Source organism: Sus scrofa, chromosome X (assembly GCF_000003025.6).
Source record: "Sus scrofa isolate TJ Tabasco breed Duroc chromosome X, Sscrofa11.1, whole genome shotgun sequence".
NCBI lineage: Eukaryota > Metazoa > Chordata > Mammalia > Artiodactyla > Suidae > Sus > Sus scrofa.
This window is the reverse complement of record NC_010461.5, coordinates 118,182,816-118,254,904: the sequence shown is the minus strand read 5'-3', so window position 1 is coordinate 118,254,904 and position 72,089 is coordinate 118,182,816.

Below are 72,089 nucleotides of genomic sequence, written 5' to 3'. Positions count from 1 at the left end.
AGCAACAACAACAACAACAACAACAAAAGACAAAAAAGACAAAAAGACAAAAAAAAAAAAATACCTATACTTCTCAAACTCTTCAAAAAATTGAAGAGATGGGAATGCTTCCTAACTCATTTTATGAGGCTGACATTACTCTGATGCTCGAACCAAACAAGGACAGCCCCAAAAATATAAATCACAGGCCAATATCACTGATGAACATAGATACAAAAATCCTCAACAAAGTATTTGGCAACTGAATCCAAAAATGAATTAAAAGAATTATACAGCATGATCAAGTTAGATTTATTCCAGAGATGTAAGGATCATTCAGCATCTGTAAATCAAACAAGGTGATATACCCCATTAACAAAATAGATGATAAAAATCATGTAATGATCTTAATAGATGCATAAAAAGCATTTGATAAAATTCACCTTCCATTTATGATAAATATTCTCAATAAAATGGATAAGGAATAAATATACCTTAACACAGTAAAGGCCCACAGCTAACATTATACTCAGTGAAAAACTGAAAGCTGTCCTTCTCAGGAACAAGACAAGGCTGACTACTCTTGTCACACTTATACAGCATAGTATTGGAAGTCTTAGCCAGAGCAGTTTGGCAAGAAAAAGATATGAAAAGCATCCAGTTGGAAAGAATGAAGAAAAATGGTCACTATTTGTGGATGATATAATCTAATATATAGAAAATCCTGAAGGCTCCTCCAAACAACTATTAGAAATAATAAACACAGTAAATTTGTAGAGTACAAATCAATATACAGAAATCTGTTGCATTTCTATATACTAACAATGAACTGGCAGAAAGAGAAATTAAGAAAACAATCCTAATTGCAATTGCAACAAATAGAATAAAATACCTAGGAATAAATTTAAACAATGAGGGGAAGGACCTGAAAACAAAACTATAATACACTCTTGAACTGAAAAAGTAACAATGAAATGGAAAGATATTCTTTGCTCATGGATTGGAAGAATTAGCATTGCTAAAATGTCCATGCCAACTAAAGCAATTTACAGATCTAATGCCATCCCTATCAAAATCTCGGTGACATTTTTCACAGAAATAGAACAAAAAATATCCTAAAATTTATGTCACCCAAAAAGACCCCAAATAGCTAAAGCAGTCCTCAGAAAAAGAACAAAGTTGGAGGTATCACATTCCTTGATTTCATATTACACTGCTAAAGTATAGTAATCAAAACAGCATGGCGTTGGCAAAACAGCAGACACAGGTCAATGGAAGTGAATTGAGAGCCCAGAAGTAAACACATGCATGTGTGGACAATTAATTTATGACAAAGGATCAAAGAACATACAATGAGAGTTCCTGTCATGGCTCAGTGGTTAACGAATCCGACTAGGAACCACGAGGTTGTGGGTTCAATCCCTGGCCTTACTCAGTGTGTTAAGGATCTGGTGTTGCTCTGAGCTGTGGTGTAGGTCACAGACATGGCTTGGATTGCCTCTGGTGTAGGCCGGCAGCTACGCTCCAATTAGACCCCTAGCCTGGGAACCTCCATATGCTTTGGGTGTAACCCTAGAAAAGACAAATAGAAAAGGAAAAAAAGAACATACAATGGAGAAAGGATAGTCTCTTCAATAAATGGTGTTGGGAAAACTGGACAGCCATGTTGCAAAAGAATAAAACTAGAATACTACATTACACATACACAAAAAGCAACTCAAAGTGTATTAAAGACATGAATGTAAGACCTGCAATCATGAAACTCCTAGAGGAAAACATGGTATGTTCTTTAACATTGGTCTTGGCAATATCTTTCTGGATTATTTCTCCTCAACAAAGGCAAAAATAAATAAATGGGGCTACATCAAACTAAAAAGCTTCTTTCTGCACAGCAAAGGAAACCATCAACAAAATGAAAACCTACAAAATGGGAGAAGATATTTGCAAATTATGTCTCCAATAAGAGGTTTATATCCATAATATATAAAGAACTCATACTACTTAACAACAAGCAAACAGACTGATTAAAAATTGGGCAGAGGAGCTGAATAGCCATTTTTCCAAAGAAAAGATACAGATATCCAATAGGCACATGAAAAGATGTTATACATTGGTAATTATTGGGGAAATGCAAATCAAAACCACAATGAGATAACACCTCAAGCCCAGTAGAATGGCTGTTATCAACTAAGCAAGAAATAAGTGTTGGAGAATATGTAGAGAAAAGGGTATTCCCATATACTGCTGGTTGGAATGTAAACTGGTTCAGCTACTGGAAAATAGTATGGAGGTTCTTCAGAAAATTAAGAATATAACTGTCATATAATTCAGTTATCACACTTCTGTACATTTATCCAAGAATATGAAAACACTAATTCAAAAAGATATATGTACCCTTGTGTTCATCACAGCATAATTTATAATAGCCCAGATGTGGAAACAACCTAAGTGCTCATTAATGGATGAATAGGTAAAAAAGATCTGATGTATATATGTGAATCACCCATAAAAAGAAAAAAAGGCGAAATATTGCAATTTGTAACATGGATGAACCTTGAGGGTATTAATGTGAAGTGAAATAAGTCAGATGGGGAAAGACAAATACCATATGATTTTACGCATATGTTGAATCTAAAAATAAATAAACAAAATAAACTAAACAAAAACAGAGAACAAAGGAGTGGTTACCAGAGGGAAAGTTTGTTGGGGGAGGATGGATAAAGGCAGTTCACTGTAAGGTGATGGATGGAATATAAACTCTGGTGATGAGCACACTGTAGTATATACAGAAGTCGAAATATGGTATTGTACTACACATGAAACTTATAATGTTATAAACCAATGTTTCCTATATTAAAAAGAAAGAAAGGGAAGCATGCATTTGCAATATGGGAGCATTTTTGAAACCAGAGAGAATTTCATGGTGTTTTTGTTTTGTTTTGGAAATTATAGTAATAGGAAAAAGTCACTTCCATCCAATTTTCAAATTTTTAATATATATTAAAAAAAGTAGAAGTTATCAAAGTTTCTAAAGGCAGAACAGTGATGCTAAATTTGGGGTGTATGATTTTTAAGTCAAAATTTTAGCCTCTTCTGTTTCAGCTCTCCTGCTTCTAGATAGTATATTGTATCAGGTTTCATACTGCCTCTTGATGGGGAGTTTCTCTATCCTGAAGCTCCTTGGCCTGCTGTGATCATAAGCTGATCTTGGTCCTGTGTGTTCCTAAACATCTTGACCAGCTTCTCTCATGCTCATTTTGAGTATTTTCTGGTTTTGCCTTTTAGAGGCATATAAATGACCAAATTCTATGCATGCTTGTTTTGCAACATGACACCTAATACTTAAATAATCTCAAAATAAGCTCATTTCACTTGATGTAAAAACCAATATAACAATGACTATTTGTATCCATTTTAAAAGTGAGAAAACAAGTTCTCGTTGTGGTGCAGAGGAAATGAATCCGACTGGGAACCATGAGGTTGCAGGTTCGATCCCTGGCCTTGCTCAGTAGGTTAAGGATCTGGTGTTTCCGTGAGCTGTGATGTAGGTCACAAATGTGGCTCGGATCCTGCGTTGCTATGGCTGTGGTGTAGGCCAGCAGCTGTAGCTCCGATTTGACTCCTAGTCTGGGAACCTCCTTATGCCATGGGTGTGACCCTAAAAAGAAAAAAAAAAATAAAATAAAAGCGAGGAAACTGAGAGCCAGAGAGGTTTAATGACTTGTCTAAGAATAGTTAATATTTGAACCAAAGTCTCTCTTCTATCAAAACATGTGGTTTTCCACTGTACCCTCGTGCCTCTGTACAGACAGAACATCCTGTATAGAGAATGTCATTGTTCCCAGAAACTCTACTTAATGATAAATTTCTTATTAACTCTCTTAACATCTAACATAGCAAAAAGTACAACCATTTAACAGCTAGAAAAAGTAAGGTTTGGAGATAGTACTGTTATTACAATGTTAGCAAGAGAATTTGTTGTATTGTTATATGCAAAAAAAGTAGATAAGCCACCTTTTGAAAGTATGCTCTTACAATGCTTCAATAATTGATTAATAATACCATGATTTGGAACAAGTATTCACTAAAACTTATTTGTTTTTGTGGTTTAAACAACTATACTGATAATCCTTTCAAAAGATTTTATTTGTCTCTCTGTTATTACTAAGCATACTTCCCTTTAATAACTTGATTGCACCAAAGAGTAATTAATGGAATGAAGAAAATGTACTCAATAATTCAGAATTTATTGATGCTATTTCATTTAGAATGGTGGCATTGAATATAACCTTGATTGTCTTTTTTTTTTCCTTTTAGTTGAACAGTAAAAAACACAAGACATGCTTGTTATTACACTTTTAAACATTTTGGTGAAATATAGCAGTTCAGATAATTGAAAACACAGTACTTTATTAGAGTGAGATTAGTTTTCTGGTTTAACTCCTTTTCCTCTTATGCTGTAGAACTTGAATTGTTAAATGAGTATGTATAATGTTTTCACACTGACCAACTATTGCACCTAAATAATGGAGACTTAGACCCCTGTTCATACCTCCCATACACTTACGCCCTCCCACCTCAGTCAATACAGCTGACACTTGAACAATGTGGAGGTTAGAGATGCTGACCCTCTGAGCAGTTAAAATTCCACATGTAATTTGTAGTCAGCCCTCTATACCCTGATTCCTCCATATTTGAGCTTCCTTCACAATCATGGTTCTGTATCCAAGGAGTCAACCAACCTTGGATTTAACCAACCACAGATTTTGTGGTACTGTAATATTTATTATTAAAAAATCTATATATAAGTGCACTTGTGTAGTTCAAACCCTTGTTGTTCAAGGGTCACCTGTAGTCACATTCTGACTAATTGGCTGAATACAGTCTGTGATCAGTTTACTCAATGCAGAGAGATGTTGGTACTCTTGATTCTAAAAGCATATACCTCTGGTTCTAGCTTTTGCAGTGAGTGTTACTTCAGAGCCAGAACTGTCAGCAAGTCATTTAGTATAGCTTACATACAAGGCTGTTGTGGGATGTCAGTTGATTATTTTGCATGCTTTGTTCTTCCAGGATGTTAAGGCTGTGTGGTTTCTGTAGCACTCAAGTATATTCTCCCCATGTGCCTACTTTGTCTTTACCTGGCAATGTTGGCTCTAGTGGGGATACATCTGGGAACAAGATAGCATTCCTAGGTGTCATGAAGACCTAACTTCAATGAGAGACTAGAATATAAGGCAGTAGTGGAAGATGTGGGTTATAAGTAAAGAATTCATAAGGCTACACTTAGTAGAAACTATTTATAGTACCTTAAACAAATAGCAGTTAGTTTTTCTCATAAAATAAGAAGCCTAGAGGTAGGCAGTTCTTGGCATTGGTTTAGTTTTGCATTAATACAAGCACAGATTAGTAGAAATATGAATTGATCACTTCTTCAGTGAATCTACATCCCATTCAGAATTAAGTCTCAAAGCATGAACATCTCATATCATGTTCAGGTTTTCCCACATAAACAGTCTCAACCTTCCTTAACCAGACACTACCTACTTCCATATACACACACTAACACTTTGGCCATATCAAACTACTTAAAGGACCAGATTTGCTACATTTTCTCATGTCTCTGTTCTTATTCATGTTCGCTCTACTTGTAACATTCTATATCCCTATGCCTGATGACATTTCTCTTCTTTCAACCTAGCTGTTTTCTCTTTTAGGAAAAGACTTACTTGACCTCATCACACTCATTGTAATCTACATTTGCCTCAATCCTCGCCTTTATTTCAGTGTATTATAATTGCTTTCTTACATGTCTGTATCTTCCATTAAACTGAGAAAATTAAGGGCACAGATTTTGCCTCATTTATCTTTGTATTTCAGGTGCCTATGATAATGCCACTGTATAGTAGGATCACAATAAATGTTGAATGAATATATGATCATTTTATGAGCATGAGCTTGATTTTCCAAGCTGAGGAGTAGGACTGTCTTGCTCATAGTGCCCTGGTGTCTTTTATGTAGTGTAGCTTCCTAGATACCATTCCTTGTTCCCTCTCTCTAAACTTAAGGTGTGGAAGTTGGTTCTAAAGCTGTATCAACAGTTGGCAGCTCAGCTGGTATGGCAGCTGGAGGGTATACTATTTGTCCACAAGGAAGAATATTTTTTCTCAGTGCTTAGAAGGTATGAGTTGTTTCTACCTTAATACATAAAAAAGAGGGACAATTTGTTAATAGCAAAATAAAGCACGGTCTCAGGTATTTAACATGTAATGCCTTTAGAAAGCCCTTGATAAAATGTTCGTGATTTTTTATTTTATTTATTTGTTTTTTATTTTTTGTGTATTTTAGGGCCGCACCCCCAGCATATGGAGGTTCCCAGGGTAGGGGTTGAATCGGAGCTGTAGCTGGCAGCCTACACCACAGCCACAGCAACATGGGATCCAAGCTGCGTCTGTGACCTACACCACAGCTCATGGCAATGCCAGATCTTTAATCCACTGAGTGAGGCCAGGGATCAAACCTGTGTCCTCATGGATGCTAGACAGATTTGTTTCCTCTGAGCCATGACAGGAACTCTAACATGATTTTTTTAAAAATAGGAAGGGGAATATCCTGGATTGTATCCAGGAATAGAAAATAACTTTAAATGAAAAAAAAAAAAAAACTGGTGAGATGTGAGTCATGTCTAGAGTCAGTGTTGGTGTCTTCGTTTTAACAAATGTTCCATCATATTGTAAGATGTTAACAAGAGGGAAACTGGCTAAGGAGAGTATGTGCAAGTCTGCACTATACTGTCTTTACATCTTTTGTGAATATAAATGTATTCCAATAAAAGACTTATTTTTTAAAAGTAGGGAAAGGTTGCACAAAAATGTGAATATACTCAGTGTTACTGAAATGTACACTTAAAATGGTTAAAATTTTATGTGTATTTTACCACAATAAAAATCATAAGGAGGGGACTAGGCACGCTGGGGCAGAGGGATAGTAAGGAGACTAAGATATCATGTTTTAAGTATTCTTTGCATTTCTGCAGTATTTGAGGTGCTGTACCATAAATAAAAAAGTGTTTCTATCTCCACTGAAAGTGATGAGTCCACTAAGGTTGCGTGAGTTTAAGTAATATCATATCAAGGCCCTACCCAGGCCTGCTTTAATCCATGCTTAAGAGAGAGGCCCTGGAGTGTATATTTTTAGAAAAGTGATTCAGATGAGTCCAATGATCAGCGAAGTTTGAGAACCACTGCTCTTGGGCTTTTATGTCCACTGCCTTTGAGATACTATTTCTCTTATCTTGAAGATGAAAGCAGGCAGTATAGGATCTTCTTTAATGCGGACCCTGAGAACTGGAAAGTCTCTTACAGCCCAAGGCCAAAGCCATGCATACTGCAGTGAAGCTAGCAGAGCCGGGTAGAAGGAGAAATGTCATAGAACTGGATCAAATATCATACTTTATATAAAGCTCCAAATCAAGACGGGTAATTCCCCTGAAAATTCTTGATTGTGTATTATAGGCTTAACTCAGCTCTACAACAGCAGTCTCTTTATTTCTCCTTACCCTCCTGATTTCTGAATTGTGGAAAGTACCAGGCTCAGTCTTGGACCTGTTACTGTTACTCATTCCACCAGAGATCTCTTTCAGTAGCTTAGTTTTAAATTCTATTTGCTAGTGCTTCCCAGATTTATACTGCCAGCCAGGAGCTCTCCCCCAAACTCCATATTAATATATCCAGCCGCCCCTTGACATCTCCACTTAGATATCTAATATGTCCAACTAAACCGCTGGTCTTCTCCCCTGGTCAAGCTCCTCCTGCGGTTTTCTCCATCTAAGTTAATGCCAAGTCTGTCTTTCTTTACTGTCTCAGGCCCAAAACCTATAGTGATTTTTGAGTACTCTCTTTTTCTTGCACCACACATACTATCTTTTACAAATCTTCCTTACTAGTCTAACCCTCTTCAATCTAACATACACACTGTTGCAGAGTAAAGTTTTAGAAGATATAAATTTTATCACAGTATTTTGCTGTTGAAAACCATGTCTGCATTCTTTGACATGCCATTCAGTGGGCTGAATGACCAGAGCCTCTCTTACTTGTCCCTTCAGTCTTCTGCCCAAATCCTATGCTCCAGCTCTACTGATATGCTTACAAGTACCTTAAACCTAGCAGGTGCTTTAGGAAATCTTATTTTTTTTCATACTTCCCCTTTGAAATATCCTCCTACCTACCCTAGGATGGTTATTTCCTAAATCGCTGAATGTGAAATTGAGATAGACTCACCTGGTCACTGGCAGAACCCTTACATTAGTTCCTTGGCCTGTGAGGTAAGAACATCAGATCAAGAGACTTATTTTACACTACAGGAGGTACAGCAGTGGGTGCATGGTTGTGAGATGTACTGGGCCTGTCACATACCCCGTGACCCAGATCTACCAGCCTGGGAGTGATGAAATAAACAGTCACGGCTGAGGTAGCAGCTCAGCGCTAGTACTCTGCTGGGGTAGGGCTTCATCCTCAAGGACACAGAATGTACTCTAAATTAAATGCCAGTGTCTTTGTCCGTTTTGGCTGCTGTAACAAAATGCTGCAGACTAGATAGCTGATAAGTGACAAAATTCTGTTTCTCAGCGTTCTGGAGGATAGAAGTCCATGATCACAGCCCCAGCTATGGTTGCATTCCAGTGAGGGTCCATTTCTTGGTTCATAGCCAGCATCTTCTTGCTTTGTCTCCAACATGGTAGGAAGGGCAAGGGATCTCTCTGGGGTCTCTTTGATAAGAGCACTAATCCCATTTATGGGGGCTGTAACCTCCTGACCTCAATACCTCCCAAGGGTCCCACCTACTAATACCATCACATCAGGCATTGGGATTTCAAAATATGAATTTTGGGGAAATTGTAAGCATTCAGACCGTAGTGGCAAGTATATTGTACTATGATCCCAGTAATTAGAATCTTTGAGTACAGGAAACAAGAGATGTAAGGAGAAGTAGCCTCAGTTACCATCACTGCCAGTGACCCACTTGCAGAATTTGTCCTTCCTCTTCCCACAACTCTGGATCCTGCAGATTTAGCATTCCCAGAAGGGGGCTGCTTCTCCCAGGGGACACAGCAAGGGTCTCACGAAACATGAATGCCCAGCAGGCACAGAGAAGAATACTATCCTGGCAAGAATCACTGGCCCTGATCATCAGGAGGAATCAGAGCTGATGTTTCACAGTGGGCCTGAGAGGGTAGTGTTGGAGACAAAGTTTATCTGGAATGGATAGAGTGGGAGGAAGATGATGATTATCGGATGGGTCCTGGAGACCAGCTTCAGTGCTGGGACCAGTGCTTCATCCTGATAATTTTCCTCATAGACATTTCCCTCAGAAAAAAGCCCACCAGATTCCTGAATGATCTGCTTCAGAAAGTTACACGAAGCATATAGATCTTAGTGGAACAAAGGGCACTGTGGTATACTGCTCAGTCCTCTTCCCCACAACACCTCCACATGAGACACTCATCGTTCTAACTCCTGAGAGGAGGCCAGCATCTCTCAGCGGAGTTCCTCTTCAGGGCTTGTTCTTGGCTGAAGAGAGCTGCTCTTCCTAAGGTTTTGTCTTCTTTGCATGGCTGCGGGGAGAGGGAGCCTGTATCCAATGACTGGCCGAGGCAGGGATACACAAGCCCAAACTCGTTACCTAAATTTGAGAAAACTTTTAAGGGCCATCCCATCCCCAGTGCCCCCATGAGATGAGCTGAGGCTTTTGCTGTCCCTGTATCACAGACTGACTTCCTCCACCTCATCCTGCTTCATTACTCCCCAGAGGTGTTGCTTCTGGGACCACTTCCCACCAATTTATTGCTAATTTCTGTATCTCGGTCTGCTTCGCAGGCACCCTGACACATGTCAAAGTTTCCTCTGTCCTCTCTTTTCTTTCAGTACCCCACAATGTATAGATAGCATTTGCACCGTTTTATGTAGGTCTTCTCCATTTAGATTCTATGCTGCTTGTAAGCAGGGAGCATCTGCCTCTTCGATGTGTCATCAGCACCTGGCTGAGTGTTTATCAAATGAAAAACGTTCCCCAGCCTCCGTGACACCACCAGATGTTTTCAGTCTGGGATGTTAAATTTCAGCATAGAGTCAGAAGAGCATATAAGTGAACAGGGTGTTTAATGGATTTATGTTTAATGGATTTAAGTAGGAGGATGATTTGTATATAAGATTTTTAGAATTTGCTCCGGTCAAAGGCTTTTAAAGGAAATTTTTGCTTTTTAGGGCCGCACCTGTGGCATATGGAGGTTCCCAGGCTAGGGGTTGAATTAAAACTTATTTTAGCTGATTCTAAATCAGTATAAGTAAAGTAGAAGGGTTGGGTTATGAATAGGATTTCCAAAAATTCCTCTTGTATTACCTTAGCAAATTTTCAATTTTCTTCTAAAGATTTTTACTTTGGTTAGTTAACCACATGAATAAATCTGGGAATTTTGGTGGTAGTGGGGTAATTACCTCTGTTGATTTCTTAAGGCTATTGAGAAATCTTTATAATTAATGGAACTTATGGATAATTTAATGAAATACTTAGAAATAAATTTGTTTTTAAGCCTTAATATTTTATACAGTTTGCTAAATCCTAATATGCATCTAAAGGGAAGTAATCATAAGCTTACTGGCAAAAACCATCAACTTTTTTTAGGATATATAACATTATTTGAAATGATAGATCTTGGATAATAAGAATTACTCACTAGGTCTGATAGACACATTTCATTTCTAAGCAGACTGGTTTTTCATGTTGTACTTCCTATTCATGCTTACTCTTTTCAAGTGTGCAGTATACAATATATTCAGATTCTCAACTCAGCTTGTAGTTTATAATACTGTGCCACCTGAGACAATGTTAGTATAGTTCCTTTAGTGTCACAGAATTTCTTTGTGGGTGGATCTTTGGGCGGTGCTGTTCTGTTGGCATTATATTAGACTAAAAGCAACTCCACGACCAAAAATTCAAATTGATGTCATGAGAACAGTGCAACACATTGACTAACTGAATATGTCACTGTTATACTGATTGGTTTGGTATTGTGTAAATATGATGTATTTCTAAGGATTTGAACAAATGAAGAAAATCAGGTAGATCTTTAGTTTCTATAGGAAACCAGCAGACTTACATTTTCTAAATATTAAAGCTTAGCATTAGCTATTTCTAGAAGATCTACTAGATTAAAAATCAGGCCTGCTTGGATTCTAGTCTAGGTCCTCTTCTTAATAAGATAAACTGAGACAAGTCCCTTTACTTCACTGGGATTTGATAATAATAACTGTGACCATGTGTTAAATGCCTTCTGTCACCTCATTTTATACCTCTAACAGCTCTTTAGGATAGGCAGTATTATTGTATCCATGTTACACATTAGAAAACTGAGGCTCAGACAGTTTAGGTAACTTGCTCAAGATCATGAAGAGCCAGGATTTTTTTTTTTCCTTTTCACGACCTTACCTGTGATATATGGAAGTTCCTGGGCCAGGGGTTGAATTGGAGCTGCAGCTGTGGCCCACACCACAGCCACAACAAAGCTGGATCTTGAACCCACTGAGCGAGGCCAGGGATCAAACCTGCATCCTAAGTCAAAGAGCCAGAATTTAAATTCAGATCTGACTCTTAGGTCTGTTCTTTTTTCTGGTGCAATGTTCTGCCTTCTCATTTGGCATCCAAAGGATAGAAACAATAATGCCTGTCCTGCCTACCTGCTTATTTTATTTTATTTTTTTAAGATTCTTATTTTTTCTATTATAGTTGATTTACAATGTTCTGTCAGTTTCTGCTGTGCAGCATAGTGACCCAGTCATACATATAACTCTGTGTGTCTGTGTGTGTATGGGGTGGAATGAGAATGAAGTGAGGTGATGATTGTAAAAAAAATCATGTATATTGAAGAGTGTATCCACTGGCCATCAGAGCTGTTGATGTATTGTATTCCTCAGTATACCATCAGACCCTTTAAGTTATTTATGCCTTTTTGAAGGAAGCTCCACCTCTTAAAAGGAAGAATGGCACAGAAGAAGAAGGGCAATAAAGAGCTATCCATTAGGTATGGCAAATCAAGATAGTTGTTTAAAGGTGTTATGCATTACAATGACTGGAGGCTAGGAAGTGATTTTAGGAGAGGTACAAGAAAGAGATAATAGATTAAAAAGATGTGCATACATCTCCTTTGGTTAAAGAAAATGCCCTGTATTTTTTTTTTTTTTTGCTCATAAATACCTTCACTAAGACCTTAAAGGTTCTGGGGGTAGGTCTGGCCTTTAGGTGCACTGTGAAGTTAGTATTATTATGCCATTTCATAGATGAGAAAAAATCAGGTTTGGTGAAAATTAGTAACTTGCCACCAAACATAATAGGTAGTATTGCCAGTCTTCGGACCCTGGTCTGTGTGATTTCAAAGCCTCTCTTCTAATCACTAGCTTAAATTGTGGGGTAGTGTGGCATCACTGGGCTTGAGTGGGCTCAAGAGGAAGGAAGAAGCTCATTGTGTGATTGTTGAAGCAGTTACATACAGAACCGAGGTTTGCTTTTGCTCCTTTGACACCCTCATGTCTTTCATAAATGCATTTTGTTTGTCTTAGGAAATAACATTCCTCCTTGTCTTTTTTTGTGGAAAAAAAAGTTTAAAGACTGACACTCTTCAGGCTGGGCAAAATAAAGACCCCTGTTCAACAAATATGCATTAACTACCTGCTGCCTACCAGGCACTGCGAATATGTATTGGGATCCCAAAAATAAGAAAATTATTGGAATATAGTGACACTCCTATAATAATATGTACTAAGTGCTGTAAGAACACAGTGAACAGAGTGGCTGCTTTGAATGTATTTTATTTAGATTTAAATCTACCATAATTTGTTTGTATTCTGTCTTTAAATACCAGTACTGACATATAATCCTGATGCTTTCCATTTAACTGAAAATCTTACTTATCCAACATCCTTATTTTTAGATGTGTATAGAAAGGAAAGAACAAGCAACTATTTCCAGTATTTCAGGATCCTAATATTTGTTGTACTTTACATCATAAGGCTGAACAAGCTAACCAAAATGTCAAGAATCTGCTTTTTGGCTGGATTACATCAAATAAGTATCAGAGAAAGAATACCTGATTGGCTCTTGATGACATCATAGGAATTTCTGAGCAGTTAGTTGGCACACCAGTCATGGAGAGCAGAGCCCCTTGTGAGGTAGTCACAGTACTCAAATTAAACATGCCCAGTGTGTGACTAATCTTGGACTTGAGCACAGATTGATGGCTACGTTTAAGTGATTGGTATCAGTGAGCAGTACATAAGTTTTTGCAGGCTTGCTTGACTTTATAGCCTATCACAAACACGACAGTGATTTATGTGGTTTCATAATATTATTATAAAACCTTCATAATTATGGATTGTTGGTTGAAATCTAAATCAACAGTGAACCTGGAAAATAGTAATAATACAGATGGCATGAATTAATTATGACTACTAAATGCAGTTTAGTAGCAAAAATAATTTCAATGCAGGGCCCAGAGAGGAAGCAAACATTATAAAAGGTGATTTGAAGGTTGGAAACCAAGAGATTGGCTCATTTGCCATCCCCAGTTTTCCTTCTGTTTCTCCTACTTTTTGTCTTATGAACTCTGGACTTCATTTAAGAGCCATCTGAAGTTTTGTATGTAAAAGTAAAAATTAATTGGTTCCTTTTCTTCTGAATAATTATTGTATTATATATTTCTGTGTGCCAGCAGCATACCTTGAACAGTAACTGATATATTCTTCACAGAAACCAATGTGAAAATTCAGTGTGTATGGTCATAACAATTTTTGTGCTATTTAAAAATACTATAGTCACACCAATTCTGATTGCTTCCTGGGTATCTAATTCCCATGTATATTTTTCAAAGTTCTTAGGCCTGGTAGAATTTTCTCATAGATCTAATGTCAAATGTTCTTATGTGTAATGTTTTAGCATTAAGAATCTGTCTGCACTTATTATTTAGTTTCTTTGAAAGACTGCTGAATAGATCAACCTGTCATGGTTATTTGTGCAAATAGAGCCTGAGTGATCCTGATTTCCCACTATTTCACTAACTCATGAAGTATGTGTATTATCATATATGCTACTTATTTTATGTGACACCATGGTCAGAGCTATGGTAGGTAAGAGTGAGTAAAAGGAGAATTTGGAAATTATTTGCTGAATTTGGTTTAATTTGGATGGTTCAGATAAGGAAAAGCTATGATTTAATCTCTTGGGAGATTGAGGCAAAGCAAATTTTTCTGATGAATTGTATAACCTGCCCATATTGTTTTGCCATATATCTTCTTTAAAAACTTTCAGTGTGCTGAAGATTAAAAGAGCTTTTGTTGAATAAAAATAGAAGTACGTCACGACGTGGCTGTAAGAAAGTACTGAAAACAACAATTTTGTGGTAAAATAAACATAAGATTTATCATTTTAAATATTGTAAAGTATACACTTCAGTGGCATTAGAACAGTCACATTGTAAATGTCCATAGGAAGCCACTATAGCCCAAGTGCCAATACAAAGGCAAGCATCAGTGCTAGTCTTTCAGGGAACCACTGGACCTACCAAAAACAGAACCCCATATTCTTGTAGAACAGTGTTTCTATCTCTAAACCTGGCACACTAACCAGCCACTCTTGAATAGCAAGAATGGCAAGAATAAATGAAGGGGATTTTTAAGGATTTGGATGCTGTCAAAGAGGATAAGTCCTGTGGTAGGGGTTCAGACACTGTTGCCTTAGTCACACTATTACATAAAGGGGATGCTCTAGCAGAGAAATTTAGGAATCCACATCTTAGAGCAGCCACCAATTCTAGAAAATCCTGAAATTGTCACTTCACTTCAGGTATAGGGTAATTGAGGAAAGTCTTGATGTGCTCTGGGGTCAAAGTTTTTCCCTCAAGGGAGTTGTTAAGTCTTAGATAATGAAGACAAATAGTGACATTTTGTCTCTGGAAACCTTATGGCCTTTTTGAATCACATATGTTGGTTATTGGTTAATAAGTTATAGAACTACTGGAGCAAAGAAGGAGGTCATCTACATATTGAATGAGGATTAAATTGCAAGGGAAAATCAAATCCTTTATATTTGGACTTAATGTCTGGAAAAAAATAGGTAGGAGCTCCTATAAATCCCTGCTGTATAATAATCCAAGTGTATTGTTGATTTTCCCAGGTGAAGGCAAATAGGTGTTGAGAATCAAGAGTGGGGTGGTATACAGAACAAGGTAGAACACAGGTCAACAACAGTGAAGTAAGTAGTGTCAGGGAATATAGAAGTGAGGATGGTATTAGGATTTTGGACTAAAGAGAATTTATGTTTAACTATTTTAGTTATGACCCAGAGGTTTTGAGTTAATTGCTACTCTTGGTAACTCAAAGGTGGAATCATGGTATTTATCCTTTTTTGACTGGCTTTTTCACCTGGCATAATACCCTCAAGGTTCATACATGTTGTAGCATGTGTCAAAATGTCCTTCCTTTTTAAGGTTGTATAATATTCTGTTGTTTGGATAGACTACATTTTGTTTATCCATCCATCCTTCAGCAGACACTCAGATTGCTTCCACCATTTAGCTCTTGTGAATAATGCTTCTTTTAACATGGATATGCAAGTACCTCTTGAAGACCCTGTTTTAAATTCTTTTGGATAAATACCCAGAAGTGAGATCACTGGATCATATGATAACTCCGTGTTTAATTTTTTTGAGGAACTGCCATACTATTTTCCATAGCAGCTGCATTAAATGTATGCTTTGAAGTAGGCAATTTGACATGCTGTCATTTAGTCTTCTGTCCATAATAAAAATATTGAACTTGTTTATCAGATTAGGATGGTGGAAGGTATTCTTGATCTATCCAACCCAATTATTCACTCTAAAGTTCTGGCTACTGCTAGTTCAATTTCCCTGCTTGGCCACCTGTTTTCAGTTTAATCTTACTTTTCATTACCAGTGTGTCCGTGTTACCCAGATCTTTAAACATTTCTGTCTTTTGCAGAGGAGTCATCATTTTGGAGCCATTGTTAATACTAATTCCCTCTACTGACCTTTTGGATTTCACAGGATAATCTACCTCACTCCCAGACTAGCTTTGAGAATCCCTTGCCAACTCTGTAATTTTAAGGGGCTGCTGCCTTTCAGCAAGAGATATTTAGGGACAATCTCAGATTGGTTTATTTGGCCTGGAGGGATCTTATCTCCAAGCCTCGCTGCCTTATAGGATTGCCTCATCTGGGATTGCCCCTGAAATCTAAGGTTGTTTTCTTGGTACTTTCTTAACCACCTCATCTGCCTGCCTGCCAGTTTTATCTTTCAATACCCATTTTTTTCTCTCAAAAATTATCCCTGCATTCTTTTTTTTTTTTGTCTTTTTGTTATTTCTTTGGGCCGCTCCCGCGGCATATGGAGGTTCCCAGGGTAGAGGTCAAATCAGAGCTGTAGCCCCTGGCCTACGCCAGAGCCACAGCAACGCGGGATCCTAGCCTCGTCTGCAACCTACACCACAGCTCACGGCAACGCCGGATCGTTAACCCACTGAGCAAGGGCAGGGACCGAACCCACAACCTCATGGTTCCTAGTCGGATTCGTTAACCACTGCGCCACAACGGGAACTCCCCCTGCATTCTTCTCGATAATGTATTGCCCCATTTCTACAGTTGAATGACTAAAGTGAACCTACTTTCACAGAGCATTTGTCTACTAATTTTAGGGAATCTACTGCCTTTTCTTGGTCTCTAAGCTCCCTAATATATTAATTGGAGAAGTTCTCTTAGTGAGAGGTGCTATGAGTTCCATTTCCTTTATTAAAATAGTTTTTTTTTTTTTTTTGTATTCTGACTCTACTGTAGTTTTAGTGGGGTTTGATACATCTTGGCAAACCCATCTATCCATTCATGGCTAGCTTCATCTTTGGCTTTAAGAATAACTTCTCTCAGGGTTCCCATTGTGGCGCAGCGGAAATGAATCCGACTAGGAACCATGAGGTTGTGGGTTCGATCCCTGGCCTCGCTCAGTGGGTTAAGGATCTGGCATTGCCGTGAGCCGTGGTATAGGTCGCAGATGTGGCTCATATCTGGCGTTGCTGTGGCTGTGGTGTAGGCTGGCAGCTACAGCTCTGATTAGATCCCTAGCCTGGGAACCCTGGGAACCTCCATATGTTGTGAGTGCGGCCCTGAAAAGCCAAAAAAGAATAAAGAAAAAGAATAACTTCTCTCATTTGCCATTATATCTGTTGTATCAGCTGTGAATCAGCTCTTTCACTAGATTGTGAATATCTATTTCATAGGGAGCAGGAGAAAGCTCCATCCTTCAAGGGGACTCTAGGCTCCTTTAAGTAGGTTCCAAGTCTTCCTTTCTGAGGAGACTTCATAAACTTCTAATTTTATTTTTGTTACATAATAGTGTCTACTCCTTTAGTGTATATTAACCAAGCCAGAGTTGCTTTTTTGATCTCTTTGTCAGATTCCTTTCATGATTTGTACTTTGAGCCAGGGTATAAGCCCCTATTTCTTACTTTTAAATTCTTGAGGTCAGCCTAAAACCTTCAGCAGAATGATGAGAATTGTCCCCCCATTAGGCTGGCTTTCTGGTCTCCATTCTTCTTTCACCTTTTTTACAGTGGGGTACTATGACCTTATTTTAAAATATCCTCCAGGATGCTTTCATGGGAACTTAGAATTGGCAATAAGCTCATATTACCTTAATAACGGCAAAATTTTATCTCCTATGGGAAGCAGTTTTCTTCCTCTTTTTGCTCTATACCTAAGTAAAAACTACCCACTAGGTTGCACCAGCTATTACAAACTGACCTAAGTTAATTTATCCATTCAGCAATTTTTAGGTTCTTTTGGCATTTTCTGCTAGCCTTTCGAAATTATAAGTAGTTGGTACTTTATATGTTTGCTTCCCCACAATCTTTCTATCAGCTGATATGAAAACAAATCTGAGATCCAATTTCAACAAAGATACATTTGTCAACAAAAGCAGACAGAAACAATTATTTTACCTGTTAAGAGGGAGTCCCACTCTCTACTCGTAGTTCCTCTGGCTGGATCAACTAGCTTTGTGGGTAGCTCAAGGAAGAGCCTGATGGAATCAGAGGAGCTTTAGACCTTAAGGACAGCATCAAAACTATTTCACCAATGAAAAAATTATCTCTAACATCCCTTTTGTTGATTGACATACCCTCAGGGTATAGATATTTATATCCATTTTGAAGGTGCCTAATAAACTCTTCTGGAGTGTGAATTCCTGATTAAGGTACATCATGAGCTAACCACCTTTATAGTATAGATGATAGTTATCTTGGATATATCACAATTTCTGTTATAGAAGATACAAAGGAAGCCTGGTTATTAGATAGCAATTAAATGAGAGAAAAAAAAAGAAAAATCTGAGAGTTTTCTATATTACAAAACAAACGTGTCAAGTACTTGTAACCTTTATCTTTCCCAACCTTTACCTTAGTAGCTCTTATGCCCCGAACACATCCCATGTTCTCACAATCTTAGTCTGTCATCAGTACAGGCTCTTAGAAAAGGATTTGGTGAACTCATACACAATAAAGGGTTAATAACAGAGTGGAGAAGGCAGGAGCAAGTTACAAGCTTGTTGTGTGCTAAGCACCAAGAGTTTTTAGGTATTTGAAGATGCCTGGGAGGGATAAACAGTTGAGCAAAATTGTACCCTTTCAAATTACTTTTTATTGAGCATGCACTATGCACATAACTGACATTGTCTTAGTCCTGTCAGGCTACTGCCACAATACTACAGATTAGGTGTCTTATAAACAACACATTTATTTCTCACAGTTCTGAAGCCTGGAAGTCCAAGATCAAGGCACTGTCAGATTCAGTGTCAGGTGACGACCCTCTTCTTATTCACAAATGGCCATTTTTTCTCTCTGTTCTCACATGACTGAAGGGACAAGGGAGTGTTCTGGGATATCTTTTATAGTGGCACTAGTATGACCTAGTAGTGACTTACATGACCTGATTATCTTCCCAAGGCACCATCTCCGAATACTATCACAATAGTTATTAGATTTCAACATGTGAATTTGTGGGGAATACAAACATTCAGTCTCTAGTACACATGAGTCTGTATGTATGAATACACAGACATTAATCTCATTTGTTCCTTACGGCTTCCTTGCGAGGCAGAGAGCATCACTTCCATTTTATACTTTAGGAAACTGAGGTTCAGAGAGGTTAAGTAACTTGCCTAAATTCTTCTCACTACCTTCACAGTGATAAGATTTCCTGGGGCTTGCATTTTATTTTTTTATTTTTTATTGTTTTATCATTTATATATATATATATTTTTCTACTGTACAGCATGGTGACCCAGTTACACATGCATGTATAGATTCTTTTTTCTCACATTACATGTTCCATCAAGGGGCTTGCATTTTAAGAGTGAACAAAGCCTTTAGGACATAGGAATTCATTTCTCATTGTGATTTTCAGGCTTTAGTGAACTGGTGGGAAAAGCGATTGTCGCATTAAACAACTGGTCTCTTTTCTGATGGGAGGTCTCAGAGGGGTTTGCAAGAAGAAAAATCATCTGTATGTAATGAATCTCTGTTTTAATGGTTTCATCTGTTGATGTTTCATCTTCCTCCCACTCCACCCTCCTTATGCATGCACATGTCCAGGAACTCACATACAAAGACGTGGTTTTTTCTTATGTTATTCTGCTAATATTACTCTACAGGAGTGATCTGTTTAGAATGTTATGAGATATTTTCTATTTATTTATTTTTATAGGAAATTGACAAAGTTCTAATACCATTTTCTCTGGGTATCTTGCTATAGCCAAGAGGTATTTGAGGTCCTTATACACATCTCCTTGTGTTGAAACTGTCAGCCATGTTTTGTGGTTAAAACTGATTGCAAGTAAGTTTTATGTTGACTTTTACATATTAACTATTTTGTGTAGATTATTCACAGCCCTGTATCTTACCATTTTATTAGCAAAAATAAATAATCTTCCATCTTATTAGTCATTGAACACACTATTAGCCAATATTTCTTGGCGATTCTCACCAAAGTAATGGTTATTTTAAAAATGTGAGCACCTTGTATCTTCATTAATATAATGATTATTATCTGTATGTCATATTATAAATTAAGCAACCATGAACTGCCTATTGCCTATTACTGTCAGATAAAAAAGTTATGGAATAAAGGGTAGAACTTCTATTTAAGATGATATCACATGCTCATGCTTTAGAGTCCTCTATTCTACACATAGATAGAATAGATAAAAGAGAAAAATGAAAACAATATAGCTGTATTGAGAAACAAGATAAATATCTCTCTGTAATCTCTGTAAGTAAAGCTGAAACCAAGCATCTGGATCTGGGAGCAAACTGGGATATACAGGATTTCTTTTCCTTTGCAGTAGAAGACATTAAATTAAAAGTGCCCCACTTTTTTTTTTTACATGTATACATTCTTTTTTCTCACATTATCATGCTCCATCCCAAGTGACCAGACATAGTTAATTCCTAGTGCTATACAGCAGGATCCCATTGCTTATCTATTCCAAAGGAAAAGTGCCCCACTTAGTGTGAGGGACCAGATCAAGACTTGTTGCTTTGTGGAAATAACAGAGACCAGTCAAATGAGAATAAGGAGAGAGTATTCATTCAGAGTTTGCTACAGCAAAGGGGTCAGCCATCATCACTTACATTTGGTAGAGATCCAGAAGCAGCCAGGAGCGTGGAAAAGCTTTAGTGAGGAAAAAAAAAAGAAAAAAAAAGAAGCCTTCAGTTATGTTTTGATCAGAGGCTATTGGCATGGGAAAGATGGAAGCAGGCTAACTAGAAATGGGAAGTCCTATAAGATTGATTTTATAACATATTTGGATTTTTCTTATTGGTCCTGAGCACAGATTTTAATAATGATAAATAATCAGGAAATTGATTCTGTTATCTGAAATAGTTGTACTCCCATGAGTAATTTTAGGACTTCTTTCATTAATTAAGATGAATTAGAATATAAACTTTTTCATAACATTAATTGGCCTATCAGTATTTCCTTCCATTAGTAAAAATAAATGTAGTTTAAAAGTAGATTTTAGAAAAGAAATACAATGGGAAGTCCCCAATTTTTTCCCAGAATATCATTTTCACTCATACTGAAATGTAAGGTTCTATAGCAAAGAATATGACTTACTAGTTACAAAAATTGTGGAAGTGGTAATAACATTCTTCTATTTTCTAGAAAATAATCAAATACATAGTGAAAATATAACTAGCTCCAAGGGTGCTTAAAATTGGGAAAGTTTATTTCAGTGGACGGTGCCACACCCTTTTATGCAAATGTCCTCTCTGACTCTCAGGACTCCATAGGAATTTATCATACAGAAGATCTAAATAACATAGAAATGGCAATAGCTTATTTGATTGTCCTAATGATGTGTTCCTGCTTTCCACATGACCTTGATCAGAAGAGGCCAGAGTACCTATCTGAGAGTCACAGTGATGAATCTGATAACAGTCTGACACATTACAACAATATATCGATCCCCTTGGCCCCCTTACCATGATAGTGTTATGATTTTTATTGAAATATTATTTTGGAGTATAAATTTAACATTTTCTAAAGCCTTAAATCCATGCTGAAAAGGAATGCAGTGCATCCAATTCATAGTATTTATCCTGACAAGCATGCACATTTTCTTTCTTTTCAAACGGTCCTTAGTTGTTAGGCTTTGGCTTCAATTGACGCATCCAAATGGCAAAATGTTTCCAGCAATTAGCAGTTCTAGTTTTCCTCACTCTCACTTTTTTTCTGCCTTTCATAAGATGAAGTCAAGTGTCCATTTTCCCCTTTTATTCACAAACCATTGATAAATCTAGATCCTTCTCAGATTTGTATTCTCTATTTTTACTGAACAGTGTAATTCTCATCAGTACAAATTCTGTGACTTTGTCATTTAGCTGAGGCTTCTGCACCTTTATTTTGTAACTTTTAAGGATGTTGGTACCTCAGGAGTTTTTTTTTTTTTTTACACCATTCAGGTCCCCCCCCCCCCTTTACTGGCTGCACTGTGGGCCAGGGATGAGATCCGAGCCACAGCTGTTGCAACGCCAGATCATTTAACCCACTGTGCCAGGCCAGGGAATGAACCTGTGTCCTGGTGCTGCAGAGACACCACCAATCTCATTGCCCCACAGGGGGAACTCCTACCATTCAGTTTTGAAAACTAGACTAATTTCCTCACTCTATTATTGAAATTGCTTACTAAAAGTATCTTACAATTGCCAAAGCCACTGGTCTCATCTCAGTTTTCAACTATTTTTAAAGACTTTGTGTGTTGTCACTGCTGTGGCTCAAGTTCAGTCCCTGGCCTGAGAACTTCTGTATGCTGTGGGCACAGCCAAAAACAAAAGCAAAAAACCAAACCAAAACAAAAAGACTCTGTGGCACATGGCATTGTTGACCAATCAATCCGCAGTCTATAAATTTCAATCCTAATCAAAATCCATTTTGAATTTTTTGAAAAACTCTGTGCTAGTCAGAGAACACAAAACAAGGATCTGTCACTTTCTACTTGTTACCTTTGCAAATAATTAGAAAGCAAGATGATACTAATTACTGACAGAAATGTGTAAATATGGGGACCCTCAGGCATTGCTGATGTGCAATTTGACATAAGAGAAGTCTATTCTAACATAGAAATTCAACCATGGAATATAATCCCCAAATATGTCCCACACAGGCTCTTCATAGAACACATCCAAGGCAATCCACTGCTGTACTTACATATAACTGAAAAGTTCAAAGCAATGTGGATATTCATCAGTAGGGGGTGGAATAGGCATATTGTAGTAGATGTAAGGGGGTCAAGGACCTTGTATCCCTGCATCACCCATACATTGTTTGCAAACTGGTGCCTGGGAGGGGGTGCAACCCTGGGAAAAGTAGTTCTGTGAGTCTTCAGTGGATGCAGATACGAGCCTTCAACAACCTATATATCATCAACATCTGCGAAATGAATGCATTGGTCTGCAGAGGGGATCTACGTAAAACACTTTTGTGTCCATTATGCTGTAATTTGAAAACATAACCAAAATGTAACCACTTCTTACCAGGTCCTCCACTACCATTCTGCTTTAACTCGTATCCTATCTCACTTGGCTTATTACCATAGCCTTCTAACTGTTTTTTTCTGCTAATATCCCAGTGCCTCTATTTCTTCAACATGAAGTATTTTGAAATAGCCTTTTAAAATATGCCAGAGCATGCCACTTTTCAGCTCAAAGCTCATCACTAGCTTCCATTTCACTCCTAGACTAATTAGCAAAACTCTTAACTTGACCTTTATGACTCTTCTTGGTCTGTCCCCTACATGTTTCTCCAACCTTGCCTCCTATGTCTCTTCCTCTTACTCACTCCACACCAATTCCTTGCTATTGCTTAAACATCCAAAGCACACTCAAATATCATGTTTTTGTATGTAGTTTTCTTTTAGCCTGGAATGTTCTCCAAGGCATCTATATGACTCACTCTCTGTTTTTGTTCAGACATCTATCACTGCACTAGAGATAAGTTCTATGGCCAAGATATGTAAAGTAACATTTCTATCTTAACTTGCTTGAGTTTCTTTTCCCACACATTACTTGTCTCCACCTGACATATTCCATATTTATTGGCTTATTTCACCTGCCATTAGAATGTAAAGTCTGTGGAGTCAAGAACTTTATCTTATTTTCAGCTCTGTGTTCATTGCCTGACCCATAGTAGATGCTCAACGGGTCTTAGAAGAATATATCAAGTGGTAAGCCAAAACTCTTTGAGAAGAATTTCTTTGGGGAGCTCTTTTGAGGCTTATTTCCCCAAAATTCTGTATATCAGTCATAAAAAGGGAGGCTAACTATGGGAATGAGTTTCTGAGGCCAGCCCAAGAACCTTCTTTGAACCGTAAACTATTGATTTACTGATGAAACATGTAGCAGAGACTAACTTTTCACCAGAAACCAGTCTCTTCCTCATTTTGCACACATAGATAAACTACTTTTCTCAGTTTTCCATGCAGTTAAATGTTACCCTATGACCAACTTCTTATCATTGGAATGTGTACACAAATGGTGGGGGCCAACGTTTTTAAAAGTGAGTTTTCCTCGGAGTTCCTGTCATGGCACAGTGGTTAACAAATCTGACTAGGAACCATGAGGTTGCGGGTTCGATCCTTGGCCTCACTCAGTGGGTTAAGGATCTGGCGTTGCCGTGAGCTGTGGTGTAGGTCACAGACAAGGCTCGGATCTGGCATCGCTGTGGCTCTGGCGTAGGCCGGTGGCTACAGCTCCGATTCCCTAGCCTGGGAATCTCCGTATGCCGCAGGTGCGGCCCTAGAAAAGACCAAAAAAAAAAAAGTGAGTTTTCCTCTCCACACTCTTTCCCCTTTTGTTAGCTATATGCAGATGATGAGGAGGTATAATGATAAGAAAATTAAGGGATGAAAGGTCCCTGAGTCCCTTGAAATACCACATGGAAGAGAGACATCCTCAGACCAGAAATACCCACCTTGGACTGTCACACAAATGAGATACAAACTTCTGTTGTGTTTAAACTAGATGTTTGAGGGTCTATTTGCTATAGAAGTTAAATCTACACTAACTGTATTAGTTGGCTAGGGCTACCGTAACAATGTTCCATAAAACTGAATGGCTTAAACAATAGAAATGTGTTGCCTCACAGCTCTCTGAGCTAGAAATCTGAGACCAGAGTGTTGGCAGGATTGGTCCTCTCTGAGGGCTGTGAGGGAAAAATCTTTTCCATGCCCATCTCCTAGCTTCTGGCAGTTAGCTTGCAGTCTTTGGCATTCATTGGCTTGTAGATGGCGTTCTCCATATGTATTCACATCATCTTCCCTCTGTTTGTGTATCTCTTTCTCATCACATGACCTTATTTTTATAAGGGCTGTCCTACTTATTTTAGCTAATTATGTCTTCAACCCAATTGCAAAGTAATTCTGAGATATTGGGAACTTTAGCTTAGAATTTGGAGGAACATAAAACTATAACACTAACCAAAATCTTCTTGCAATACAATTTTAGGGGTGAGTATACCTCTAGATATAAACTGTTGGACATGTTTCCAGGTCTTAGAGCATAGGCTGCAGCAGAGTTGAGGCTAGGAGCAAATATAAGAAGGATTCTAGGAGGCTTAACAAGGATGAAACCCTGTATTTATTGACTCATGTACTTCTAAGTATATGTGTCTCTTTTTTGTGTGTGCTGTTGACCCCAGGAACTTTCCTATCTTTTCCCCTCCCCATAACTGCTAAATTTGCTAATGTGATTAAATAAAGGATTTTTAAATGGAATGAATATCCTGGATTATTCATGTAGGCCCTAAAAATGACCATGTGTATTGTTATAAAGAGGTAGAGGAATATTTGATGACAGAAGAAGAGAAGGAAAAGTCACCCTGGAGGTAGAGATTGGAGTGATGTGGGCATAAGCCTAGGAGTTCAGGCAGCCACCAGAGGCTGGAAGAGAAAAGAGCCATTTTTTTCTGGAGAGACATGGGCCTGCTGACATCTTTATTTATGACCACTGAAAATGATTTCAGACTTCTGGCCTCCAGAATTTTGAGATAATAAAGTTTTGTTGTTTCAGGCCACGGATTTACAATATTGTATTAGTTTCAGATGTACGGCATAGCTATTCAGTATTTTTGCAGATTGTATTCCACTATAGGTTATTAACTTTAAAAGTTCCTAGTAGAAATAGGCATATACCACATACTTCACAAATGGTAGCTATTTTTATAATAACTAATTTTATTAATAAAATTGGAACTGATTATTTGGGGACATTTTTAGAAAAGGAATTTGGGTTCTGAGATGAATAGCATCATAGTATTTGCAGGTATGTGCTTGTCAGGAGGTGAGGGAGAGGAGAGTAGTGAGGGGTCAGGACTGGGAAGGAATTGCTTCTGATTTAAGACTAGAAAGTAGTCACTTTTCCTACTTCATGATCAATCCTTCTTCCAGTCGTGGCCTGTTCTGGCCATGGGCCAAGGAAAGAGGGAAGTGAAAAGTAAAGGGCAGAAGGATAAAGAATTTCTTTAGGAAGTAGCTCACTTATAGGGAGACTTTTGCCTAAGGGCAGCTGCTCATCGGTGGTTAATATAGGCAAGAATTTAGTCACATAGATGTCAGGAGTCAGAGACAGCATATTTTTTCTTGACAAATAAATTTGTTCAATTGTTGACTAAAACAATTATTTTTGCTGTGCAATCCTTCTCCAGAATCAGTTCATCCACTTTTCATTTTAGGATTATATAATCAATTTATTGCATGAGTACCCCAAAGGACTGATCATTTCATGGCAAAATTTCTACTTGTCTATTTTTGTTTGTGGCATTAGTCGATACAAAATTATGGCATTGCTTTGTAAAATCTGAACATTTTACCCCTGATATACCTCCTAGGGAAAACAAAATCATTTTCAATAATACCTTGTTTTCAGGAAATAAATATGACTCCAAAACCCCTCAGTGACATAAAATATTATGTAACAAGTTAGTTGCCAAAATTTGGATTGAATAAATAGCTGAATCAGCAGGCTGTAACTGTGTCTAATGGAGAGAAGGCTTTTCAACTTTCTAACAGGTTGTTATGGCGTATCCAGTTACTTGGCTCTTTTCTGACCCCTTATTCTTCTCTGTCTACTGCCATGTGGGATGGGAGCTCATAGAACTGTATACATATTCAAAAGGATATTAGGAAATGGAGTTCAAAATAAGGTGACCATAATAAGAGAACCATAATTGGAGTTCCTGTTGTGCCTTGGCGGTAATGAACCCGAGTAGTATCCACGAGGATGAGGGTTTGATCCCTCGCTCAGGGCCTCGCTCAGTGGATTGAGGATCTGATGTTGCCGTTAATCTGTGGTGTAGACTGCAGATGTGGCTCGGATCTGGTGTTGCTGTGGTTGTGGTGTAGGCCAGCAGCTACAGCTCTGATTTGACCCCTAGCCTGGGAACTTCTATATGCCATGGGTGTGGCCCTAAAAAGACCAAAAAATAAATAATAAGAGAACCATAATAATAGAACATTTATGAGACCATTTCTCATATTACTAATCTGTCCATATTTTAGTATTCAACAAAGTAGTGAACTGTGAATAAGACCTAAATTACTATATACAGATCAGTAACTAGCTAACTAGGTGACATTAGAGAAATTGATTTACCCTTAGGAACTTCGGTTTCCCAGTTTTTGAAATGATATGGTAAAGTAATCTCCAGTAGTGCTTTTAGGAGCCAATATCTATAATTCTGTATCACTTAGATTTTAGGTTTCCTTTCCAAAAAACAACTTTGACTTTGAAAGTGTAAATTGGTACACATACTGGGGCAAAATTATTCTGACCAGAAGATTCAGTGGATCTCAGTTTCCCAAGACTGTATCTGTTTTTCAGTATTTGATGTTCAGCAACCTCATTTCCTGCTGCCTTGTTTCTTTATTCGTACATGGTCATTGGTTATTGTCTTCCTCAGTTCAGGCTGCTGTAACAAATTACCATAGCCTGGTTGGTTTAAACAATAAATATTTTTCACAGTTCTAGATGCTGAGAAGTCCGAGATCAAGGTGCAGGCAGAACCAGTATCTGCTAAGGGCCCACTTCCTGATTTGCAGATGGCCCTCTTATTGTTTCCTTACATGGTAGAGAACAAAGAGAAATCCAGTTTTCTCCTTTTGTATAGAGGCATTAATCCCACCATGAAGCCTCTAGCCTTTTGATCTAATTACCTCCCCCAGTGTCTCATCTCCAAAGATCAAGGCTTTGGGGATCAGGCTTTAACATATGAATTCTGTGTAGCCACAAACATTCAGTCCACAGCAGTTGTAATTGGCAGTCAGTGAGTCATGGCACAACCATTGCCATAGGCCATTAGCAGCCCATATCAAGGTGTATGTGGTAGTCCGTTTCCATACTCCCAGAAATATCTTACCATAGTGAAATGAATTATAGAACTAAATAAATCTAACTGGTTTCTCTGCCCTTTAATACAACCTAAAAAAAATTATTGTTTATTCATTTATTTAGGTCACACCTCTGGCATTTGGAAGTTCCTGGGCCAGGGACTGAACCCACACACAACAGCAACAGCAACCTGGGCCTCTGCAGTGACAACACTGGATCTTTAACCCACTGCATAACAAGGGAACTCCTAAATCTATCTTTTTTTTTTTGTCCTTTTAGCTATTTCTTGGGCCGTTCCCGCGGCATATGGAGGTTCCCAGGCTAGGGGTCGAATCGGAGCTGTAGCCACCGGCCTACACCAGAGCCACAGCAACGCGGGATCCGAGCCGCGTCTGCGACCTACACCGCAAGCAGCTCACGGCAACGCTGGATCATTAACCCACTGAGCAAGGGCAGGGACCGAACCCGCAACCTCATGGTTCCTAGTCGGATTCGTTAACCACTGCGCCACGACGGGAACTCCCTTAATCTATCTTTTAAATGAACCACCAAATGCATTTGATCTTTGCTGATCATTTCTCCCCCAGGAATAAATCCTTCAGTGGAACCCTAGGGTCATATGAAATGCCCATACTCCTCACATGAGATATGTATTTCTCCAGTAGGATCCTGCACAACTGGGGTGATTGAGCACTCACTGTCACTCTCCTTTCCCCATAGGAGGGATGACTACTGGCTAGTTCAACCCTGTGCTGTGTCACCTTGGGGGAGGCGGGTGGTGCTGGCAAAGATCCTCTTACTCCCTCCAGTGTATTCAAACTCGTATATCTATATCTAAATATACTTTAGATAGCCTCAGAAAGGCTGGATTTCTACAAAGTCTCTCATTTCTCTTTGGATGTCTACCAAAGCCAGTGCTCTCCAGGTTTTTCCCAACCACAAGAGAGAGGTTAGGGCAGGTTCCCTGGTTCCTGCTGCCTTCATGGCCTATACCAAGATCTATATGCCAGATCATGGTTGGTCGAGATTCCTCTTTGATCCCTTGGCATATGGTGCTGGATCCCACACTTTTCACAGAGGCGCTTTTGTTTGTGGATGAATGCTTGATTAGTTGTTAAAAAGGAAGACACGAGGGAGGAATGTCTACGGCGTTGTGATGCTGATGGCACTCAAGTCTTGCCCATTTTCTACAATGACTAGGCCCTACGTGCAGTTCCAAGACTGCTGTAACTTCGGCTTCCTCCATGAAGAAATGGAAAACTGTGGAGTTGTGATCACACATTATCTAGTTTTTAGAATGGGGCAATAGTTTATGTAGCAACTTTGGAAAAATATGCAAAGTTCAGCAAGAAATATTACAAAATATGCTCAGGATGGAGTTGAAGGAAATAAATACTTGTAAATCCTGAGTTATGAGAATTACAACAGACAACTTAAAACAGGGTTTATTGCTTTTTGCTTCACATTAACAGGTTATATACAGGTATAGTGGTTTCCTAAAACTGCCTAACAAATTACCACAAAATCAGTAGCTCAAAAAAATGTATTTTCTCATAGTTCTAGAGGTCAGAAGTATGAGATCATTTTCTGTGGTCAGAAATTAAGATGTAAGCAGAGTCATGCTCTCTACAGAGGCTCTAGAGGAAAATGTTTCTTTTCTCTTCCAGCTTCTGGTGGCTGCCAGCATCCCTTGGCTTGTAGCCACCACCCCAATATCTGCTTCTATGGTCACATTGCCTTTTCTTTCTTTTCTTTTTTTTTTTTTTTTTACATTGCCTTTTCTTATTTCTGGGGCAAATCTCTCTCTGCCTTTCTCATAAGAACAGATGTAATTGTATTAGGGACTTGCCTAAATAATACAAGATGAGATATTTAACTCAATCATAGATGAAAAGACTCTCTTCCAAATAAAATATCATTTATAGGTCCAGGCATAAGCAACAAATATCTTTTGGGACCATTTTCTAGACTATTACACTAGATATCTATACTAATTTTTCTTTCTTTCTTTCTTTTTTTTTTTTTTTTGTCTTTTTTGCCATTTCTTGGGCTGCTCCCACAGCATATGGAGGTTCCCAGGCTAGGGGTCTAATTGGAGCTGTAGCTGCCAGCCTATGCCAGAGCCACAGCAACGCAGGATCCGAGCCGTGTCTGCAACCTACACCACAGCTCAAGGCAACACTGGATCCTTAACCCACTGAGCAAGGCCAGGGATCGAACCCGCAACCTCATGGTTCCTAGTCGGATTTGTTAACCACTGTGCCACGACAGGAACTCCTTTTTTCTTATCTCTTGTTAAAGTGATTCTACTACCTGACTTCTATTTCTCTAAGATATTCTCAGATGTGAAGGTCAACTTGCTGGATGTATATGCCAGACAATATAATTTAGCAGAGCAGTAGATGCAATTTTTAAAGGGAATGCTTGCAGAGAAAATAGAAACTCTCTGATTGGGAACAGCATTCTTCTAGAATTATGGTTATAAATATCAGGTTAGTAATACCTGGGATCTTAAAGAATACTTGATATCCCTCTCATTTTTCGTAACTCTCATGTAGGTTAACTTGAAAAATGATCCCTCATCTATCCAAATGAAGATTCTTTTTCTGTAAATTAACTGATCTCTAGTATACTTTCAGCTTTGATATTCCTAGATTCCATGGTGTTCAACATAATGGGCTTGCTTTTGTGGTAAGTCCTTTTTTTTTTTTTCCTAGCCATTGAGGAGAGTCACTTTACTCTTTTTTTTTTTCCAGGTACATCAGTTTTTGTGCTCCCTTACAGAACTGTGCCATTTACCTATGGCAGCCAAATTGAGCTCACTGTATGGTGTTAGTTCTACAAGCTAAGACACTATTAACAATATTCGTTAGAAATATTGACATCTGAGACCTCACAGAATCAAGCCTAAAGCCCCTTATATAGGAATTTTCAAATCCCAGGGCAAAAGCAGACTACCTCTGAATAAATAACCCTTTATAAATGAGAAGTTTTAAAGTCAAATTGTGCATCTTAAAAGAAAAAATGTATGGCTGGGGAAATAAAAACCTCAATGGACAAGATGGAGATGAAGAATTGATGAACTAAAAGGTAGAGCTGGGAAACTACCCAAAATGCAGAGAAGTAAAAATAACAAAGTTTCAAAATTATGTGAAAAAGAGGCACCATAAATGAAGTTAAAAGACAATCCATAGTTAGGAAGAAGATACTTACAATACATAAACCAATAAAACGTTTAGCTGATACTATTTACTGATACGGGGAACATGGTGTAGAAGTAGAGGGTAGGAGCAGATTTGTTGGTAGGTGGAAACCAAGAGTTTGATTTTGGTCATGATAGACTTTGAGATACCTATTTATAGATATCAAATGAAGATACCAAGTATTCAGCTAGATCTAGATGTCTAAAGGTCTGTGAAGAGGTCCAGTCTAGAGTTATATGTTTGTAATCTTTGACACATGAACAGGATGGGTTAGATACATACAGACATTTCTAAAGGACTCAGACCTAAGTGGTGGGCTGTGAGGAAGACTACTGAACAAAAAGGCAGCTTATGGGAAGTATGGTCAGGTTTCTAAGAGAATTTACCATAGCAGAAGCTCAAGCCTGGCCTGTCTATGCAAAACTGACCAAAGGAAAGAAATAGTTCTAGGTAGAGCAGCATGAAATAAGTCTGAATATCACCAATGTTTATGGAGTTATCTATAATTTACCAAGTATGATCTTAGATGTTGTGTATGTATTAACTCATTATGCCTTTAGATGGCCCTATGGCTAAGGTATCACATTTGGTCCAGTTTTACAGTTGAAGATACTGAGACTTAGAACTCTCAGTACTTTGCCTAAATTGACACAGAATTAAGAAGCAAGGCTGGAGCTTGATCTCAGAGTTGCACTAGTGAGCAGTGAATGCCCCTAGCATTAAATTTGTCATTGTGAAAAAGAAAAAAAAGGGGGCTATGTGTAAACTGGCAGCTCTGCCTAAATAAGCATTGATACCTTGGAGACCAAAGAACTCTGCTATATGAGACTCTCCTCAAAACTGATAACAACTCAGAGGGAGGGAGCATATGCTTATGTTTGGTGATAGGATTTGGAACTAGTAATATGAATGTGATCTTATTCATACCTGCAGGAAGCTAAAACTTGAAGACATCTGAGTTATGTTGTGAGGATATAATTGAAGATTTTTTATTGAGCAGAAGAGCCACATCTGGAGATTGAGAAGGTTCACCTTAGATGAGGTGTAATTAATGAAATGCAATCCATATCTACCATGGTTTTGGTAGAAATTAATGATATTTGAGGATGAAGGAAGAATCATATAAGCATCTAAGCTAAAGTTTATCTACAGATGGAAAAAGTCAGGATATGTGCTTCTTGGAAAAATATTTGCAGAAATAAACCAGCCAACTGAGAAATGATAAAAAAAAATGTAGGTTTAAATCCAAATTAATATAGAAATATGGTTATAAAAATGCAAATATAATTCTTGAAAGAGAACATAGATGATGGAAAAATAATATAATAATAACTTGTAACTGGGACAAAATTTCCAGATCACAGCCACAAAAACTAGGAAGTGTCAGGTCTTGGGTGCTGTGGGTGGGGGGTTTGTCTTGAAAATTGAATGTGCTCATTTCTTCAACTTACCTAAGGGAAATCATTAGAAATGGTTTATTATTAATATTGTAATTAGAGAAATGGAGATTTAAATATGCATTTCAAAAGCTAAAATAAGAACTAATTTAACTAAAGGGGTAGTGTTTCTCTTCCAAATTAATTGGGAAGTGGAGAGGACTACAAGATAAAACATACCATAAAAGCAAAAGATTGAAGACAAAAGGGTGTGGAAGAAAGCGCTGACAAACCGGAAGCTCTGAGAACTGTTCCGCCCATTAGAAGTCAAGGCACAGTTATGTAAGCTTTTTGAGACAGAGCTGTACATCAAGTGACATATTATTGACAGTTTATATAATCCAGATGTAAATGTAATCCTCGTGAACAATGTGACCCCTTACAAGATGATGAAGGAATGCTGTCTTTAAGGCACTGTCTTTTTGATGCTGGGAGAATGTTGATCTTAATGGTTGAGCAGGTATTTTTGCCCATGTGGGAGGCTTGGTCAATGTATCATGCAGATATACAGTGCACAGTGTATGGGGAGAGGAGGCTAAAGGGCAGAGAAGAATTCGTGTTTTAGTTTTTCTTGTATTGTCATAAAATATGAAAGGCTCTGAGGGGATTCTCCAGAGAGGTAAGAGAGAAGCTAGGCTATATGAGTTTTCAACAAAAACCAGGTAGTAGCCAGAACCTCAAAAGATTACTGTTAATTAAAGAAAACCAGACATCTCAAATTAATGAATTTAGCATTCTTCTGTGTATGGGAATATGCAAGAGTCTGGGCTCATTGAGGTCCATCCTTTGATATATACCTGACTCTCTAGGGCCAATAGCCTGTTCTTTCCCATCCTGAGTCCCCTCTGGGGTCACCGTTGGGGGTGGCTGCAGCAACTGAGGCCTGGGCAATGGGCAGCCCATTTGTCTCCATTCTGAATTCCCTAAGGGCTCACCTTTGGGGAGGCAATAGTGGCTGATGGTTTGGTGGCCATAGCATCCTGCTTTTTGCTGAAATGGCAGGCAGCATTTTTCTTTCACAATGACAAAAATTTAAATGCCTTTCTAAGGAAATTATGAGACAGCAATGAGAAATGTGAGACTCCAGTACAGACCATTTATAAAATAATAATGTTGAGATCAGTACATATATTAATTCATAGGATGAGGCCAAAGCTGTACCAGTGGTTAGGTAAGTTCATCAAAGTCACTTGACATCAGAATCTCAACTATCATTATTTTAAGAACTTAACAAGAATTTACTATCTGCTTTGTCACTTCCTGTATAAGCACGGGCTAATATACAGAGATGACCCCATGTTATATATGCCTGACTTCTTGTTGTGGTGGCTGCTCTTGGTATAGATGCTGCCTATGATACTGCAATTGATGCTGTAGGTACTCCTGGTGCTGCTGAGGATGGTGGCTGACAGGAAGCCAAGTTCTCCTCTGGCCCCATTCTGTTCATTAGCTGCAGCCTGGGGGATGCTCTGTTGTTTATTGGTTGTTTTTGCTACAGTGAACAGCTGTTGCACTGAGAGACAGATTAACCTATGCTGTGAACATTCTAGCCTCCCTACCAATCCATTTTTCACACTTGCTGCCAAGATGATCTCAATCTGAGCATGTCACTTCCTAGTTTAACATTCTTCCTTCGTATTTCATTCTCTATAGAATCCAAGCCCTTTAATAAACACACAGTACAGCACGTTATGGTGTTTTGCTTGATTTTCTCTCTGTTCCTGCCGCTCCCCAACCCCACCTTCCTTTGCAAAAATCTTTGCTCTAGCTCTGCCAAAGTACTTGTTTTTACCTCTGCTTGGAATGATTGATGTTTTAATTATTATGCAGAGATTAGCATATTAAATTATAAGGAATCCAGGGGAAATATTTATCAGGAACATGACAAAGAGCTAAATACCCTAATATATATAGTCTGTACAAATTAGTAGGGAATGCAAGAGAAACCACAGTAGAAAAATGGACAGAAAAGCATGAAAAGATAATTAACAGATGTGACAACAAATTATTGATAAGTAGCCAGGGTATAAACAAAAATAATTTCATGAACAGTTAAAGAAATATAAATTACAATACCATGTTTCACTTCATTTCAAATAATTAAAAAAAACAGTAAAATATTTTGTTATGGCAAAGTCAGCATATTAGAATGATTTTCTAACAAATGAAAGAAAAGTGTTGTGAAGAGGGAGAACATTTTCCTAATTTGCATCAAGGTACCATATTTGCTGTTGGCTTCCCTTGCATAGTACTTCCCGTATGCCAAGTAATATCCTAAGAACTTTCCATGTGTTCATTTCTTTAATCTGCAGAGCATACCCTCTAAGACAAGTACTATAATTCTCTATGTTTTACAGATGAAGAAACAGCAGCTAGAAATGTTAAATAACTAACAAAATTCAAACTTATGAAAGATGGAGCCAAAGTTGGACTCTCAATAGTGTGACTGTAAAGTCTTCCATTTTAACTACTGTGCTGTATTGCCTCATATATTTGTAGCTTTGAGAGTGTGTATCTATGTTTTCATTATGTCTATTTTTCTTTATATAGATGTAGACAAGTTATATTCATTGCTACCATTTATAGAACAATTATTTTATGCTAAACATTGGGAATAAACATTTTATAACTTGAATTAGGCATATGGGCCATAGTTTGCCAACCCCTGGTCTAGAATATTATCTGGTTGGCACTCAAAATGTACTTGTTAATTTATATATCTATATAGTACACTCAACCACAAGTATATATATGGGTATGTGTGTGTACCAAAAGGATACTAGGAAGGAATCAAATAAAAATATCTCAGTAGTTACCTCTAGTAGCAAGATTATGGCTTTTGCTGTGGCTCTGGCGTAGGCTGGTGGCTACAGCTCTGATTCGACCCCTAGCCTGGAACCTCCATATGCCGCGGGAGTGGCCCAAGAAATAGCAAAAAGACAACAACAACAACAACAACAAAATAAAATAAAATAAAATTAAAATTCCTCCTATGTATTTTCTGGGTTCTCTCATTTTTTAATGTATATGTATTAATTTTTCTTTTAAACTTTTTTGTTAAAGTATGATATAAATACAGAAAAATGTACAGTGCATAATTGTACAGCTCAGAGTTTTACAAGTGGAACATAATTATATAATGAGCACTCAGTTAAAGACACATATCACACCTCAAAAAAGAAAGTAATTTCAGAGTTCCCGTCGTGGCTCAGCGGAAACGAATCTAACTAGGAACCATGAGTTGCGGGTTCAATCCCTGGCCTTGCTTAGTGGGTTAAGGATCTGGCATTTCCATGAGCCATGGTGTAGGTCGCAGGCGCGGCTTGGCTCTGGTGTTGCTGTGGCTCTGGCATAGGCCAGCAGCAACAGCTCTGATTGGACCTCTAGCCTGGGAACCTCCATATGCGGCAGATGCAGCCCTAAAAAGACAAAAAAAAGAAAGTAATTTCATTTTATTTATTTATTTATTTTTTGCTCTTTAGGGCCGCACTGCGGCATATGGAAGTTCCCAGGGGTCCAGTTGGAGCTGACTTACACCATAGCCACAGCAACACCAGAACCAAGCCACATTTGTGACCTACACCACAGCTCATGGCAACGCCGGATCCTTGACCCACTGAGCGAGGCCAGGGATTGGACCTACAGCCTCATGGTTCCTAGTTGGTTTGTTTCTACTGTGCCATGACAGGAACTCCAAGAAAGTAATTTAAGATTTTCATCATGCTATATACTCTGATTCTCAAACCTGGGATCCACACCTACCAGAAAAAACAGCTGACTTCTTGTATCCCCTTTCAGTACTTGTGCACACTACCGTGACTTCTGACAGTGGAGATTAGTTTGCCTATCTTTGTACTTTACAGAAATGTAATCATATGGCATATATTCTATGTGTGATTTGTTTTGCTCAACATTATGTCTCTGAGATGTATCCACAGAGGTGTGTAGTTGTGGTTCATTCATTACTATTGCTCTATAGTATTTTATTGTTTGAATTTATATCATGTGTTGCTTATAAGAAATTTGTGTTTGTTCTTTTCTTATTTTCCCCTTTCCTCTGTTCTATGCAGGAATCCAGGATCCCTCCCTTAGCAATTGTTAAGTTCAAGTGTTTTTATAGGACTAAAGACAGAAGCATCCCAAAGTTAGTATCTTTCATAAAACATAAGATCATTCAAAAGGACAATGAAGGAAAGCAGGAAGTGAGTGAGGAGAGTGTAGAGAAAGAAAAAACTTCCCCTAAATTTGGGAAGGGAGACGGGAAAGAGTGACCTGTTAGAGCTGGGAGTCACATGCAAAGTAGTTAGGGCACTAAGGAAATGACATGTTCCCAAAGGAAATGATTTTTTTGGAGCAATTAAGGAGACTGAACCCTAGGCACCATGTTTTTATCTCAGCATGGAATGAATGAAGGTCTGGACATAAAAGGATTACCGTGGGCATAAAAATGATGGCAAAATAGAGACCATAATAGAATGCAGTTTGAATCCTTTTACCCATTTTGGAGGCATTACAGAAGAATCTCATATTTTATTTTAGCTCTAAGAAGATAAATGTTCCCAGGAAAGAAGAAAATTAAATTTTCTAGCAGTCTGACAAGATGGAGGGTCAAAGTAAGATTTAATTTGATCTAAAAAATAATTCTTCTGGTTCCTTTTATAGATCATTATCAAACTGAAGTACTTCCTGTCTTTAGGACCCTGATCCCATTGTATTTTAAAATTATATGTCTTAAAAGCCAAGGTCAGCTGTTTAGTTTTCTAGTAGGTCTGGATCCTAGGTTTGACAATCAGAGTATATAGCATGACCAAGATGTGAAATTACTTTGTTTCTTCTTTGAGGTGTGATGTTCTCCCTTGGTTCCCAAAGTAAAACATGGAAAGGCCAGTAGGTTTCTCCCCCTTCTCCCCAGTCCAACTCAGTTGGAAATTCCTTACAGATACTAGTAATGGTGAGTCAGTCTTAGTTTTTACAGCTGTTAATTTTTATATTTTTTTCTTTGTTATTTTACCGGATGACTAGGAGAGACTGCCTCTTTATTTGTTTGCCAGATACCATTTTAAACCGAACATGACCTGGATTTCTTGGTTCCTTGTTTTCAGTCCTTTCATGTTACAGTTTCTTTAGAAATATACCTTTCCTAGCAAAACAGGTGATCATACTCTCCACCTTAGTTTTCTAGATGTCCTATATGGTGGTAAATCGAAAAAAAAATAAAGATGTACTCAGAGTGAATCTTATATCCTTATATTTATTATAGTTCAATATCAAATATAAAGAATGAAAATAAATCATTTAACTCAAACTGAAAAATAGCAAAAATATAAAACTAGGGATGCGTGGATAAAAATATTAAATGCCAAATAAAATAATTATATAAAAAATTCAGTAGACTGATTAAATGAATATAAGAACTTTTTTTTTTTTTTAAAGACTGACCATAAAATATCCAGTAACTCTAATTAAAAAAAGTGAAAACAACTCCAGGAGTAGGATTTAATAAGGTGTCAGATTTCTCCAAATTAACTATAGATTTTATGTAGTTCCAATTAAAATTCCAACAGTATTTTAAAAACTTGACAAAATGATGTCAAAGTCCCCTAGAAAAATATTCATGTGAAATTAATAAAAATCCTAAAATTGAGCAGCAATGATGATGATTTATATTAGCAGATATTTAAAAATAACTTAGTTATAAAACCATCCTGCAACTTTGATGCTAGGTTAGGAAATACAGAGAAATCACCTGAAAAGATTAGCAAATACAGAAAGAGCCAAGTATAAATGTGGGTTTCATCTTGATGAAGGTAGGATTTTATATGGTTTTGGTGGATTATTCAACAATAATAAGGCAATAATGAGGCAACTCTCTATCCATTTGAACTAGCTACATTATGCCAGGATTAGTAAACTCAAATGCCTTCAGGAGCTAGAAATATAATACATATGTACAGTAAAATGTTTGAATAGAAAGGGGTAAAGAAAATATATTAAAAATAATAGAAAGTCTGGACAGATCTGCCTGTGAGTGAGCTAGAGGAGCATATATTCATGAAAACTGTGCAACTAGAAACCACCTGAGTATACAAAACACTGCTTTCCAATAAAAGAATATTCCCAGCAAGCGCTTCTCACTAAAAAATTAAATAGGAACAAGAATCCAGCAAAGGAAATGCTCTAAGATGTTAAATCATCAAAATGAGTTGAAAGCAAAGTTGGAGAGATGATAAGTGGAGAAAATGAGATTATATATATATTATTATAATATATATGATATGAAAAAGGATATCAAGGTCCAAAATATATGTATCATTATAATTAATGTATATAATATTAATATATAATATATATTATGTATATATTCTGGACCTTGATATTCTTTTTCATACCAAGGTCCAGAATATAATAAGTTACAAGATCATTGATCAGTCATCACCAATAACCCTTCTCTATTGGGTAATATACACATAACACAAATATATTAACATTCACCAAAACATGAATAAAACAAAATCTTCCTTTAATTCCTGCAACTTTTTAAAAAATATTTCTTGACCCCTTCTCCTATTACTCGTTTATGAACACAGTCTTCTCAGACTTTTGACTCCACCACTCTACCAAAACAGCTCTTAGCAAATTTACCAGGAACCTCGGTAGTCTTTTCCCTAAACTCCAGATCACTATATCCAACTGACTAGTTGACTTATTTTCTTGGAATTATAGTATGTTATCTCAAATTTAACTTTTTCAGGGAGTTCCCATTGTGGCGCAATGGGAATGAATCCGACTAGGAACCATGAGGTTGTGGATTTGATCCCTGGCCTTGCTCAGTGGGTTAAGGATCTGGTGTTGCCGTGAGCTGTGGTGTAGGTCATAGATGCGGCTTGGATCCCACGTTGCTGTGGCTGTGGTGTAGGCTGGCAGCCATAGCTCTGATTGGACCCCTAGCCTGGGAAGCTCCATATACCGCAGGTGCAGCCCTAAAAGGACAAATGACAAAAAAAAAAAAAAATTTAACTTTTTCAAAACAGAATTCTTTGGCCTCTAAACCTAGGCTTCCCTCTCTCTTCCCTATTTGGTAAGGCTCCTCATTCATTCACTTACTAAGACTACAAAATTTGGAATTATCCTTGATAATTTCTCTCATACTGTATATCAAACATATTAAATCTATAAGCTCTAATTTAAAAGTATATCTCAAGCCTCCAACTTTATCTCCTATTACTCTTAATCTTCAATTATTCTAGCCCAGACCTTGCTGTTTCTGGAAAACATCAGCAACCTTCCAGCTTAGAACCTTTGTATTGCTTGTCACTCTGCCTGAAAAGCCCCCTCCCTGTCTATACCTCCTGCAAGTATCTCTTCAGATATCATCTTCTTTGTCCACTCTATTATAAATAGGGCACATCTCACCATTTTATATACCTTCTTTCTCTGCTTTATATTTTATGCCACTTACCACCAAAGGATATAATATACTTGTTGCCTATCTTCATTATAAAGTAAATTCCATGAGTGCTGAGATCTGAGTTTTTTTTAAACTATGGTCTTTTACCTGTTGGTTTTTTTCTAAGTAGATGATAATATCAGAATAATATTTTTGAGTTTTATTTCTTCCCTTCAACTCTTATACCTTTTATTTGTTTTCTTTCCTTATAGATTTGGCCAGTACTTTAAGTGAAATATTGAACATTAACACTGGTAGTGAACATGTCTCTGATCTTAATGGGTTACATATAATGTTTCTTCATTAAATTTAATATTTGAGGTAGGCATTTGGCATGTAAATTTTACCAAGTTAGGAAATTTCTGTGATTTCCCACATTTCTAAGAAATTTTTCTCATAGATATGTTTTGAAACTATATGCACAGGGATGGATATATGATTTTTTTCCTTTATTTTATTAATGTTTCTGTTTGAAGTTACTTTTTAAATTGAAATCATCATTTTATTCCCAGGGGGTACATTTATACACTATATATTGTATTCATCTTACACCATTGAATTCATTTAGCTCATATTTTATTTAGAATTTTTTTGCATCTACATTCCTATCTGAATGGGGCTTAGGCTTTACTTTTGTAATCATCTGGTTTTAGAATCAAGATTAGAGATGCCCAGTAAAATTTGTTTGTCAGCTTGTCTGTTCTCTGTAAAAAAAAAATTGTATATGATTAGAACTAACTCTTCTTTTATACTTCAATATAATTCACCTATAAAATTATCTTACTCTTAGCTTGGGTATTAATTGTGAAGGGAGTTCTTTGACTACTCTTGCTTATTTAATGAATATTGAGTAATTAATTTTTCTTTCCTCTTATGGTATATTAATATTTTATATGTTTCTAATGATTCATATATTTTCTCTAGGTTTTTAAGTATTTTATCATTATTTATTTATTTTTATTATTATTATTATTTTTTAATCATTATTTCCCGAATACAATTTTTTTTTCTACTGTACAGCATGGTGACCCAGTTACACATACATCTACACATTCTATTTTCACACATTATCATGCTCCATCATAAGTGACTAGACATACTCCCCAGTGCTACACAGCAGGTTCTCATTGCTAATCCATTCCCAAGACAATACTCTACATCTATTAAACCCAAGCTCCCAATCCATCTTACTCCCTCACCCTCCCCCTCTCCCTTGGCAACCACGAGTCTATTCTCCAAGTCCATAATTTTCTTTTCTGTGGAAAGGTTCATTTGTGCCGTATATTAGATTCCAGATATAAGTGGTATCATATGGTATTTGTCTTTCTCTTTCTGACTTATTTCACTAAGGAAGAGAGTCTCTCATTCCATCCATGTTGCTGCAAATGGCATTTAGTTCTTTTTATGGCTGAGTAGTATTCCATTATGTATACATACCACCTCTTCCTAATCCAGTTGTCTGTTGATGGTCATTTGGGTTGTTTCCATGTCTTGGCTATTGTGAATAGTGCTGCAATGAACATGAGGGTGCATGTGTTTTTTTGAGGAAAGTTTTGTCTGGATTTACACCCAAGAGTGAGATTTCTGGGTCATTTGTTAGTTCTATATGTAGTTTTCTAAGGTACCTCCATACTGTTTTCCATAGTGGTTGTACCAGCTTACATTCCCACCAACAGTGCGGGAGGGTTCCCCTTTCTCCACACCCCTACCAGCATTTGTTATTTGCAGACTTATTAATGATGGCCATTCTGACTGGTGTGAGGTGGTATCTCATGGTAGTTTTGATTTGCATTTCTCTTATAACCAGCGATGTTGAGCATGTTTTCATGTGCTTGTTGGCCATCTGTATATCTTCCTTGGAGAAATGTCTGTTCAGGTCTTTTGCCCATTTTTCAATTGGGTTGTTGGCTTTTTTGCTGTTGAGTTGTATAAGTTGCTTGTACATTCTAGAAATTAAGCCCTTGTCAGTTTCATCATTTGAAACTATTTTCTCCCATTCTGTAAGTTGTCTTTTTGTTTTCTTTTTGGTTTCCTTTGCTGTGCAAAAGCTTGTCCATTTGATTAGGTCCCATGGGCTTATTTTTGCTTTTATTTCTGTTGCCTTGGGAGACTGACCTGAGAAAATATTCATGATGTTGATGTCAGAGAATGTTTTGCCTATGTTCTCCTCTAGGAGTTTGATGGTGTCCTGTCGTATATTTAAGTCTTTCAGCCATTTGGAGTTTATTTTTGTGCATGGTGTGAGGGTGTGTTCTAGTTTCATTGATTTGCATGCAGCTGTCCAGGTTTCCCCGCAATGCTTGCTGAATAGACTTTCTTTTTCGCATTTTATGTTCTTGCCTCCTTTGTCCAAGATTAATTGATCATAGGTGTCAGGGTTTATTTCCGGATTCTCTATTCTGTTCCATTGGTCTTTATGTCTGTTTTGGTTCCAGTAGCACACTGTTTGATGACTGTGGCTTTGTAGTATTTCTTGAAGTCTGGGAGAGTTATGCCTCCTGCTTGGTTTTTGTTTCTCAGGATTGCTTTGGTGATTCTGGGTCTTTTGTTGTTCCATATAAATGTTTGGATTGTTTGTTCTAGTTCTGTGAAAATGTCCTGGGTAATTTGATAGGGATTGCATTGAATCTGTAGATTGCTTTGGGTAGTATGGCCATTTTTACAATATTGATTTTCCCAGTCCAGGAACATGGAATATCTTTCCATTTCTTGCTATCTTCCTTAATTTCCTTGATGAACGTTTTACAGTTCTTGGCATATAAGTCCTTTACCTCCTTGGTCAGGTGTATTCCCAGGTATTTGATTTTTTGGAGTGCAATTAAAAAGGTATCGTATTTTTGTATTCCTTTTCTAATATTTCATTCTTAGTATACAGAAATACGACTGATTTCTGAATGTTAATCTTGAATCCTGCTACTTCGCTGAATTTGTTGATCAGTTCAAGCAGTTTTTGGGTTGAGTCCTTAGGGTTTTCTGTATATAGCATCATGTCATCTACATGCAGTGGCAGTTTTACCTCTTGTCTTATTTGGATGCCTTTTATTTCTTTTGTTTGATTGCTGTGGCTAGGACTTCCAATACTATGTTGAATAACAGTGGTGAGAGTGGGCATCCTTGTCTTGTTCCAGATTTTAGCGGGAAGGCTTTCAGCTGTTCTCCATTGAGTATTATATTTGCTGTGAGTTTGTCATAAATGATTTTGATTATGTTAAGGTATGTTTCCTCTATACCCACTTTGGTAAGAGTTTTTATCATGAATGGATGTTGGACTTTGTCAAATGCTTTTTCTGCATCTATTGAGATGATCATGTGGTTTTTGACTTTTCTTTTGTTAATGTGGTGTATGACGTTGATTGATTTGTGTATGTGGAACCATCCTTGTGCACCTGGGATGAATCCCCCCTGTTCGTGGTGTATGAACTTTTTTATATGTTGTTGGATTCGGATGGCTAAAATTTTGTTGAGAAGTTTCGCGTCTATATTCATCAGAGATACTGGCCTATAGTTTTCTTTTTTGGTGGTATCTTTTTCTGGTTTTGGAATGAGGGTGATGGTGGCATCATAGAATATCTTTGGGAGTGTTCCTTCTTTTTCAACCTTTTGAAAAAGTTTAAGGAGGATGGGTATAAGTTCCTCTTTTTATGTTTGGTAGAATTCACCTGTGAAGCCATCTGGTCCTGGACGTTTATTTGTAGTGTGTGTTTTTATGACATATTCAATTTCATTTCTAGTGATCAGTCTGTTCAGTTGATCTATTTCTTCTTGATTCAGTTTTGGCAGACTGTAAGTCTCTAGAAAGTTGTCCATTTCTTCCAGGTTGTCAAATTTGTTGGCATATCATTGTTCATAGTATTCTCTCATGGTCTTTTTTATTTCTGTAGTATCCATTGTGGCTTATCCTTTTTCATTTCTTATTGTGGGAGGTGTGTCTGACCTCTTACTCCTCTGCCATCTTGCTCTGCCTCCTTATCATTCTTTTTAAATACTTATATTTATTTTTTATATTATTATTTATCTATATTTTATCACTTTATAGGAATCAGCCTTGCCAAAGTCTGTCCATTTAATTAATTTTTTTTCCAGAAAACTACTTTTCTCTCATTAATTTTCTTTATCACTTTTTATCATTATCATTAATTTTTGTCCTTATTTTTATTTTATTTTCCTTATATTGGTTTTCTCAATTGTTCTTTTTTCCAGTTAATAAGGTTATTTCATTTTTTAAAATGTTTGTTTTATTCTATTTAGACTAATATATGCTTATTATAAAAATTAGAGAATAAAAAATAAAAAGAAAGATGACATCAGAAACACAGCAGGGTGAAAAGCTACCTTTGCCTCTTCAATCTATAACCACTAAGGCATCCAGAACTCAACAAAGATACCTTTCCCAAACACAGCAGAATACTGGAGAATTCCACACATAGATACATACAAAGGTGGGTAGACTGGAGCTGAAGAAACATAGATGAGGTGGAACTAGGGGAATTACTGCCTGCACTCTAGGCCTTCTGACAACAGCAACTGAGCCTACAGCTTCAGAGAACCTAGTAGCAGCAGAGGAAACAGCTCACATGACTCTGGCCTCCGACTACAGAAGAAGCCACAGGAAACTGAATAATGGCAGCAATGGGGCCTGAAACCCTCTCAGTCAAGGCATTGGGCAACCCATGACTTTGTCCCCTGCCCTGTTCACAGTGTTGGAGCCTGTGAACCTTACAAAATTGGACATGGTATAGGTACCTGTGTGACCCTGGCTTCCTCATCACTTTCCCCCTCCCCCCACAGTGGAGTATGTGTCTGAGAGGATCTGGAACACAAGGGAAGAGGCCACCGTCCTGGTGACAACAGTGGCTCTGAAGAAGCAAGGCAGCAGTGACTCTGGAGGCACAAGAGGCAACGAGGAAGGCACAGAACCACACCTCCTACAGAGACAAGGGAGGCTGGAAAGTGCCAACTCTCTAACAAGAAGCATCTCAGGTAAGAGAAACCAAAAACTTCTGTGATTGATAGCACCATCTACCAGAATACAAACGAAAGGACTCTGACTCCTAACTTGTCATTTAACTTCAAATGTGATGACAGAAGAGCCATTCATTAAGCAGTATGAAGAACCAGGGTACACTATACCACAAAAAATTACAATTCTCCCAAAGCCAAACATAAAGTCACAAAATACTGCAATCTAACTGATAGAGAATTCAAAATAGCTGTCATGAAGAAGCTTGAGATATAAGAAAACTCAGACAGTTTAATGAGCTCAAAAATAAAATTAATGAACAGAAGGAATACTTTAGGTTGAAACTAAAAATGAACAAAACAATTTCTGGAGATGGAAAATTCAATTAACAAGATGAAGAATGCACTAGAAAGTATAGTAAATAGAGCAGACCATATGGAAGAGAGGAAAAGTGAGCTCAAAGATAGAAATCTAGAAATGATACAAGAGTAAAGAAATCAAAACATGTAAAAAGCATTAGGAAATCCTGTGAGAGCTATCTGACCTTTTAAGAAAGGCAGCATTAAGATAATGGATATCCTAGAAAGAGAAGAGAGGGAGAAGGGAGGAGAGAGGTTATTTAAAGAAACAATAGTTGAGAACTTGCCAAATTTGGAGAAGGAACTGGATATACAGTCCATGAAGCTAAAAGAAAACCTAAATTACCTCAATGCAAAAAGACCTTTGAGATGCATACTATTAATATTGTCAAAATCAATGTCAAAGAAAGAGTTATAAAGGCAGCCAGGAAAAAAGAATGGTAACCTACAAAAGAACCTCAATTAGGCTCTCAGCAGATTTCTCAGCATAAACCTCACAGGCCAGGAGGGAGTGGAATAATATTTTCAAAACACTGAAATATAGAAACTATCAGCCATGAATATTCTATCCAGAAGAGTTATCCTTCATATATGAAGGAGGATTAAAGACTTGCCCAGACAAAATCTGTGGGAGTTCATCATCATTAGACCTGCCTTATAAGAGATGTTGAAAGGAAACAAAACAGCAATAGTATATAAAACTTTGAACAAGGTGATGTAACCATAAAATTGAAACTTTTCATCAAAATAACTTTCCAGACATTTTATTTTATTATGAGGGTTAAAGGAGAAAGAAAGCAGAAAAATAACTAGAGCTGTCCAAGTTTGGTAAGGACATAAAAAGATAATTTAAGGCAAAAAAAAAAAAGTGAAAGGGAAGAGGAAAAGTATAATATTCATATAGGTAAATGAAGATAAGATGATATCAACTAAAAAAGGAATTTTATCTGTAAGACATTTTATATAAACTTCAGGGTAACTATAAAATATAAGTATAGAGCAGAGACATGAAACAAAAAAAGAGGAAACTGAGAAAAGTAGAGAAAATAGTAAAACAAAAATGATAGAAACATACACAAAAAGAAACATTGGAGATATAGAGCAACCAGAAAACAAAAGATAAAATGGAATTACTAAATCTATCAATAATCACCCTAAATTTATATGTATTGAATTTATCAATCAAAAGACACAAAGTAGCTGAATGTATTAAAACCCTTTAAAGACCCAACTACACACTGCTTCAAGGAGACACATGTCAGTTCTAAAGACAAATATAGGCTAAAAGTGAAGAGACAGAAGATGATACTTCAAGCAAGTAGCAACCAAAAGAAAGTGGGTGTAGTCATACTCATATAAGAAAAAACAGACTTTATATTGAAAAAGTTAATGAGACAGAAGTGGACAGTATATAATGATATATATAATGGTCAGTTAATTTACTACAGAGGAGCAAAGAACATAAAATGGAGAAGAATCATCTCTTCAATAGATGATATTGGGAAAACTAGACAGCCACATGCAAAAAAAAAAAATGATACTAGAACATTGTCTCACTCCATAAACAAAAATTAACTCAAAATTGGTTAAAGACTTGGATGAAAGACCTGAAGCCATAAAACTCCTAGAGGAAAACATAGGCAGTATGCTCTTTGAAAACACCCCTAGCAATATCTTTATAGATATGTCTGCTCAGGCAAGCAAAACAAAAGCAAAAATAAATAAGTGGGATTGCATCCAAAAAGCTTCTGCATGGCAAAGGAAACTCTCAATAAAATGACAAGCCAACCTACTGAATGGGAGGTTATTTGCAGTTGATGGATCCAAAAAGAGGTTAATATCCAAAATAGGCAACTCAGACAACTTGACAACAACAAAACAACAATCTGATTAAAAATGGACGGAGAAGCTAAGTAGACATTTTTCAAAAGAAGTCATATAGACAGTCAACAGACATATGAAAAAGTCAACATTGCTAATTATTAGGGAAATACAAATAAAAACCACAATGAGCTATTACCTTACACCTGTCAGAATGACTCTTGTCAAGAAGACAACAAATAACAGATGTTGGCCAGGATGTGCGTAAAAGGTAACCGTCATACACTGTTGGAGGGAATGTAAATTGTGTAGCCATAGTAGAAGACAGTCTGGAGATTTCTCAAAAAATTAGGACTACCATATGATATGGCTATTCCACTTCTGGATATTTATCCAAAGGGTAGAAAAATATTAATTCAAAAAAGATATATGTACCCCCATGTTCATTGTGGCATTATTGATAATATCCAAGGTAGGGAACCAAGCTAAGCTGAGTGGATGAATGGATAAAGATATGATACACACACACACACACACACACACACACACACACACACACACAGTGGAATACTATTCAGCCTTAAAAAGATGAAATCTTGGGAGTTCTTGCTGTGGTGCAGCAGGTTAAGGATCCAGCGTTGCTGCAGCTGGGATGAAGGTTGCAGCTGTAGCTCAGATTTGATCCTTGGCCCAGGAACTTCCATATGCTGTGGATGTGGCTGAAAAAGAAAAAAAGATGAAATCTTGTCATTTGCAACAACATAAATGGACTTTGAGTGTATTATGCTAAGTGAAATAAGTCAGAGAAAGACCAATACCATATTATTTAATTCATAAGTGGAATATAAAAAAACTAATAAAGAAAAACAAATTAACAAAAATAAACATGTAGATACACAGAACAGAGTAGTAGTTACCAGAAGGGAAGTGATGAGAGTTGAGGGAGCATTGGGTAAAGGGTATCAACTATACAGTGATGGATGGAAAATAAATTTTTGTTGGTGAGCACATTGTAGGTTACACATAATTAGAAATATAATGTTGTAAATGAAATGTATATACTGTTATAAGTTAATGTTTTCCCAATAAAAATAAATCTGAATAAAAGTAAAAGGAAAAAGAAAATTTAAATGACTTAAAACTCACTGCCTAGAAGTAAACATCGTTCATAATTATGTTTATTTCCTTCATTTATATACGACATAGTCATATATACATACAATTACATGTGTAGATATAGTAGGTTTGACTGAGTACTTTTTCCCCTCATATAAGGAAATTTTGTTTCTTAGCTTCTTATTTTTAAAAGTTTCAAATCTACTGAAACACTTAAGTAATAAAATGAATACTTAAAATTGGCTTTCATCAAGCTCCAGCAACCATTAAACATGCATTTTGGAACATTTGAGAGAGTTAGTTTATGCTTTGCTGAATCAATTAGAATTTTTTCACCAAAATACTTCAGTCTCCTAAGAATAAAATCATTCTACTATACAACCACAGAACATTATCACATCCAAGGAATTCAACATTGATAGAATATTATTATCAAATGCATAGTTCTTATTCAAGTTTCCTGAGTGTTCTCCAAAATTTCCCTTATAGATGTTTTGTCTGTTGTCCAGAATCCAAAGACCATGCATTGTGTAGTATTTTCACATCTCTTTAGTCTTTTTTTATTATTATTATCCCCATTTTTTTTGTCTCTCATGACACTGATATTTTTTAATAGTGCAGATATACTGAAGTCTGTCAATGATATGGATTTGTCTGATTTTTTTCTCATACTGGGATACAGGTTAAACATTATCAGCAAGAACGCATATATATGATACTGTGTACTTTCCATTGTATTATATCTTATTGCATCAGGAAGAATCTAACATCAGTTTGTCATTTCATAATTGACACTGATTGTTTGAGATTGGTCACTTTTCTATTTGTAAAGGCAACATTTTGCTGTTATAATTAATGTATTTCAAATCATGTCGGTATATATCCTGTTCCCCTGAATCTTTCACCTAATGATTTTTTTGTGTGTGTGTGTGTCTTTTTGCCTTTTCTAGGGCCACTCCTGCAGCATATGGAGGTTCCCAGGCTAGGGGTCAAATCGGAGCTGTAGCCGCCGGCCTGCGCCAGAACCATAGCAATGCGGGATCTGAGCCTCGTCCGCAACCTACACAAGAGCTCACGGCAACGCCAGATCCTTAACCCACTGAGCAAGGGCAGGGATCGAACCCGCAACCTCATGGTTCCTAGTCAGATTCGTTAACCACTGAGCCACGATGGGAACTCCCATCTAGTGATTTTTAATATTCACTGATATTATTTTCCAGAATTATATAGTTTTTAATAATAAAATTGTATTAAAGTATAACAAAGTACACATATCATAAGAGGAAATCTTACTGAATGATCACATTGTATGCACCATTGTGACCAGAATATGGATTAAGAAGCATATTATCAGCATCCTAAATTAAAATAAATTAGCAAAAATAAACATGTAGGTACAGAGAACATAAGCATCCTTTGTCCTGTCTTGCCAAAGGGAAACCTTTACCTTAACTTGTGTCACTGTAGCTTAGTTTCCCTTTTATTAAAAAAAAATTGTGTAAATGGAATCATACACTGTGTACTCTTTTACGTCTGGTTTCTTCTGTTCAGCATTGTTTGTGTGAATCATCTATGGCATTGTATCCATGCCATTTTAGGTCATGTACATTGTAAATTCAGTAGCAATAGTTTATTCATTCTCATTGTCTTGTAGTAGTCTATTATATGAATATACTACAATTTATGTAACCATTCTATAGTTGATGAACATTTAGGTTATTTCCAGCTTTTGGTTATTAATACCACTGTTGTAAACAGTCTTGGCAAACATAGGTATACAAGTCTTTTGGACCTATTCCTAGGAGTAGAATTGCTACTTCGTAGGATATATGTGTATGTTCAGCTTTAGTAGGTACTAGAAGATCATTTTCTAAAATAGTAACAATTTCCATGTCCACCAGGAACATAGAAATTCCAATTTTCCTTGCAGACCCTTAGTATATTAAATCTTTCAAATAAGGCTTCATAAGTACATGAAGTAGTATCTTATTGTGTATTTAATTTGCATTTTCCTGATCACCAATAAGGTTGAGCACATTATAAGATGTTAATTGGCCTTTTGGATATCCATTTTTTTAAAGCGATTGTTATTTGTCTATTTTTCTTTTGGGTTGTATTTATTTTTCTTACTGATTTATAGGAGTTTTTATACAAGTTCTTTGTTATTTATGTATTTGGCAAGATCTTCTCCCAATTTATGGTTTGTCTTTTCACTCAATTTTTTTATTGTCTTTTCTACGGCCGCACCCACATATATGGAGGTTCCCAGGCTAGGGGTTGAATTGGAGCTGTAGCCACCGGCCTATGCCAGAGCCACAGCAACTCGGGATCCGAGCTGCATCTGCAGCGTAACCACAGCTCATGGCAACGCCGGATTCTTAACTCACTGAGCAAGGCCATGGATCGAACCTGTAGCCTCATGATTCCTGGTCAGATTCATTAACCACTGAGCCACGAAAGGAACTCCACTCAATTTTTTTTAATGTTTTTTATTTTTTTCCATTATAGCTGGTTTACAGTGTTCTGTCAAATTTCTACTGTACAGCAAGGTGACCCAGTCACACATACCCATATACATTCTTTCTTCTCACATTATCATGCTCCTTCCTAAGTGACTAGATATAGTTCCCAGTGCTATATAGCAGGGCCTCATTGCTAATCCATTCCAAAGGCAATAGTTTGCATCTGTTAACCCCAAATTCCCAGTCCATCCCACTCCCACCCCACCCCCTTGGCAACACAAGTCAGTTCTCCATGTCCATGATTTTCTTTTCTGTGGAAAGGTTCATTCTGTGCCATATATTAGATTCCAGATATAAGTGATATCATATGGTATTTGTATTTCTCCTTCTGACTTACTTCACTTAGTATGAGAGTCTCCGTTCCATCCATGTTGCTGCAGATGGCATTATCTTGTTCTTTTTCATGGCTGAGTAGTATTCCATTGTGTATATATACCATCAATTTTTTTTAACCTTTCCTCTATCTCTGTGGGATTTATTAAGATGTGCTTTGTTATTAAATACTTAATTTCTTTGTATTAGGTTTGGGGAAATGCTTTGTTAGATATTAATTCTTTGACATGTGTTGAAGCTACCTTGATGGTTTAGTGTGTGATGTATTTTATTAATAATTTATGTGTGCTTAAAATACTGCATATCCACCGTTTGTTGGGTGTAGGATTGTATATATATCTAACAGCTGAGACTCAATAATGTTTATATAAGAAGTGATGATATGTGTTCATATTACTTCTACTTTGGGGACCCAGAGGAAGAATACATTTCATCAACTCTCTGTGATATGTATGCATAAGTGATAGACAACATTTTCAAGCCTAACAGTGAAACATCCTATGCTATATTTTCTATTCACTGTCTTTGCAGGTATGTCCACCTTTAAGGGTACATATTCCATATGTAAGGTTGCTAGATAAAACAGGATGCTAAGTTAAATTTGAATTTTACATAATCAGTTATTTTTTGTATAAGTATGTATGCAACATTTGGGTCATACTTACACTAAAAATATTGTATATTTATCTGAAATTTAACTGAGTGACCTTCGGGGCGGGCACGAGGATGAGAAAGCAGAATAATACATCCAATAATGAAGTATGTCTAGAAATAAAATACTGAGTGTGGTTACTACCACGCAGAACTAGCTAGAAGCAAATATATCAGAAATTTACTGGGTTTCTGAGATAATTTTATTGCCAGAAAAGCACAATTCTTGATGACAAGTTTTTGACAGTTCCAGACCTAAAACAATCATTCAACCTCCAATCTTGTGGTATTAACAACTTTACTGAGAAGTTACGTAGTTCTCAGTAATTTCAGCCTATTCCCCAATACCTACTTCAGGCACGGCCAGTCAAAAAAAAAAAAAAGGGGGAGAAAATTGAAAAGAATCTCCCAGAATGTGAATCTAGATACCACTGAGAACAATGGACAAGGAAATTCTCCTGGAGAACAGAACCAGGGTCTAAGCTAACAATCACTTCAGCCCCCATGTTAGGAGACGGACCTTCTCCATATTTTCCAGCAACAGCCGTGAACTTTTGCGTGGCTCCCATTTACACCCTCCCCTTTTTTGGTCATTTTTAGGGCCGTACCTGTGGCATATGGAGCTTCCCAGGCTAGGGGTTGAATCGGTGCTGCAGCTGCCGGCCTATGCCTAATGCCAGATCTGAGCTGTGTCTGCAACCTACATCATAGCTCACGGCAATGCCAGATCCTTAACCCACTGAGCGAGGCCAGGGATCGAATCTGAGTCCTCATGGAGTCTAGTCAGATTTGCCTCTGCTGAGCCATGAAGGGAACGCCCATTTACCCCTTTTTGAATGGAGATTTTTATTGTAGTTATTCTGCTCCTGCTCTGCCATTGTAAATGGGATATACTGGGAGGCATAGGAATTGATTAGTCTTTTCAGTGCATAGGTCCCTGGAACAAAAGGAGTCAAATCCTTGGCCTTGGGTCAGATGACATACTGGACTGCAGATACTCTCTCTAAGGAAGATAAATTGAATTTTCATGACCAGAAGGCCAGACCATGGCAGAGTCAGTGCTGTTTTCACCCTACTATTTCTACCTCATGGGAACACAGGAAGACTGTATTTCCTAGTCTTTCCTTTAGATATGTTGGGCTGAATTTGTTCTGTGGTTTTGTAGACATAAGTAATATGTATTGGTCAGGAAAACCACTCTAGCTATATCAGCCAGAGATTGTAAGCAAGGAATTAGTTACAGAAGTGCTAGAAGGACTGGAAGAGAAAAGGAAATGAAAGGCTTTCCCACATTTCAGGTAGCTGCTGGTACCCTTGGACTAGAGCCCACTACTCATACTCCACACTAACCAGAGGGAGGTTGTCACTGCTTAGCAGGAACTCAGGAGCCTGCATTCCATTACTGCTGCTGAAATTGCCACTGATGCTGTCTTTTGTAACAAATGAAAGGGTGTCTTTCATAATTTCAGTATCTCCACCTTCTTTTTTTTCTGCTTGATTTCTGTGTCTGAGAAGGATATTTAAAATCTCCCTATATTTCTGTCAGTTGTTCCTTGAAAGAAGGCAATAGCTGTATTTTGAGATAGTATTGTTAGGCCCTTACATGTTATTAATAGTCTTCTTGCTTAATTTTCCTTTTATCAATATACCATATCTTTATTTCTTATCATGTTTTTAACTTGATTTGCATTTGTCACATATTAAAGAGTTCTATCTTGGCTTTATTTTGACTCAGACTTGGCTAGCACATATTTTTTACCTGTTAAAAAAACCAAAACCTTTCTATGTCTTAATTTTAAGGAAGTTTTGGTAGTTTTGTAATACATTTTTTTAATCCAAACTGAGCACTTATGCATTTTAAATGCTAGAATTAACCAATTTATATTTACTTTTTTAGTTTTAAAAAGGCTTATATTTTCCCTTGAATGAGGTTTCGGGCACTGACCCCCTGTGGAGTCAAAAATCCGAGTATGATTTTACACTTGGCCCTCTGTATCCATGATTCATCCATACACTTGGTCCCACATTTCCACATTCAACCAACTGCACAGGAGTTCCCCAGTACTGTAGTGGTTAGGACTCAAAGCTTTCATTGCTGTTGCCTGGGTTCAATCCCTGGTCTGGTAACTGAGATCCCACATCAAGCCTCTATATGTCATAGCAAAAAAAAAAAAAAAAAAGAAAAAAGACAGCTTGAACCAACTGCAGATCAGGTACTACTGAAGTTTACTACTGAAAAAAATCTATAAATAGACCCACGCAGTTCAAACCCATGTTGTTGAAGAATCAACTATACTTTCTTTTTTCTTCCTTCATAAATCCCACTGAATATATCACTCTTTATTCTGATTTAAAGGCTATACATTTTATTTTTGTTCATAAGGCCCATGTAGCAAAAGCCCATACTCATGTTCATTTTCCTCTATTGATTTCTTGGACTTATCAGTATTTAAATGCTTCTCCTTAACAGTATAAATATGCTCTCATATGTCTTTAATCCTTACTCTGTTCTTTTTTTTTGCCACACCTGTAGCATGCAGAAGTTCCAGGCCAGGGATCAAACCTACGCCACAGAAATGCCAGATCCTTAACCTACTGTACCACCAAGGAACTCTCTTCCCTCCATTACTTTATTAATATTGTACTACAGTGTTGCCCTAGCTTGTTATAAATATACCTTTAAAGTGGTTTTTTTTGTCCTAGCTTTGTCAGGCCAAAAAAATTAAAGGTATTTGATCACTTTTAATTCCCATATATCATATAGAATCCTCCTGAATTTCTCTTCTCACTTAAAATTACGACTGCTGCCCCAATATTTGTCTTCTTTTCCATTCTCTGATTTATTTTTCTCAATACAATTTACTACATTATATATACATATATACACATATGTGATTTTACATGTATGCATATGTTCGTGTGTATATACATTGTCTAGATATACAAAATTTATTATATAATACACTGATCAATCAGTACATTATTAAATTTCAGAATGTAAGCTTCTTGGACTTCCCGTTGTGGCTCAGCGGAAACAAATCCGACTAGGAACCATGGGGTTGTGGGTTTGATCCCTAGCCTCACTCAGTGGGTTAAGGATCCGGTGTTGCCATGAGCTGTGGTGTAGGTTGCAGATGTGGCTCGGATCTGGCGTTGCTGTGGCTGTGGCTGTGGTGTAGGCTGGCAGCTGTAGCTCCGTTTGGATCCCTAGCATGGGAACCTCCATATGCTGTGGGTGCGGCCCTAAAAAAACAAAATACAAAAAAAAAAAAAGAATGTAAGCTTCTTAAAGACAGGGTTTTTGTTTGTTTATTTATTTATTGCTTTTTTTAGAAAAAATTACTCAAATGAATTTATCACATCTGTAGTTGTATAATGATCATAACAATCTGATTTCACAGGATTTCCAAGACAGGGTTTTTTTAATCTGATGTTTTTCACTCCTGTATCACTAGAAGCTCACAGATACTTGGTACTTAATAAATATTTGTTGAATTAATAGCTGAAATCGAGTATCTCCTTTAATAAAGAATGATTTTAAAGTGGGTCATTGTGTGGCAAACCTGAGGCCTTGTGTGACTGAAAAAAATTTATTACATGCTCACATTGAAATAGTCTGGATATAAATTTTCATATAAAATCTTTTCTTCAATATTTTAAAAATATTTCATTCTCTTGATTTCAGTGTTGCTGGTGAGAAATCTCAATATCAATCTGATTTTTATTCTTATTGCATTTGATTTACTGCTCCTTTTAGGAGTTTTTTAGAATTTTCTTTTTTTTAATATTTTTATTTATTCTTTTAATTTTCCCACTATACAGCAAGGGGATCAAGTTATCCTTACATGTATACATTACAATTACAGTTTTTCCCCCACCCTTTCTTCTGTTGCAACATGAGTGTCTAGACAAAGTTCTCAATGCTGTTCAGCAGGATCTCCTTGTAAATCTATTCTAAGTTGTGTCTGATAAGCCCAAGCTCCCGATCCCTCCCACTCCCTCCCCCTCCCATCAGGCAGCCACAAGTCTCTTCTCCAAGTCCATGATTTTCTTTTCTGAGGAGATGTTCATTTGTGCTGGATACTAGATTCCAGTTATAAGTGATATCATATGGTATTTGTCTTTGTCTTTCTGGCTCATTTCACTCAGTATGAGATTCTCTCGTTCCATCCATGTTGCTGCAAATGGCATGATGTCATTCTTTTTTATGGCTGAGTAGTATTCCATTGTGTATATATACCACCTCTTCTGAATCCAATCATCTGTCGATGGACATTTGGGTTGTTTCCATGTCCTGGCTATTGTGAATAGTGCTGCAATGAACATGCGGGTGCACGTGTCTCTTTTAAGTAGAGTTTTGTCCGGATAGATGCCCAAGAGTGGGATTGCGGGGTCATATGGAAGTTCTATGTATAGATTTCTAAGGTATCTCCAAACTGTTCTCCATAGTGGCTGTACCAGTTTCCATTCCCACCAGCAGTGCAGGAGGGTTTCCTTTTCTCCACAGCCCCTCCAGCACTTGTTATCTGTGGATTTATTAATGATGGCCATTCTGACTGGTGTGAGGTGGTATCTCATGGTAGTTTTGATTTGCATTTCTCTTATAACCAGCGATGTTGAGCATGTTTTCATGTGTTTGTTGGCCATCTATATATCTTCTTTGGAGAAATGTCTATTCAAGTCTTTTGCCCATTTTTCCATTGATTGATTGGTTTTTTTGCTGTTGGGTTGTATAAGTTGTTTATATATTCTAGAGATTAAGCCCTTGTCGGTTGCATCATTTGAAACTATTTTCTCCCATTCTGTAAGTTGTCTTTTTGTTTTCTTTTTGGTTTCCTTTGCTGTGCAAAAGCTTGTCCATTTGATTAGGTCCCATGGGTTTATTTTTGCTCTAGTTTCTATTGCTTTGGGAGACTGACCTGAGAAAATATTCATGATGTTGAAGTCAGAGAGTGTTTTGCCTATGTTTTCTTCTAGGAGTTTGATGGTGTCCTGTCGTATATTTAAGTCTTTCAGCCATTTGGAGTTTATTTTTGTGCATGGTGTGAGGGTGTGTTCTAGTTTCATTGCTTTGCATGCTGCTGTCCAGGTTTCCCAGCAATGCTTGCTGAATAGACTTTCTTTTTCGCATTTTATGTTCTTGCCTCCCTTGTCAAAGATTAATTGATCATAGGTGTCAGGGTTTATTTCCGAATTCTCTATTCTGTTCCATTGTTCTGTCTGTCTGTTTTGATACCAGTAGCACACTGTTTTGATGACTGTGGCTTTGTAGTATTTCTTGAAGTCTGGGAGAGTTATGCCTCCTGCTTGGTTTTTGTTTCTCAGGATTGCTTTGGTGATTCTGGGTCTTTTGTTGTTCCATATAAATGTTTGGATTGTTTGTTCTAGTTCTGTGAAACATGTCATGGGTAATTTGATAGGGATTGCATTGAATCTGTAGATTGCTTTGGGTAGTATGGCCATTTTCACAATATTAATTTTTCCAATCCAGGAACATGGGCTATCTTTCCATTTCTTTACATCTTCTTTGATTTCTTTGATTAAAGTTTTATAGTTCTCGGCATATAGGTCCTTTACCTCCTTGGTCAGGTGTATTCTGAGGTATTTGATTTTGTGAGGTGCAATTTTAAAAGGTATCGTATTTTTGTATTCCTTTTCTAATATTTCATTGCTGGTATACAGAAACAGAATTTTCTTTTTGCTTTTCATGATTTTTTTTTAAGGTCCTCACCCATGGCATATGGAGGTTCACAGGCTAGGGGTCATATAGGAGCTACAGCTGTTGGCCTATGCCGCAGCCCCATCAACATCTGTGACCTACACCACAGCTCATAGTAACACCAGATCCTGAACCCTCATGATTCCCAGTCAGGTTTCTGCTGCACCACGATGGGAACTCTTACTTTTCATGATTTTAAGTTTTATTTTAATGTGTACAGTGAGGTTTTCCCCTTCTCTTTGCTATTTTGAACTCTATTAACCCTTTACACACATGGTCTTTAAACTTCATTTCTGAGAAGATTATCTTCATAATTTTTTCATATATTTCTGTGGCACAGAATTGCTGGTATTCATACTATAAATATTTTTCTCCATTCCCCCATACACACTGGTAAACCACTATTTTCAGACCTCTTATGGTTAGGTGAGCTCTGGCCAATGGAATATGGGCAGAAGTAATGTGTGCCACCTCTAGGCCTGGCATCTGAAATATCTCAGATAGGTCTTCTTGTGCTCTCTCTCCTTACTCATGTCTGTCTGCGAACAAAGGATCTTGTCACGGACATTGAAGATCTAGCAGGGGAATAGATCACTATATAGTAGGAGCCTGGGTTTCTACATGGCTTTAAGGAAGAGCTAGCTCCACCCCTTTGACTTTTATTTATTTATTTTTTTCACTCGTGTTGTTAGGCCAGTGAGATTTGGGGTCATTTGTTATAGCAGAAGACATTGCTTTCCCTACTTAATACATTTTCCTTCTCTATTTTTCTTTCTTATTTTGGAGCAGCTATTGGCAATTCTGCTTATATCCTCTATGTCTCTTTGCCTTTCTTATATGTTTTTTACTTATCTTTTCTGTTTTCTGGGAAAATTCTTCAATATGATTTTCCCCATCATTGAATTATTATTCAACTATATCCATCCTCTTACTTATTCTATTTATTGTGCTCCTGATTTCAAGATTATATTTTCAATTCTAATATTTCCACTTGGATAGTTTTTTAAAAATTTTATAGCACTATAGTTGACGTACAATGTTGTGTTAGTTTTGGGCATACAGCAAAATGAGTCAATTATACGTATACATATATCCATTCCTTCTCAGATTCTTTTCCCATATAGTTTATTACAGAGTATTGATTATATTTTCCTGGGTTCTGTAGTAGTTCCTTGTTGGCTATCTATTTTATATATAGTAGTGTGTCTCTGTTAATCCCAACCTCCTAATTTATCCCTTCCTCTAACATTTCCCTTTTGGTAACCATTAGTTTGGTATCAAAAATTTTTTTTTTGTCTTTTTAGGGCCATACATGTAGCATATGGAGGTTCCCAGGCTAGGAGTTGAATTGGAGGTACAGCTGCCAGCCTTCACCATAGCCACAGCAACTCGGGATCCAAGCCATGTCTGCGATCTATAGCATAGCTCATGGCAATGCTGGATCGTTAACCCACTGAGCAGGGCCAGGAATTGAACCTGCATCCTCATGGATACTAGTTGAGTTCGTTAACCACTGAGCCATGACGGGAACTCCCGGTTTAAAAATTTTTGAATCTCTTTCTATTTTGTGAATAAGTTCTTTTCTATCATTGTTAATTAGGTTCCACATATTAGTGATCTCATATGCTATTTGTCTTTCTGTTTTACTTCACTTAGTATGATAATTTCTAGGTCCATCCATGTTGCTGCAGATGGCATTATTTCATTCTTTTTTGTGACTGAGTGATATTCCATTATATGTATGTACCACATTTTCTTTATCCATTCCTCTGTTGATGGACATTTAGGTTACTTCCATGCCTTGACTGCCATAAATAATGCTGAATGAGCTTCGGGTGAATATATCTTGAAATTATGTTTTCCTCTGGATATATGCCCAAGAGTGGGATTGCTGGATCATATGGCAGTTCTATATTTAGTTTTTTAAGGAACCTCCATACTGTTCTCAATGTGATTGCACCAGCTTACACTCCCACCAACAGTGTAGGAGGGTTCCCTTTTTTCCACACACTCTCCATCATTTATTGTTTGTACACTTTTAGATGATGGCCATTCTGACCGGTGTGAAGTAATTCCTCACTATAGTTTTGATTCACACTTCTCTAATAATAAGTGATGTTGAACATCTTTTCATGTGCTTTTTGGCCATCTGTGTTTCTTCTTCGGAAAAAATGTCTATTTAGATCTTCTGACTATTTTTAATTGTCTTTAATAAATACATAAAGCTGTATGAGATGTTTGTACATTTTGGAAATTAATCCCTTGTCAGTTGCTCCATTTGCAAATATTTTCTGTGGTTTGTCTTTTCATTTTTTAACAGTTTCCTTCACTGTGCAGATGCTTTTAAGTTTGATTAGGTCCCATTTGTTTATTTTTGTTTTTATTCTCATTAGTCTAGGAGATGGATCCAAAAAGATGTTGCTGCAGTTTATGTCAAAGTGTGTTCTTCCTGTGTTTTCCTCTAAGAGTTTTATAGTAGCCAGCCTTACATCTAAGTCTTTAAGCCATTTTGAGTTTATTTTTGTATATGGTGTAACAGAGTGTTCTTTTTTTCTTCTTTTTTTATGGCCACACCTGCAGCGTATATAACTTCCCAGGCCAGGGGTCGAATCAGAGCTGCAGCTGCCAGCCTGTGCCATAGCCATAGTAATGCAATGTGTGAGCTGCATCTGCAAACTACACTTCAGCTTTTGGCAGTGCCAGATATTTAACCCACTGAGTGAGGCCAGGGATTGAACCTACATACTCAGAGACACTTTGTTGGGTTCTTAACTCACTGAGCCACAATGGGAACTCTAAGAGTGTTCTAATTCATTCTTTTACATGTAGCTGTCCAGTTTTCCCAGCACCATTTACTGAAGAGACTGCCTTTTCTCCACTGTATATTCTTGCCTTCTTTGTCATAAATTAATTGAACATAGGTGCTTGGGTTTATTTTTGAGCTTTTTATCCTGGTCATTGATCTATATTTCTGTTTTTGAGCCAGTACCATACTCTTTTGATGACTGTAACTTTGTAGTATAGTCGGAACTCAGGAAGCCTAATTCCTTCGGCTCCATTTTTTCTTACTCAAGATTGTTTTGGTTATTGATGGTCTTTTGTGTTCCCATACAAATGAAAAATTTTTTTGTTCTTGTTCTGTGAAAAATGTCATTGGTAATTTAATAGGGATTGCAGTGAATCTGTAGATTGCTTTGGGTGGTATAGCCATTTTGACAATCAGTTGGATCTTTTTTTAATATAAATTTTTGTTTCTGTTTTAGATTGCTAGTATCTTTCATTATCTTTAGGAATATTTTAATGTATGTATCTGTCTTTTTATTAGATAATTCCATTTCACTTGATATATGATGTTCAGCTCATAGATGATGAGTTTAAAATGAAAGATGAAACTATGCCCCTGGAGAACTCAAAGCTGCTATTTCTACTTCTGTTTGCTGCCACTTCACCAGGAAGTGTCATTGGTCACAAAAACAATATTGTAAAAAAGCATTTTCCACAAGTCCTGGAGTTTAGTGAAGGAAGATGAAAAGCAAAGTGTATGGCTGCAGTAAAGAGTCAATGCCAGCAGGCATTTGGTACCCTCACCTATTTTATATTTTGCACTGGTATGATATTTCTCGTGACACCTGCAGCGTAGACTGTTGCTCCTGATCTTAATGCGAAATGAGCAGATAATGGTAACTAGGGAGGAAAGTCAAGGGAAGAACTTAGGAACCTACTTCCAGCCTATCCTCTCATTGCCATCCTGCCCTCTACTCCTCTCTGCCCTAGGCCTACAGTCACTCCCCTCCACACACACTTGCACACACCCACAGGGACACCATTCAAGTCAGCCTTCCATTTTACTAGAACTTTTTTTTTTTTTTTTTTGTCTTTTTGTCTTTGTTGTTGTTGTTGTTGTTGTTGCTATTTCTTGGGCCGCTCCCGCGGCATATGGAGGTTCCCAGGCTAGGGGTCGAGTCGGAGCTGTAGCCACCGGCCTACGCCAGAGCCACAGCAACTCGGGATCTGAGCCGCGTCTGCAACCTACACCACAGCTCACGGCAACGCCGGATCGTTAACCCACTGAGCAAGGGCAGGGACCGAACCCGCAACCTCATGGTTCCTCGTCGGATTCGTTAACCACTGCGCCACCACGGGAACTCCCCATTTTACTAGAACTTTTTAACATTATTTCCTTTTAAAAAATTGTTTTTAGTTCCTCATGTTTCTATCTAACTTGTATAATTTCTCCAGGGACAATTTTGAAGAGGCATCCAGCAGTATGTTATTCACCATCTTAACAGGAAATGGAAATGAATTAATAGTTAAAGAATATGTTGAATGATCCCAGTTTTGATAAAAAATTTGTCTCTCTACTCTTTCTATATTTATTCAAATACAGTTGTGTAGGATGATGATATTCTCCTTTTTAAAAACTGCTTTTTTTCTGGGCATTTTATCTAGGGTGATATTTTCCTTTCTTCTTTGTTTTTTTTTTTCTCTGTTGTTTAGATTACTTACAATGTGCATTTATCATTTTCATAAAAGCAAAGTTACCATTCTTAAAAGAAGGAAAATGCATAAGCAATGAAAAAGTTGTGTTTTGTAATGTCATTTAAAATTCTTTCATTATGGTCATCTCAATTAAGAAATTACCTTATGTTTGTGTTTCTGAATAAATATCAGCTGGTAGTTACCATTTCAGAAATTTCTTTAACTTCCAGTTTCACAAAAATGTTATCAACTGTTTTTCATCTTTTGCTTTAATTCATCATATTTTGAGCCCTTTCCATGTATAAAAAGTGTTAGCAAAAAGATGAAGAATATAACATCATTCCTTGAAGAAGTCATGGCTAAATGGGAATGATATTTACGTAGACCACCAATTGTACTTAATAGGAGTAAAGGAATACACTTACAACAGTGTAATAAAGAATGTTCTATATTAACCTAAGAAAGGAAACCCTAGTTGTAATTGCTAGGTATTATATTAGTTCATGTGTGACAGAAATTTTAAGATTTAAGCTTACAGGGAAGAATGACATCATAAAGAGAGGGAAGAGTATGAGTAGAGGCATGGAAAAGTTAAAAAAAAAGCACCTGGGAGTTCTTGCTGTGGTGCAGTGGGTTAAGAATCTGACTGCAGTGGCTTGGATTGCTGTTGGCTGAAGGTTTGATATCAGGCCCAGCACAGTGGGTTAAGGATCCAGGGTTGCTTCAGTTATGGTGCAGGTCACATCTGTGGCTCAGATTTGATCCCTGGCCTGGGAACTTCCATATGCTGCAGATGTAGCAAAAAAAAAAAAAAAGTGTTAGGGGAAAGTGTTGAAAATGAAGTGGCACGAACAAAAAAAATCATGTTTTTAAAAAAATTTTATTATGGTTGATTTACAGTGTTCTGTCAATTTCTGCTATAAAGCAAAGTGACCCAGTTATGCATATAGATAGATTCTTTTTTTCATATTACCCTCCATCATGTTCCATCACAAGTTATTTAATACAGTTCCCTGTGCCATACAGCAGGATCTCATTGCTTATCCACTCCAAATGCAATAGTTAGCATCTACTAACCCCAGACTCCCAGTCCATCCCACTCCCTCCCCCTCCCCTTTGGCAACCACAAGTCTGTTCTCCATGCCCAGGAGTTTGTTTCTTTTCTGTAAATAGGTTGGTTTGTTCCATATATTAGATTCCAGATATAGTGATATCATATGGTATTTGTCTTTCTCTTTCTGACTTACTTTGCTTAGTATGAGAGTGTCTAGTTCCATCCATGTTGCTGCAAATGGCATTAGTTTGTTCTTTTTTTATGGCTGAGCAGTGTTCCATTGTGTATATGTACCACATCTTCTTAATCCATTTCTGTTGGTGGACATTTACATTTTTTCATCCAGTCTGCCACTCTGTGTCTTTTGATTGGAGCATTGAGTCCATTGACATTTAAGGTAATTATTGATAAGTATGTATTTATTACCATTTTATTTATTTATTTATTTATTTTTTTGTCTTTTTGCTATTTCTTTGGACTGCTCCCATGGCATATGGAGGTTCCCAGGCTAGGGGTCTAATGGGAGCTGTAGCTGCCGGCCTACGCCAGAGCCACAGCAATGCGGGATCTGAGCTGCATCTGCGACCTACACCACAGCTCACGGCAATGCCGGATCCTTAACCCACTGAGCAAGGGCAGGGACCGAACCTGCAACCTCATGGTTCCTCGTCGGATTCGTTAACCACTGCGCCACAACGGGAACTCCTATTACCATTTTAAATCTTGTTTTTCAGTTGATTCTATGTTTCTCCTTTGTTCCTTTATTTTTTTGGTTGGATGATTTCCTTCTGTTTTATGCTTGTGTCCTATTCTTTTTAGTTTTTATGAATGTATTGTTTGTTTTTGATTTGTGGTTGCCCTATTTTTCAAGTATGTTGACAACTTCCTATATCTGCTTGCTTTAGCCTAATAATCATATAGGCTCAGACACCTTCCCCCCCCCAAAAAAAAGAGTAGGTTTTCTTACTTTCCTTCCCCACATTTTATGATTTTGATGTTCCTTTTTAACATCTTCATGTTTATCCTTTTGCTGTTTCTTGTGTTTAACTTAACTTTTACAATAGGTTTTTTTCCTTTCCTTTAGATCTGTATACTGACTTATTTAAATGATTACTTTCCAATTGTGATTTCCTCCATCCTGTTTCTTATTACTTCTTTTTTATTTAGAGGAGCCTTTTCAGTATTTCTTTTAGAATGGATTTAGTATTGCTATACTCTTTTAGTTTTTGTTTGGAGAAATTATTTCTCCTTCTATTTTAAATGATGTTCTTGCTAGGTAGAGTATTCTAGGCTGCAAATTTTCCCCTTTTAGAACTTTGAATATATCTTGCCACTCTCTTCTGACCTGTAGTGTTTCTGTAGAGAAATCAGCTGATAGCCCTATGCAGGTTCTCTTATGATTCTTTGTTTTCTTCTTGCTGCCTTTAGAATCCTCTCCTTATCTTTAACTTTTGCCATTTTTATTATGTCTTGGTGTGGATCTGTTTGGACTCAACTTGTTTGGGGCCCTCTGTACTTCCTGTATCTTAATATCTGTTTTCTTTAGATTTGGAAAGTTTTCAGACATAATTTCTTCAAATACATTTTCCAGTCCCCTTTTATTTATTTTTTTCTCTTTCTGGAATCCCTATTATGTGTAGATTGGACTGCTTTATATTATCCCATAGATCTCTTATATTGCTTTCATGGTTTTTTTTTTGATTTAATTTTTTTTATTACTCAAATGAACTTATCACATCTGTAGTTGTATAAGGATCATAACAATCTGATTTCACAGGATTTCCATCCCACAGCCCAAGCACATCCCCCCACCCCCCAAAATGTCTGCTCCAGAGACCGTAAGTTTTTCAATGTCTGTGAGTCAGCATCTGTTCTGCAAAGAAGTTCAGTCTGTCCTTTAATGTGCTTTCATGTTTTTTTCATTTGGTTTTCTGTCTGCTGCCCTGCTTGGGTGATTTCCATTATTCCATCTTCCAAGTCACTAATTTGTTCCTCTGCATTATTCATTCTACTCTTTAGTGCCTTTAGCTCAGTTTGCATCTCTGCAAATGAATTTTCTATTTTTCTTGGCTCCTTCTTATATTTTCTAGTTTCTTTCTAAAGGAATCTGCATTACTGTTCATATCTTCTCTTACTTCCTTCATATTTGCTCTATCCTTCAGTATTTTCATTATCTCCTTTTTGAATTCAGTGTCTATTAGACTGCAGAGGTCTGTTTCATTGTTTCTCCTGTTATTAACTAGGAATGGTTCCTGAGCTTCTCATTTTGTTTATATTTTTCTTATTCTGTAAGTTTAGGGAAAACAACTACTGTAACCTCGGAGGGCTGTTTGTATGTGCAAGCGCCCCCTTTGTATTTTGTGAGGGCTTACTATTTATTTTAGGGTGTTACATATGCTTCCATGGAAATGGAGGCACTGAGCAAGGATGGTAGTCAGTTCCTGGTTGCTGGACCCTTGACAGTGGCAAGGACCCATGGGAAGGTGGCACAAACTGATCCTAGTTGCAGGGCCCTGGGACATGGCAGTGAACCTCAGGCAGGTGTAGGCAGTGCCTCGAGCATTTGGCAGCAGCAGGACATGTGTGTCCCAGGGGAGTGAGAGCAACAACAGGTGGTGCTTGGTTGCAGGGCACTCCTCTGTGCTGACCTGTGAGGTGACTGGGGCCACAGGTGATGCCTGCTCATGGACCCCCTATTGGTGGCAGGCCACGCCTACATCTGGAGTCTGAGATGACTGTGGTGGTTTTCCCCGGCTGCCTGTTGACCATGCAAGAGCCACCCCATTGTGCTTAGCCTGCCCAGGCAGCTCTGCCACCTGTAGCCCACACAAGAGGGGCCCATCACCCATTCCCCATGTAAGAGGCATCTTGCCACCCATAGCCCTGCCCCTCTGAGAATTTGAGCATGCACAGAAAGATACTCCTATAACAGCCCACCCCTCCTCCTCTTGCCTTCCCCCACAGAGGTGCCTTGCTTCTCCTGCAGCCCCAGACCTCCTCCTGGATTCCCTCCGCTGTGGCACTTCGCTTCCCAGCCCTTGGCGCACCTCTCCCTAGTCCTTCAGGCTGTCTCCCACACAGCCAACCCTGGTCCTCTCCCCAGAACTGATCTCCGGAGCCTGAGTCTTTGTGCCCATTCCCCTCCAGAGTGTCTCAGGCTGCGCCGTCCCAGGAGGTGGTACCAATGGTCTGTGTGGCTTTCTTTCTGCTTTATCTTCCTGAGTCCAGCTGCTGAACTTTTCTCTAAGGCTTTGAGGTCTCAGCAGTTAATGGCCATCCACCGTTCCTTTTCTTTTTTCTTTTTTGCTTTTTAGGGCCGCACCCATGGCATATGGAGGTTCCCAGGCTAGGGGTCGAATCGGAGCTGTAGTTGCTGGCCTACGCCACAGCCACAGCCATGCCAGATCCAAGTCACATCTGTGACCTACACCTCATCTCATGGCAAGGCCGGATCTTTAACCCACTGAGCAAGGCCAGGGATCGAACCTGCAACCTCATTGTTCCTAGTCGGATTCGTTTCTGCTGTGCCACGATGGGAACTCCCACAGTTCCTTTCCAAGAGGCCCCCACAGGCCCTTCACAGCAGGGTTGTTTCCTTCAGTAAGCTCTGATGGAATCTTATATAATGTAATTTAGTCAAAGGAGAGACAATTCCTATACTGAAAGGGAGAAGGATTTGTATAAGACCTGAAATCTTGAAGGCCAACCTAGACTTCTGCCTATACATTGTGTTTAAGGAAGTTCCCATTGTGGCTCAGTGGTAACAAGGCTGACTAGTATCCATGAGGATGCAGGTTCAATCCCTGGCCTCGCTCAGTAGGTTAAGGATCTAGCATTGCTGCAAGCTGTGATGTAGGTCGCAGACATGGCTCAGATTCCACATTGCTATGGCTGTGGCATAGGCTGGCAGCTATAGCTCCGATTAGACCCCTAGCCTGGGAACCTCCATATGTGCAGATGCAGCTCTAAAAAACAAAACAAACAAACAAACAAAAAATCATATGTAGGGGAACAATGATGGTATCAGATAGCTCAATCAGAAGGCTGTTGCAATTTTCCAGGCCAGAGTTGATGGTGACTGGGTCAAAGTGGTACAATGGAGGTGGTAAGAAGTGTTTAGATTCTGGATATATTTTGAAGTTTGATCTATTTTGAAGATAGAGCAGCAAGAATTTTGTAACAGATCATATGTGGTGAAGGGAAAGGAGTCAAGGATGACTCCAGGAATTTGGGCCTGAGCAATTGAAGAATGAAGTTGCCAGCTACTGAATTGGAGAATACATCAAAATGAGCAGGTGGGGTGAGGGGACAGTGACACTAGAAGTTTAGTTTGGGATACAACAAATTCAAAGTAGCTATTAAGACATCCAGGTGCAGATGATGAGTACATAGTTATTGCTTCTGGTGTTCAGTGAAAGATGCAGATTAGATGTGTGAGTTTGAGCGTCATCAGCATATAGATGATATTTAAAGCCATGTCAGTGAATGAGGTAACAGAGGGAGTGAGACAGAGAAGTCTAAGAACTGAATTCTGAGGCTCTTCCAACTCCATTCTGAGTTGAGGAGATGAAGAGAAATGCTGAGAAGGAGCCGTCAAGTGAAATGGAAAAAAAAAAAAACCAGACAAGTTTAATATTCTCAAAGACAAGTGAAGATAAGCAAAAAGCAGGAAGGGAACATCTGTGGCAAGTTCTACTTATGGGTCAATTGCATGTAGCAAGGTACAGTTCCCTGGTGATGGCTGTCAGAGAAGTTTTAGGAAGCATGTGTGGGATGAAAGCTACACATTTGAGAGTGCTGATTGGCCAGTGTTCGTCAGAAATCGTTATCTGACTCCTTAAATCTAGATGTCGTGTGCCACCACAGGACCCAATTCTTACCATTTTCATTGTAACGTGTTTGTATTAAACTTATCATGTTGCAGTTGTGTACCTGTCGTTCTCCCTCCCTTGGTAGTGAGTACCTTAAAGCTAGGATGTTTCTTTTAATTCAGCATCTTTTATACCTTGTAGGCCCTCATTAAACAGGAATTGAAAGAAATAGTAAGTCCATGAACGCCACTGATCTTTCATATTCCTTGAAAAAATCACTTTGCTGTTTAAGACAATTGTATCCTCGAAAAATGCTTGGCTGGTCATTCATCACTTCTGAGGCCTCTCCGTGAATTACAGTAAATGAAAGAGCACTGCCGTAAAAAAATGAAAGTAGAGCCACATATTGGAACAAAGAAGATTGATTGATCTTGTAGTTTGAAAAATTTCTCCAGAGTGAGTGCTTTTGGGTGGTCTTCTTCCGTTGTATTGGTCTATGCTCTTGTGATAAAATGTAAGGTGACATGGCAGATAAAACTAAATGATGATTCTGAATGAAATTAGTCCAAAAAGAAACACTGGGATATTTCTGATCAAAAAGATAAGAGAAACCATGGTTTTAGTTTCATTTTTCAAAGTTCCTTTTCATGATAAAAAGTTGACTGAAAACAAGAAAATGATCCTGTTTGTAGAGAAAGCTAATGGGAAACTTTGACCCTTTCACTTCTAAGTTTCCCAGTTCATCTGTGCTACGTTATTGTCAATTCTTATTTTTGTTCAATATGTTAAGATTGTTTCTCTTATTTAAGAACAAGGATACTACAGTCCTTAGAAAGATTGACAGCATAACAGTAAAAATATTGATGTATAACTTAGCAAAATAAAGGAAAAGAGTAATAATTTTCATAATTCCCACATAGTAGTTAATCCATTATGCATCTCATTAATTCATATTTAATAAATGGCCTTCAGAAATTATTTATATGTTCGAATTACTTCTAAAAAATAATAAAATGGAAGCTAGAATACTCTGAACACCATCAGTACTCCAGACATAACATTAAAGTGATGAACCAAACTGATTTATTAAGAAAGATCAAAGATCACACAACTCATAAGTAGTGGAAGTGGAATTTAAACCCAGACATCTCAGGCTCTAGAACAGAGTTTCTCACCTTTGGCACTACTGACATTTAAGTCCAAAAATTCTTTGTCGTGAATGCCGTTCTGTGCATTATAGAATGTTGAGCAGCCTCCTTGGCCTCTACCCACTACATGCCAGTCACAACTCCCAAGTGTCGCAACTAAAAATGTCTCCAGACATTTCCAAATGTTCCATGGTGAACAAAATCACCACCAGGTGAGAATTATTGCTCAAGAATCAGAGGCCTGGCTGCAATGCTTTATGGTCTTCGTGGTAAACTCTTTAAATACAAAAGAATAGACATGGGATACAGAGGTAATATTGAATCCTAATTCTCCTCAATGACCTAGTCAAATTTTAACACTCTAGCTCTTAGAGGTGAATTCAGTCTTTCGACAATAGTGTTCAATTGGCTGGCAATAGTGTTCAATTGGCTGGCATTTATTGGTCATTTTCATTGTCCCTAGTACTGAAACAGGAACTAGGATTCTACTTAATATGTTGTTCCTACAGGGAGTGTAACCTCAGCCCAGTGATGAAATGCCTTCAACAGATTCTTTTAGTTTCAGAGTTATTTGTATCATTCGATCCTCAAAAGGTATTTATTTCAGTTTTCTCACTCGAGATATTTATAGTAAAAGATCAGGAACATCCTTAGATAACAAGGCATTTAGGTTGTTGAGGAAGCATCTTCAAGTCAGGCCTATAATAGAATATATTATTTTCCCAGCTTAAAAGTAATCAAATCTATAAAGTGCTTTCCACTGCTAGCAAGCTCAGACAGTCCAGAGTACTGAAAGGAGACCTCGTATTCTCTATATTACCTAATTTGTATATAGCTAGTGGGGCAAGAATGTCTCATAAACTTTTTGGAGTTGAAGCAGAAAGATAGTAATATAATCATTATCACAATCAGAGCTCTATCAATATGTAGGAATAATAGTAGCTGATATTGCGTGATTAATATGGGACCAGACACTCTGCTAAGCATTCCTTTAAACCTACTCAGCCATCCTATCTGGATATAGTCATGTTTTACAGATGAGGAAACTAGCACAGACTAAGTAACAGGCAGTAATAGCAGAATGGAAATTCGGAGGCAGTATGATTCTAACCCCCACAACCAGGCTATACTACTTCTAAAACATTACTATTAATATGCTGGATACTTTCAAGACATGTCAGTACATAAATCACACACATATACACTATATATACATACAACATAAGTAAGTGTGTGTTTGTAGAAGGGGGGGAAATAAAGGGGGGTGTGAAGAGAAGAGAAAGTGGAAGAGAGGTTAGATATGCTAAAGTATAGCCATTCTGCAAAAAAAGTCTGCAGTTAGCTTGATCAGCAGTTAGTCAGACTAAGCATCTACACCCTTTTGGACCTAGTAATCTCACGTGTGTGTGTACTCACTCATCCAAAGAAATTCTTATGTAGATCCACAGGGAAATACATGCACAGATGTACATTGCACTGTTGTTTGGGGATGGGGAGTTGGAGGCAATTTTAATATTTATTGCTGGGCAAATTGGTAGGTAAAATTTGGTACCTGCGCGCATTTTAGTACTCTTCAATAGTAAGAAGTTTTCAACTAAATGTAGATGTGTACATGGATGGTTCAGAAAACATAGCACTGAAAAAAAAAAAAGAAATAGAATGAAGTATAGTAAAATACCATTTTCGTAAACATAAAATGTGTACATACAGAACAATGGTGCTCTTTTTGCAAAATCATACAAACAAAAAGGATGTATATTAAGTAGGTTAGAATAGTTTTCCTAATAGAGGGAAGGGGAATACAAATGCAAATAAGATGGGAAAATAAATAAAACAGAATAGAGGTCCTGCTCTATCCAGTGTGATAACACAAAATACATCAACAATCTGTACTTAAGCCCCAAAACAAAAGCAAAACAAAAATATGATCTAATGCTAGGTTCCAAGCTAATTAAATACAAAAATATGAAACATTGAAAAATTACTTCCACAATGAAAATGTATTTTGTATTTTCTTGACTATAGCACCATTCTGGTATTTGTTTTATAAATGTTGAGAATCATATGGGCCTATAGATGAGTGACTCATTACATGGTTAGCTATCTTTTAAATACTTATCTTGTTCCATTCCTGGCACTCCGTATATCTCTACTCTACCTATGCTGTAAAGAGTACATCCTCTACCAATTATACTGCACAGAGCTTTGGATGGGGCAGTAGCTTCCATCTGATGAATTTACCCAGGAATTCCCTTCTAATTCTCTGCTTCAGTCATTCATCTCTGCTCTCCATTCCCCAGCTCTTTGATCTAATTTCTTTGGTCTTAATCATTAAGTTCTGTGCTAGTCATTAGTGGTATTCACCAAATATTGCTAGTTCCTCCCCATTCTGGGTACACAGAACCGTTTACTGTCTTGCTTTGGTTTGGATGGGACTGATTCGAACTGGCCAATGTTTTTGACCCTTCTTTGGAAGTGAAAGACCCTCCAAAGCTACTGACACTAAAACTAGCACATTTTGGGATGGTGGATGCTCCTTTTGCCTAAATTTCTGAGCAACTAAAACACACATAGAGCCCAGTGCTCCCACACTAGACCTGTCATATGCTTTAAAAAAAAATTTTTTCTTAACTTAAACCACTGAGATCTCAGGTGTTATTTTGCTGAAGTGTTCCTAATATATGTCCTATCTGATACAGTTTCCAACAATTAAATCATTGATAAAAATAATCACCTTCATCTTAGGACTGCTTCTACTGGAGTATCAGTTGATATGGCTAATGAGTTTATATGTACTGAAAACTTGAAAACATTACCTTAGGCCACCTGATCAAGTCAACATATTGATCGTCTTATATAGTATAATATGAAAACGTGAACTCAAGTCTAAATGAAGAATATTTTATATGTCGCTTCTTACTAATTTAAGAGCCTTGTTCTTGCCATATAAAAAAGAAATACAGGGAGTTCCCATTGTGGCTTAGAGGGTTATGAGCCCGACTAGTATCCATGAGGATGCAGGTTTGATCCCTGGCCTTGCTCAGTGAGTTAAGGATCTT